This window comes from Lycium ferocissimum, chromosome 8 (genome assembly GCF_029784015.1).
Source record: "Lycium ferocissimum isolate CSIRO_LF1 chromosome 8, AGI_CSIRO_Lferr_CH_V1, whole genome shotgun sequence".
In the NCBI taxonomy this organism is placed as follows: domain Eukaryota; kingdom Viridiplantae; phylum Streptophyta; class Magnoliopsida; order Solanales; family Solanaceae; genus Lycium; species Lycium ferocissimum.
The window spans coordinates 21,671,272-21,743,360 of NC_081349.1; the positions used below are offsets into that span (position 1 = coordinate 21,671,272).

Here is a 72,089-nt window from a genome sequence, read left to right on the forward strand (position 1 = left end):
ATTTAAAAATACAAAACGATATTAAAAAGATTTGCAGGTTATGGATTGGTAGATATTTTGAAAAAAAAGGAAAGTAACAATTCTAAAAACGGTCCTAGTATATTACATATTTTTGATAATGGTGCTTTGATGATGGGGCTATTACGTTCAAAAAGTCTACCAAGGCAGCACCCAAGGCAAGACTAGCCATCAGAATGACAAATCTTCTTGCACTTTTTACAAGAAGAGAGAACAAATATTATACCATAATTTATTTTACGCATGAGCATGGTGAAAGGCATACCATACCATTAAACCACCCGGACTCTATAAACAAAAGACCTAAAAATTAAAGTGACATGTCTAATTTATTTTAGAGCAAAGGGCATGGTTGGTTAATGCCGGAAAAGAAAGCATGTTAATCAAGTTGAAGCATGTTTTTGAGATGCGGTATTGCTATTTCGGCTATGCTATGCGATGTGCGCCGGCGGGGCGGCCGGGGGTGGTCAATCGGTGGTAGAAACGAGGGGACGCAACCGGTGGCTACGAGAGGAGGATGGCCGGGACGCAAGCCGGTGGATGGGGAGATTCACGGGCAGAAAGGACGGTGGATGGGAGAGACTCGACGGACGGTGGGCTCGCGGCGGCGGGAGGTATGCGTGCGGTTCATGTGGACACCGAGAATCTGGTGGATAGGTCTGAGGCGCGGGTTGGTGGTAGAAACCGGCCTATTAAGGAGCTTCTCAATATGTTCAAATTCAAGACCAGCAGAAAGGTGGGTGGAGGAGGAGACTCAGCAGATGGAGGCAGCGGGGACGGGAGGTAATACTATGCAGATTCATGCAGATTTGTTTCCCAGGAGCAACACTATAATTATGATATCTTTACTAGCCACCTTTTATATCACTACTTAGTTTTCAACCCCATACAAAAATCACCTCACCCAGCCCACTAATATTCAAAACTCCTCCACACCACCCCGAGCAATCTATTTAAGTATCACCCTTTTCACGGTTCAGTTCATAAGTATAGTTTTCTTTCTTTCCGGCTATTAGAACCAACCATGCCCTTCGCTCTAAAATAAATTAGACATGCCACTTTGACTTTTCCTTGTGTTTTTTGTTTATGGGGTCTTGTGGTTTAATGGTAATGGTGTGCCTTTCACCAAGCTCTTGCTCAAAATAGGTCGTGGTATAATATTTGTTTTCTTTTTTTCTGTAGCAGAGACCAGGAGGACTTGTCATTCTGGTGGCTATTCTTGCCTTGGATAGACTTCTTGAACGTGATAGCCCATTATCAGAGCACCATTATCAAAAATATGTAATATGCTAGGTCCATTTTTGAAATTGTTACTTGCCCTTATTTTTCAAAGTGTACATCAATCCATAACCTGCAAGTCCTTTCACTATCGTTTTGTATTTTTGGATTTTTTTTCTCGGTACCCTACTAATCCAGCCAGCCACCACTGATTTTGTCATTCACGGCTCTTTGTGTATCCTTTTATTTGGGCTTTATCTACGAGATTTTAAGAAAGAATGACAGTTTAAGTTTGCAGTTATGTTTGTTGTCGTCTTATTCATGTTGAAGCATGTTTTTGAGAGTTTTGAATGCCAAAATCAGTGGTGACTGGCTGGATTAGTAGAGTATCGAGAAAAAATTTAAAAATACAAAACGAGATTGAAAAGATTTGCAGGTTATGGATTCGTAGACACTTTGAAAAAAAAAGGCAAGTAACTATTCTAAAAACGGACTTAGTATATTACATTTTTTTGATAATGGTGCTTTGATGATGGGCTATTACGTTCAAAAAGTCTAACACGGCAGCACCCAAGGCAAGACTAGCCATCAGAATGACAAATCTTCTTGCTCTCTGCTACCAGAAGAGAACAAATATCATACCATAATTTATTTTACGCATGAGCATGGTGAAAGGCATACCATACCATTAAACCACCGGACTACATAAACAAAAGACCTAAAAAATTAAAGTGACATGTCTAATTTATTTTAGAGCAAAGGGCATAGTTGGTTCTAATTGCTGGAAAGAAAGCATGTTAATCAAGTTGAAGCATGTTTTTGAGATCTTTGGTATAGCTATTTCCGGCTATGCTCAAGCAGGCGCCGGCGGAACTGGGGTGGTCAATCGGTGGTAAGACGAGGGACGCAACCAAAGGGTGGCTACGGGACGGTGGCTGGGGAACACAAACAACGGATGGGGAGATTCAACCGTGCAGAAAGGACGGTGGATGGGGAGACTCAGCAGACGGTGGCTGCGGCGACGGGAGGTAATACTGTGCAGATTCATGTGGACACCGGGAATCTGGGGGATAGGGCTGAGGCGCGGGTTGGTGGTAGAAACCAGCCTATTAAGAAGCTTCTCAATATGTTCAAAATCAAGACCAGCAGAAAGGAGGGTGGAGGAGGAGACTCAGCAGGTGGAGGTCAAGTGAGGACGGGAGGTATTACTATGCAGATTCATTCCGATTTGTTTTTCAAAACCAACACTATAATCATGATATCTTTACTTGCCACCTTTTATATCACTACTTAGTTTTCTACCCTATTCAAACATCACCTCACCCAGCCCACGAATATTCAAAACTCCTCCACACCACCCCGAGCATTCTGTTTAAGTATCACCACTTTCACCGTTCAGTTCATAAGTATAGTTTGCTCTCTTTCCGGCTATTTGAACCAACCATGCCCTTCGCTCTAAAATAAATTAGACATGTCACTTTAACTTTTTCAGGTTTTTTCTTTATGGGGTCTTGTGGTTTAATGGTAATGGTATGCCTTTCACCATGCTCATGTTCAAAATAGGTTGTGGTATAATATTGGCCAAAGTCATAGATGGACTCCTGAACTTGTCCTAATTTTTCATTTAGACCCCCCAACTGAGGGTCGTACCATATGAACCCTTCAAGACAACTGTTAATGTGCCATTTAAACACAAAATAAATATGCAACGACACACAAATGGTGCGTGTAATTCACACGCAAAAATAACAAATAAGATAGAGCCACGTGGATTTTAGCTTTAAAAAATAAAAATAAAAGCATTTTACAATTAAAAAAAAAAAAGTAAAAACAAAAATAGTCATCTTCTTCAGCGCCCCCCCCCCGCCCGAGGCCCTCTCTCTCTTCTTGACCCCCCGCCACCGCCTCTCTCCTTCCTCTCTTGTTTCTTCTTCATCCACTAGTCATCCGTCGTCCTCCCACTCCCAACTAATTCTTTTCCTTCTAAATTATGTACTTTAAAAAACAATAAACATCAATAGCGACAGGAAGAAAGAGGAAAACAAGAAAAGTAAAGGGGTGTGTTTGGATGAAGGATTTTCTTTGTGTGTTTATTTCAAAGGACTATTGATTTATTTGGTCCATTAATGGAGAAATCATGGACTATTGATTTTTTTGGTCCATTAAGGGCTCGAATTTGCTGTATTTGAACAAAGCAAAAGAGAAGAGCGATGCCGGCGGCGGAGGTGGAATCCGGCTTCACCGGAAAAATTTGGCGACAGCTGCGGTGGATTCTGGCTTCGGATCGGGGGGGAGGGCAGGCTGGGTTTTAGGATTTTTTTTTAAATGTTTTTTTTATTAGTTAAATTGTTTTAAAATAAGTTTTTTCTTATAATTATTTTTTTAATGATTAAAAAATTTAAAAAGGAAAAAATTGGCATCTCACGCCCTTTTAGAGAAGTGCATTGCACGCGCTTTACCACCTCAATAATTATGTTTAAATGGCAAATTAACAGTTGTCTTGAAGGGTTCATATGGTACGACCCTCAGTTGGGGGGTCTAAATGAAAAATCAGGACAAGTTCAGGGGTCCATCTATGACTTTGGCCTATAATATTTGTTTTCTTTCTTTCTGGAGCAGAGACCAGGAGGACTTGTCATTCTGATGGCTAGTCTTGCCTTGGGTAGACTTCTTGAACGTGATAGCCCATTATCAGAGCACCATTATCAAAAATATGTAATATGCTAGGTCCATTTTTGAAATTGCTACGTGCCCTTTTTTTTTCTTCAAAGTGTACATCAATCCATAACCTGCAAGTCCTTTCAATATCGTTTTGTATTTTCGAATTTTTTTTCTCGGTACCCTACTAATCCAGCCAGCCACCACTGATTTTGGCATTCACAACTCTTTGTGTGGCCTTTTATTTGGGCTTTATCTAAGAGATTTTAAGAAAGAATGACAGTTTAAGTTTGCAGTTATGTTTGTTGTCGTCTTAATCATGTTGAAGCATGTTTTTGAGAGTTGTGAATGCCAGATGACAGTTTAAGTTTGCAGTTATGTTTGTTGTCGTCTTAATCAGGTTGAAGCATGTTTTTGAGAGTTGTGAATGCCAAAATCAGTGGTGACTGGCCGGATTAGTAGATTATCGAGAAAAAATTTAAAAATACAAAACGAGATTGAAAAGATTTGCAGGTTATGGATTCGTAGACACTTTGAAAAAAAAAAGGCAACTAACAATTCTAAAAACGGACCTAGTCTAATACATATTTTTGATAATGGTGCTTTGATGATGGGGCTATTACGTTCAAAAAGTCTACCAAGGCAGCACCTAAGGCAAGACTAGCTATCAGAATGACAAATCTTCTTGCTCTCTGCTACAAGAATAGAACAAATATTATACCATAATTTATTTTACGCATGAGCATGGTAAAAGGCATACCATACCAGTAAACCACCAGACTCTATAAACAAAAGACCTAAAAAATTAAAGTGACATGTCTAATTTATTTTTGAGCAAAGGGCATGGTTGGTCCTAATAGCTGGAAAGAAAGCATGTTAATCAAGTTGAAGATAAATAAATAAATAGGGAAAAAGGCACAAAAAGAAAAAAAAAAGAAAAAGAAAAAAAAAGGAAATAAGATAAATACCAACTCTGATCCACGAGAGCGTCACATCACCGGGTCTATGTCCTGCAATTATATATATTGTATATAGATTATAAAGTGCTCCCTGCGTTCACTTTTACTTGTCCACTATTCCTAAAATAGATTTTCATTTTTACTTGTCATTTTTCACATATCAAGATAAAACAATATTTTTTTCCCGTTTTACCCATAGTATTAATTACTCACTTCAAATCATTTTTCAAATTCAATAAAAACATGCATCAATTAATATAGGTACATTGTAAATTATGTACTCTATTTATTATTTCTTAAACAACATGAAAGGTCCAAAATGGACAAGTAAAATTAAACGGAGGGAGTATCTTTGTTTACCCAAAACAGAAAACTATTCTTCCAGCAGCGTCAAGTTGTACCCCAAGAATACTTGCTATAAATGATCATCAAACATGTGAGCAACCAAATCCAAAGGTATTTCCTTTATAAAAACAAAAACAAACAACGTGTTTTGTGTAATCCCACTAATGGGGAAAGGTATTTCCTTTATATATATCCATATTAATATAAATTGAATTTTTTAAAGTAAGATAAATGTCGATGATTAATACCTAATTTATTCAGACTATACAGTATAAACTACATTATTGAATTATCACATCATACGTTGACTAAATTAACTTGCAAAATATGGATGCACTGTACTAATTAGGCAACTCAACCCACTTATCTCTTTAGAAATAATCTTTTCAATCGCTCTAAAAGATTTTATCCAAATCTTTAATCTCCAACCCAAATCAAATCTTATTTTTTCAAGTTATCCTATATGTTTCAACTTCTAATTAATGCGGCCAGGGGCAGATACACTTTTTGCGCAAGCGGTGTTGGTAACTAAAAATTCATTCGACTTTGTCAAAGGTTTCATATAAGATGTCTCTTTTATTTTCTCATAATGACTTTCTACGATACTTAACAAAATTAACTAATTTTGTGTCACAAAATGATTTAGTAACGTTGTGTCATTTTCTTAAAAAACACCTTAGCTTAATTAGATTAATTGTATCTTATGAGGACTAAAGAAATATTTGAAGCATAAGTTATATGTTTTGTATGAAGACTATAGCAGGCCAAAAAAACCCCAACAACCCGAAGTTAAAAAACCCGACTTTTGTTGGTTTGGTTTGGTTGATAGATTTAAAATCCGACACAATTGGTTTGATTTGGCATTTGAAAAAGGGAAAATAACACTCTATGGCATTTTGGGTAAAGTATTTACCCGAAATGGCCGTAGTTTTTTTTTTTTTTTTTACATTTTGTTGCCTTCATCCCATTTTTAAGAAAACATAATTATCAGAGATAGCCACCCCCCTTCCCCCCCATATCAAACTCCAAGATGCTATTTTTCCTTCCAAATCTCTTTCTAATGTTGGTGTTTTTTTAAGGGTAAAGTGTGTATAAAACACATACATTATGTTACACTTTTAACATTGTATAACACTGTATAAACACTGTATAACACTGTAGAAGTGTGTATAAACAACTCTTAGACGTTATTATACATTTTTATACAAGGTTTATACATTATCTGCAGTAGGTGTATAAAGTTGTATATTGTTGTATAAAGTTGTACATTATTGTATAATGTTGTATATACAAGCTGCGGCCATAATTTGTTGGGTCATAGGTTTGTAATTTAAAAATATGGCTACGCAAATGTAATTTTGTGTGCTAAATTGTACATTACTGAAATTCCCCCTTTGAAAAACCCGAACCAACCCGGTCCATCCACACCCCTATATACAAGTCATGCACCGTCTTGCCATGAAGTATCAAGGTGTTCTAAAATATCCAATAAGAGTACGCGCTACAAAGAAAAATATTTTTCATGAAAAATGTTTTCTTAAAAAATGTTTCCAGAAAAATATTTTTTAGTTCGGTGTGAAGAAGTATCTGCTTCAAAATATGTGCATTTGTGATTAAGTTATGTTGTTGTTGTTATATACTTTACCAAGATAGATTTTATAATTAAGAAAATACTTAAAAAATTTCACCTTACCATTAGTAGTATATTCAAGTTAAATACAAAATAAAATAATGACAATAATAATCTCCGGATTCTTTTTTTTGTTTGTTTTTTTTAGGAGAATAAGCAAATCTAAATCCTAAAATGAATCAAACGGAAGGTTATTATCATTTTTCATTCAGTTTTTATCATAATAATTTACCAATAATTACCTTACGGCTAAAGGCCAGTTTGGCAAGAATAGTGTAGGCTAGAGGGTTTGGCAAGAATAGTGGTGCCCTTTGTTCTCCTTTTCTTCCTTGGTAAGTGACTTTTGGAACAGATGAAAACAAAGGATGTGGTGCAACGGATGGGTTGCTCCTCCCTTAATCTGAGGTCTCGGGTTCGAGCCTTGGGTATGGAGAGATTTTTGATAGGGAGCGATTCCCCTGAATGGAGCCCTACGCGGCGCGAAACCGGATATAGTCGGGTTCCATTCACTACTAAAAAAACAGGGATTTTCGACCACACGAGGTCGAAAAAGCCTTTATTTCGACCAATTTTTCGACCACACGCGTAGGTCGATAACAGCTTGGTCGAAATTTTTTTTCGACCACACGTGGTCGAAATCACATTCTACCGAAATTAAGGGAAAAATTGTTTTCGACCACATGTGGTCGAAAAAATATTTTTATATTAAATTATATTTAAATTTTTCGATTACGTGTGGTTGAAAACATTATTTATATTTAAATATAAAAAGAAAATAAAAATTCAATTTCGACCACGTGTCGAAATTGTAAATTGGGCCCAGAATTTCGACCACATGTGGTCGAAATTGAATTTTTTCAGTACAATTTAGACCTCATCTTGGTCGAAATTGTGAATATACAGGTTGATTTTCGACCACCCGTGGTCGAAAATCTAGAATATTTTTCAAAGCATTTGCTCGCTTTTGGCAGCCCACACCAATTTCCAAATAACCAAATTCATCAACCAAAACAGCCATCCAACTCATCAACAATGCAACACAACAACCATAAACAATGTTCAAACACTTGAACACTTAAACATTGTCCATTCAAACACTTATAAACAATCAAATTCAACCTCAAAGTACTTAAAATTAAAACTACATTCAAACACTTAAATATCATAAACTACATTCAAACACTTAAACATCATAAACGTCATTCAAACACTTAAACATTATAAACTTAAAAGTACTTCTAATTCGAACTAAAACTACATTCAAACCCTTAAAGATAATAGACATATCCATTTAAACACATCCATCATAATCTATTAATTTGGGCTTGCATACCCAACATCCTAGCCTCCGAGGAATTAAGTGTTCTTGTTAGTCAAGCAACTTGATGCTTCATAGCTTCATACTCCTTAGGATCAATTTGCGCCATCATCATCGCATCTATGCCTTCAAGGGCCGACGGTATAAAGGTGACATCCAAACCAATATAATTTTGATCAAGAATGAAAATAATATAGCGTAGTTTTATCATTGATCAAGAATGAAAATAATCTATTAACGGAAAAAAGAAAGGATGTGATAAGTGACTACAAGATGAATATGGAACTTCTTTTGCAGATACTTATTGTAAATTATCTAAAGAAGAAGGATTTCTATTAATTGAGAAAAGGATAGCTTGAAGATAACAGGAAAATAAACAAAAATTCTCACTAAAGACTACCAATACAACCTCTTATTATTAAGAACACAACAAAGCTAACTTTATGCAGTCTCATCAGCAGTTTAATCAACATAATCCAATTTGCAGAAATACAACTATTACAAAATTAGAAGTCTGGACCAATTGTCATCTCTATGAGGATTCTTCAAGCATTGATCTATTGAAACACCTAGAATGTCTCCATAACAAACTTCAGAGAAAGGAAAACAAACCCGTCCACAAGAAACCCAAAAGAGAAAAAAGGAACACCTTAAAAATTAGTGTACATGAAGAGGATAAGTAATTCATTATCGAAGTATTACCATGTGGTTTGCTAATTACATTATCGCTAATACAAACATGAAGGAAATGAGATCAACAAGTATAAATGCCGTGAAATATAAAAGCCCTTCTCACAAAGATAAATATTTTGGTCCTTATAGTTGTTTATTTTGGTCCTTGGTTCATTTCGATTCTTAAAAAAGTAATGAAAAGAGATCCTTGTATCACAGTTGTAACAATGAACAAGTTCCTTCAAGCAGGGCTTAAGGGCAAGAATCTAGATGCAAAAATATTATCAAAGAATATTTATAAAGAAATAAAATGTCTAAATGACAATTTTATCTGAGAAGTAGGCTTAGCTTACCTTATTCAAATGGTGTCGAGCTACTACAGTCAAATTACTCACAATCTAAATCAAGGAATACACCAACTGCAGGAATAAAAAACACAAGAAAGAAACAGATAATAAAGATAAACATAGAAAGAGAGTTTTGGTAAAGAAGCAAAAGCGTGAAGAAGCATTAATTAATTACCCCTAAGCCATGATTTCTCGATAACTCCTCCAAGAATATTCACACGACAAGTAGGATCTGAATAAACCTACAGTAAGAAAAGAAGCAAACTTCAACACCTTGATGAACTAATCGAAAGAGAAAATCCATCAAAATGGCATCAAAAAGAAAACATGAATTAATTTCAAACTCTGATCAGACGCATCTGTTAATTAAAACGCTAAAGTCATTGACCACATAGTCTCAAACTTTGGGAAGTGATAAATGAAAATCAAATCCGAGAATCATAGAAAAATCCACAAACTGTATAATTACTTTTAAAACCTTTTTCCATTAGATGTCGCCTAACAATCTCTGGGGTCTTGAATTTCATATATTCACATTTAGAACAAGGACACCTAACCACACCATGAATTGTAAAATCCTCAAGTGTTTTAGCATAGTCAACAAAATTATAAACGCCAGCTATAAATTCATTCTTCAACCCAAATCGACCAGGATTAGTTCTATCGTACATCCAACTACGAGATTCCATCTACACAAATTGCGTAAAAGTTTGAACTTATTAAACCATATTTAATTTATATGGCCTTATTAAGGACTTAAACTATTGATATTACTTCAAAAAAATATAATATTGGGCGGAAAAAATAAATAAAGAGCACATAAAATAAATAAAGAGCACATAAATAAAGAACCAAAATAAATAAATAGCACATAAATAAAGAATCAAAATAATCCCAAAAAAAGGGACCAAAACAGCCCAAAAAATAACATTCAATTTCAACTCAAAATCCAAAAAAAAAAAAAAATCTAAAATAAACCCTAAAACAAATATTGAACACTAAATAAAGTTATCAAATCTACTAAATATAGAAGGTAATGTAGCTAATAACATGAAATTATTATGCATTGGTAAGTGTTCATGACATTGGAAAAAAAAAACATTCCTGAAAATGTAAGGGCTGCGCCGCCGACGTGGACCGGCTGCGGTGGTTGGAAGGTGTGGGTGGTGGTGTGGGTAGTGAGAGAGGGAGAGAGGTGGTGTGTGTGGGTAGAGAGAGGAGAGGGAGAGAGGAAAGAGAGAGAGAGAGAGAGAGAAAGAGAGAGAGAGAGAGAGAAAAAAACTTCTGAACTTAAAAGTAAAGAAATCAGTACAATTAAAGACCAAACCGGTAAATTAAAAGGCGCATATCTATAAATGTTTTCCAATTTTCGACCACATGTGGTCGAAAATTGGTTTTTTTTTTTTTTTTTTTTTTAAAATTTAAACGTTTCCCATTTATTATTTATACAAAATTTAATTTCGACCACACGTGGTCGAAATTATATTTTAGTTTTTAAAAATCGAATTTCGTGTGGTCGAAATCCTACGAAAAAATAAAATAAAAATTAAATTGTTGATTTTTCGACCTCGCGTGGTCGATTTTTTTTCGACTAAAAATGTGGTCGAAATTTTTTGGTCGAAAACGCCCTTTTTTTTAGTAGTGATTAATGCTAGTACCAAACACTGGGTGGGAAACAAAAAAAAAACTATCAAAAAGAAATTAAAAAATAAACTTTTAAAAACGTGCACGGAGTTTTCTCTTTGTTTAAAGCTAAATTAAAAATAAAGAGAAAAGTCAAATGAGTAATTAATTTATTAATATTAGTGTACCTGGAGGCTTATAAATAGGATCCTTCTCCACGAAAGAAATCACCACACATTACTCTTCTACTAGCTAAATATTAATTAATTTGCAAATATGGCTCAAGTGAACAAGTTTGCTATCATCTTCGTTGTTCTCTTGGCCATGACTATTGGTTCGTAACTTTACTTTTCTAATTTTCTTATTTACAGTTTTATGAAAGTAATCATGCATTAAGATATATACATATGGTAATTATGTATATGTTAATATAATGCATATATCATGATGAGCTTTTTGTGTGCACTTTAGTGTTTCTATGTGCACATACGTACATTTTAGATTTACGTAGTTTTTTTTTACATTACAGTTTTCAGATTCTTGCATTGATCTTAACCCTAAAATATGCAGTTGATATGCCTGGAACCTCAAAGTTGCATGTTATGGGAGGTTGTGGCGATCGTTGTGAGACCAGCAGTGATTGTCGTACTGGCTTTACTCTCTGCCTGATCTGTGCTGAGAAAACGGACCCGTTCGATAATTCTAGATGCAAAACATGTGGCATCTTGCCATTCTAATATACATACATACATGCTCCAAAAATGTGGGTGTTTCTTGTTTAAGTATTGTATTTGTATTTCTGTTCTCCTTTAACAATTAGCTTGGCGTACGTGAAGAAATAATATATCTGCTAGCAGATATGTGTTTTTGTACGTCTTCTATATATTCCCTTCAGCACTAAGTTTACTAGTGTTCCCTTTGTATGTCTTTTCCCTTCAACACGTTGAAGAAAAAGAATATGAATAAAGTGTGTTATTATTATGGGTTTATGGTAATTAAATTATAACACCCTCAATACTTTTGTTTTTTATTTATTTTTTATTAAAGCTGCGTTGTGGTGGCAAGAGATTTGTCTTTGGCCCTACTTTGTATATTAAGATCAAAAAGTAGATACATAAAGGAGAGAGAAATCGAATCTCCTCACAAACTATACGAGAATGGACATGCCTAGAACGGAAAAACGGTCCTGTAATAATGGCACTTCAAATTACATAACTCCAGGAAACACAAAAAACGGGTGCAAATCACACTTGCACTTACCTTTATGTTCAAAATCGATACAGAAAAAGAGGGGAAGAAGAATTCAAATTTCAGTGTTTCGGTTATAAAATCATTCAACTACATTATTACAAAAAGTGCTACTAACAGTTTTTGTCTTTAATTTGCACGAGTGAAAGGAAGATAAGTATTCAGAATAAATTTTTTAAGGCAAACTAAAATATAATTTGATATTCCTCTGTATAATTTGCTATTACATATTTTATCACTTATTTATTAGGTAGTTAATTTGACTAATTATTACTAGAACTAAAGTTGACATATTACTAGGGGATTTGGCACCGTATGACAAGAGTGCTTACTAAATGGTAGGGGCGTCAATGGTACGGTTCGGGTGGTTATTTTAGAAAATTTATACCGTACCAATTTTTCGGTTATTTTATTTTGTAGAACCAAAATTGGACTTTTTAAAATCGTCCCATCATGTCGGTTTCTCTTCGGTACCGGTACAACATACTTCTATAGGATTTTGACAAAAACTCCTTAGATATTTTTACTGATTAAAAGGTTATGAATCAAGAAAACATGAAAGACGACAAAAACAGAGATTGATCTCACTATTTTACGGCGGTGTAAAATAATGCTAAGCAAAAACAAAAAATATATTTTAGATTGCACGAGGGGAAAAAATTAATTAAGATGAGACTCAAGAACTGAGACTACTAAGATTAAGTATCCAATAAGAGAATTTAAAATCATACGAGAGGAAAGGTATCTAATGGTACTTTGTAACTTTCAGATCGTTGGAATACCTTGTAGCTTACTAGTTACTGCTCGAGATGCTAGAACTAATTTAATTTCAATAGGAGTAATATAATAGGTTTCAGAGTTGGAACTTGAGGTGTTAATTATATTGCCAGCTTGTAGTCATTTTCATCATCCCAAACCCAAAGCGAAAATTTTATTATTTTATTATATTTAAATTTAATATATAAAATATATTTTACACATATAAACTTATTCGGTTCGGTTCGGTATTTTTTCGGTTTATTTTGATGAAATTAAAAACCTACCTAGCTAATTATTCGGTATGGTTATAAATTTATATAAAAACCGTCGGTTTTATTAAAAAAACATAAAAATCGGTTCGGTACGGTACGGTTCGATCGGTTAAGTTGATTTTTTGAAAACCATTGACACCCCTACTAAATGGCATAAAATAACTTAAAAGTTTAACAAATTGGCATCCCACAGCCAATACCCACGTTTTAGGCTATCTCATAACTGAAAAAATATTCCTTTAAAATAGCTTTATATTTTCAAATTCCCTCTCTCTTCTTAAAGTTTTATTCAATTACTTTCCCCAAATCTCTCTCCAAATACGCAAACTATACTATTCTGGCAAAAGGCATTCACCGAGAGAGAGGAGCTAACAAAATTTTATTCTGCCGCCAAAATGGTGTATGAATATGTTCCCGCTATTCTTCATTAATATTGCATCATTGTATTACAAATACTATTGATCAAGTGTAAGATCTCTTAGCATAATCTATTTGAACCAGAGAATGCCTGGAGCACGAGGACTCCCAAAGCATGGCAAGAAATTCCATGAAAAAGATGGGTTTGACTCAGTATATACTCTACAGTTCAAGTTGCTATCTCTTCCTCTTTGTAATTTGCAGATACCTAGCCTTTGATGTGTCAGTGTAAGATAATAATCATAACTCATCATGATCTTTAGATTGTGCATCGGCTTTTTCATTGGAGGATTTGGCTAGGAATTTGATACCAATCAAGTGATGAAGATGAAGAGTACAATGTATACATTTTGAAGTACCATGTATACACTCTGATATATTGTGAAGTACCATGTATATACTTTGAAATATTGTGAAGTACCATGTATACATTCTGATTTATTGTGAAGTACCATGTATACACTTTGATTTATTGTGAAGTACCACGTATACATTCTGATTTATTGTGAAGTATCAAGTATGCGCTCTGATTTATTGTGAAGTATCATGTATACATTCTGATTTATTGTGAAGTACCATGTATACAATCTGATATATTGTGAAGTACCATGTAGACATTCTAACTTATTGTGAAGTACCATGTATACATTCTGACTTATTGATTTCGGATTTTTTTGTTATGTTTTATATACAAATTATGAAATATGTGTACAGTAGCCTATGTATACAAATCCGCATGTGTATATCTCATCCCAAGATTTATCGCTAGCTTGTGTATACAGTGATATTTCATGTATACAAACCAGTGATAAATTGTACTTTTTATGCATTGTATATCAAATATGTATACACATGTATTCATGAATTTGATGTATACATCATATGTATACCAATTTCTATACATGAATCTGATGTATACGTCATATATATACCAACTACTATACACGTATTCATGAATCTGATGTGTACATCATATGTATACCAACTTCTATACATGAATCTGATTTATACATCATCTATATATATATATATATACACCAACTACTATACATGTATTCATGAATCTGATGTGTACATCATATATATACCAACTACTATACAAGTATTCATGAATCTGATGTATACATCATATGTACATATTGGTATACAGTGGTCTACAATCATGTAATAAATTGGTATACATTTGTATTGGTATGCATTGGTCTGTATTCATCTAATAAATTGGTATAGATTTGTTTGCATTAATATCTTTATAATTTTTCATTGGTATACGTTGATCCGTATTCATCTAACAAATTTGTATACATTTATTTGCATTGGTATACATTGACCCGTATTCACCTAACAAATTTATATACATTTGTTTGTAGTGTTATTCATTGGTCCATATACAAATACCAAAAGTCTATATTCACCTAATAAATTGATATACATTTATTTGCATTACTATCTATTGGTCTGTATACACATTTATACATTATATAATGTGTAATGGACAATAATTTTAATGAGTTCTACATAAATCATGATATAAAGTTATGAAATTAAAGATAAATTTTATATTGATATGATAAAATTTCAATGCTGCTGCAAAACCCTGAAATAAGGGAAACACAATAATTGAACCCTTAATTTTAGGGATCTCCAACGTCAAATAAGGGGAAAAATTAATCATTGGAAAAAAAATCATAATGGTACATGGCAGAATATAATTTGCGGTACTAGACTTTTTTTGAAAACAAACATTCATATTTTTCTAATATTAAATTGATAAGAATAAGTAGGTATATTTAAGATTGCAAAGTCGCGTAAATTGAGGGAGGAAAGAAGTTGTAGCCCTAATCTTTCGTCCGCTGGATACAAATTTGGCTAAAGATTGCCATTATTTTTAGGCTAAAATTATTAAACAAACAATTGGGTTAAAGATATGCCAATTCTAAATGGGAGTTGTATGTACATGTCAATTCCCCAATATAGGGGGATATTACCACTTCAATAAAATTAACAAAAAAAGCTTTCAGTAACTACAGAAAAAAAAAGGCTGATTTACGCAGATGTGCCTTGTTAGGCCACCATTTAAATTTTATTCCTATTTTAAAAAGTTGTGCAAATATAATCTTTTGGACTGACAAACAATAGATTCTCTTCCAACATATACAAAATTTTACACTGTTGATCTAACATTTTCTATGAATTTTCAGTTTGCTCAAAAGAGATCTTTAGACGGCGGCCTAAAAAAGATCATATGTTGCAAGATATATAAAAAAATCATTTACTAAATAGTTATCCTGAAAAAAAAAAAATCCGAAAGAAAGATGAAAATTATGATAAAAGAGTAACTAAGAGCCTGTTTGGATGCTTAAAAAAGCAACTTATAAGCCAAAAAAAAAAGTCAGTAGGTCAACTTATTTTTTTGGCTTATGTTCAATTTCAAATTTTATGTTCGCTTTAGATAAGCCTAAACCAAACGGGTCCAATTATTTTTTTGAGCTTATTTTAAAGACAAAAATGACTTTTTTAAATTTCCAAATAAAGCACTCAAAAAGTTGAAAACAACTTATAAGCCAATCCAAACAGGCTCTAACGTGAGGTTCAGAGCCATTCTGCAGCCCAACCTTCAGGAAAGCACTTGCTATGTTATGGACCCAGATCAGGCTTTGGGCTTGGGCCTGGGATTTAGTTAAGCAGGAATATACACGGGGTGTTCTTTTTAGGGATATTCATTTAATTTTTGACCCTATTAAGAAAAATTGTGCAAGTATGTATATTCGTCAGGATTTTTCCTCATCTTCCTCTCTATTTTCTTTATATGTGTAGTAAAAATTTGAAGACTCATTGCGTATTTGGATTGGCTGAAGAAACTTGAAGAATACCATTGTTAGGTTTGTTGAGATTGTTTGTAGAATAAGACAAAGTTGATCTATTGATTTTGGAAGGTTTGAGGTTATAATCTAACAACTGAAAATTATTGAGACTGACATTATAAGGCTGGATATCAAAGTTGGAGTCATTTGGAACAATTTGGGTCAATGTTGAAGCAAAACGTGATGCTAAATATTTCTACAGAACAGGATATAGTGATTGTTAGAATTTTCATCACAAATCTTGACGATTACCATAATTTATTATTAAGGCAAGTCTTGTGACTGAACGGTAGCTAAGTTTAATTTGGCGCTTCTTAATTTATACTTAATTAGCTGTAATTTAGTTCGACCGGTTAGTTCACTATGTCAGGATCAGTGTTTTAAAAGGCGGGGGGGTAAGGCGAGGCGTTTCTGCCTCAGCGAGGCGTAAGCCTCATGGGACTTTAATTTTTAGTATTTCATAAAAGGATATAATTATAATAAATACTTTTAAATAGGTAAAATAGCGTAAAAATTTGAAGAAAACTATAAATATATGCTCCATCCTCACAAAAAAACTAATCGAACAATCTATTATACGCTACTTACAAGCACAAGTTGATCGTCGTTATTTTTTGAGATAGTAGAAGACAAGATAAATAATTGGAAAAGAATATATAGTAGGCATTCTAGCAATAAAAAAAGGTCGTGACTTTTAAATTTAATGTTTCGGTTCCTTTTTAAAATATTTGAGTAATTACTAGTTGACTTTTGAGAATTTGGGCATTATATTGAAGACTTATTTAACAAATTTTGTTTTAATTTGAAGAAGTTTTCTGGGCTTACGCCCCAACAAAAAAAACTCGCTCCAAACGCCCAGACGTACGCCCCGAATTGTTCGGCGTACGCCTTTTGAGACTTTCGCCTCGAACCATCGCCCCGGGGCATTTTTGATACGCCTGCCCCGAGGCTCGCCCCGAAAACGCTTTTTAAAACACTGGAACTTAGGATGGCAGTTTAATTGAATATTTTAGATAATAAAAATGCTCCAGTAATTAAAATCCTTCAACAAGGGCAAGTAGAGTATAGACTATATATGAGTTCCTTCTTTGCAAGTTCTCACTTCTCACTGTTACTCTTCGAGCATATACAAAAAAATTGATGTTTGACCATCTTATTTCCGGATAATATTTTGGGAGGTTGTAACGATACTTGTTGGTCCAATAGTGATTGACGGTGGTGTTGGGAGAAAACAAGCTTCACATGTAGCGTCTTGCCATGAAGAATATCGTGGAATACTCTAAAGTACTAAATCTACTCCAAATATGTGTGTTTATTTTGATTTAAATGTTCTCTCTTTGTATTATTTTCCCTTCAACAATAACTCTGATCTGTATTTTTAAGTGTTGTCTTTGTATGTCTTTTCCCTTCGACACTAAATTTGGTGTGAAGAAAATGATATAAATATTGTTATGAGAAGCGCTAACGTTTTATTTTTCCATGATTAGAGAGGTTCTCTAATCATGCATGATATAAGTGTTGTTGGGACTAAGTTTAGGAACAACCTAATTAGATGGATATGAAACAAACTTAATAGAGTATTTTGAGATAACTAGATGGCAGGAGCCCGTGCCGCCAATAACGTGCAGAAGGAAAAACTAAGGGGAAAGATCACGCATGCCCCCTCAAACCAAAATATATATCCATCCATACCTCAATTACTTTCGTAACCCCAGAAAAAATCAAAAGTATTTACCCCAGATACCCCCCAATTATGATACTAACATGGTATATATAAATATATTAAGATAGTATCATGGAAGATACTTCAATCCTTCTCTTAGTCCTCCATGATACCATCTCAGTATATTTATATACTGAGATGGTATCATGGAAGATGCTTCAGTCCTTCTCTTAGTCCTCCATGATACCATCATAGTATATAAATATACTAAAACGGTATTATGAATAATCATGTTCATTTACTAAAAATGACACACTTTTCCCAAAAAAACCTCTATGATACCATCGTCTTATATACATATACTGTGATGGTATCATGGAGGACTGCTTCAGTCATTCAATGAGACACTCCTCGGAACCGTGGTACCATCGTGGTACATAAATTTAGTGAGACGGTATCATGGAGGACTGCTTCAGTCCTCCTCTTAGTCCTCAATGATATCATCATGATATATAAATATACTGTGATAATATCATAGAGGAAGGGTTTGGGCAAGGGGGGCACGTCGGGTAATTAGTTTGGGCTGGGCTCAGCTGGGCAGAAGCGAAAATAGTTTGGGAGTGGGCATGGGCGGATAATTAGTTTGGGTTGGGCGGGCAATTAGTGATGCTTTCCCGGAAACTAAAGTCAATCTTTCTTTGTATTCTCGAGCGTAGCAAATATAGATATATGAAATGTCTTAATTTGTACGTTCTATTATGCTATTATGATAGAATCTATAGCATATTTAATATCACAATTTTTCTTTTGAAATATTATCCACATGCCGAATGAAATAATAATAAAACTCACATTTACATACAATAATTTTAATTAGTTATGTTTTTTAACTTTTCAAATAAATTAAAGAATGAATGTAAGAGTTTGAATAGGAGTATATGCAAGAGTTATTGTTGAAGTAATCTTAATTGAGATTTTTGCCTAGATAATTGGAGGTGGAGTCTATTTATTTTAGGAGATATGGTCATATATACCCCTGTACTATCCCGAAATAGTTGTGCGTAACCCTCATTTGCTTTTTTAATGATATATACCCCCACCGTTAGCATTTTGGTCATATATACCCCCCGTTTAATGGCCCATTTAACGGGGACACGTGGCATGATGTCAATGGCTCCAACCATTTTTATTTTTAATTTAATTTTCACTTGAACCCATACCAAAATAAACCCGACCCGCCCCATACTAAAAAGGCGGGTCTACACTATTCTTGCCAAACCGGATTCGAAGTGTTCTTAAAGGCTGAGTGTCCAATCGGAGTCATCCTCATTAAGAGATTCCTCCGAGTTCCAGCGGCCCAACCTTATTTTATTTATCATATTTACTTGATTCCATTACTTATTGTTTGTAATTTACTCTTGTCTATAAAAAATTAATTCACGTATCCTTTAAATCACTAAATAAATTCAACTGTTCCTTTTTTAGGGTAAACAATACTTAATTAAATTACGCTGATAGTATAATTTTTTTTTACTCTAATCTCGATGTATATGACTCAGATCTTTCTTCTTAATTACAGGAACACCACAGACTCTTCACGTTGCTCCGTATATATCTCTTCATTAACATTTATTTTCCTGAATCTAGATTATATCTTTTCTAAGTATATTATAAACTTTTCTTTCTTGCCATGAGTAAATTTTTTCGGTGCATAAAATACGTTTACCTCGTTTCTTCTTTTAATGACATACTTTTATAGTCACCAAAAATTATGGAATACATTTTTTTGTAAATACTTCTTGTCAAATTAAATGAAACTGGACGAGTATTCATTTAGTCCTCAAAAGTCAAGAAAGGAACTCAATGTCGAAGGAGATTAGTAGAAAGAATAAGGAAAACGAAATTCAATGGCCGACTGGTGCTACTGATAAGGAATTTTTTAAACTAATAAGGAGAGATAATCGGGAGAAAAGAGATGAAATAAATCTGAGAGATAAAATGAAATTATCTAAACTGCGGTTAGAATTTTTTTAGTCAACTAAATCTTAGTCATTAATTCTAAGAATTTTTTTAGTCAACTAAATCTTAGTCATTAATTCTAACATATGTCATGTTTCCTCAATCCAAGCAAGAACTTGAAAAAAATGAAGAGAGGAGAAATGAAGAGGAGCTGAATCCACATCATTAAAGGTAATATCTTTTATTGCCCAAACAAAAAAAGAAAAAAAAAAAGGTGATATCTTTAAATTTTTTGTTCCTAATCCTAAAATCAGGAGTTCCACACTTATCCAAGTTGATATGACCTCTGATTTGAGTAGGAAGATCTTCGGAATTGGAGAATATTATGATGCCTCGTTGGTTGTGGCTCATTCAAGCTAACAAGTCTGATATTAAGACAATTTATTTTAGTGATTACAACTTAAAATTAAAATACTTATCACTTGATCAGGCCGAGGAAAAAAAATCTTTTTTTGGTACTCTTTCATAACATAAATATGTGTATAAATAGAGGCGGATTTATGATTTAAAGGTGGCGGGTGTCACAATTTTCTTCAATGTTCATTTTGTTAGGAACGTGTATTTGGGTCGGGTCCATCTCTTTTGAATTTATTCGGGTCAACTTAATAGGCCGTTTTTTATTTGCAAATATGAAAATTACATCTCAAAAATCAAGAAACGAACATAATTAGCATATTAAACAAGGAATCACACTCATTAACAACAGAAGTAAAATCAACATTTTCACAAAGGAACTTATATCTTTTATGTATATTAAAAAATGAACTTGCACAAGTAAAATAACATCTTCAATAAGGGAATTACACCAATCAAAATAAGAAAAATAATAGGAAAACTCTTCAATAGGTAAATTACACCCCATAAGTAAATGTAGAATCAGATAACTACAAGTTCTCAAAAATAAATCATAAATTTCATGTTTTTTTCTAGGCAATGCTTACGAAATTTCCATTACAATTTAAGAGTAAAGTGATTTAAATTGAATTTAACAATTATAGAAAAACACGAATTTTTATAATACACTCCCTCCGTCCATTTTTATTTATCCACTATACTAAAATAGATGTCTACTTTTACATGTAAGTTGTATAATTTGAAAACCCAAGACATAATTTACCATTTTATACCTATTTCACCCTTATTATTAAGTACTCAAATTCATTTCTCATTTTATTTATTGCTTATTAAGAGTGTCCCAAGTCAAATATAGACAAGTAAACATGACGGAGGGAGTAATCAACAAAAGAAATTAGAAAAAGATTGACTTTTGATCTCAATCCAAAATTCTCATTGAGACCCAAGTTTTTCGATTTAAATACTCACAGATTTGAGATTAAGAAAAATGCTTAATTTAAGGGATTTTGAAGATTCTATTTTTTATGTTCTCGCTAGAGATCACAGATAAAATAATAGAATAGAGGAAAGACCATATAAATAATAAAATGACAAATAGAAAATTGGGAGAGCCGAAAAGGGAAATGACCGGTACAAATGAACAAAAAAGCACAAAGAGAAACGAGAGTAGAAAATATTCAAGATAGATTCAAACTTGTGTCTACCAGCCATGACACCTTTGTTTAATTTGCAATCGGGGGTGGCAGGATCAAATATTTAATCTAGTTTAAGCAAATTGCAACATAGGTATATAAAAAAATTATCTATCAAGGGAGTGCCATGCCACCCACACCCTAAAGGGTGGATCCACCCTGTATATAAAAGACAGTTATCTTGCCTTCATTGATTTGGTGTAAATACCCGATGCAGATGAATTTTTACCAACAAACAATTATAGCCTTGTTATTCATAGTTGCAAATTAATTAGTTCTATATATATCTACTATCTACTATTATTATTAATTTATTCTACTATGTAATAAAGGGCGATAAAGTAGCCAGGACGTCAACATGTCTGTTTGGCCTTAAAAGGGTATTATAGTCTTTCTACTTTAACAGATTTTCGGTATTTTTGCAGCTCACCGCGTGGATCTTTTACAGCTATTAGGTGACCGCCCTAATTCCTCTTCTCATCCCCAGTATACATCTCTACAGCATCTGCGTTCTGTCTAGGGACCGATATGATGATTGGTTTAGGTAGGGCGACCGGCCTACTACGGGCACCTGTAGAGATTAGTGTGTGAGAAGAGGCAATAAGCATGCATCTCAGGGTCAACATGCCTGCCTGGCATGAGGCGATTTCATAGGGTAAATTTCAGTGTTATATTGGTGGCTCAGCACGTAGATTCCTTCTTATTCATCTTTCTTATCGCTTCATCGTAATTCACGGTTTCACTCTTCATCATTGTGCTCTGTTTCGTCTATGTTTACTGCGTGAATTACTTACGACTCCGTTGTTTTTTTGATTTTCTGTAAATTACATGCTTTCAGTCAGGGGCGAATTTGTGCATTAAAAATGGGTCACGTGAACACATGGTCACCTGACTAAACTCGGTATATTATGTATATAATTCCTTAAATATATCTAATATTAACTGAAGGAATGCATGGTCAAACTAGACTAGGTGGAGCACTGGTTAAGTGTTGGGTTTAATCCCTTAAGATTGTGGGATCGAACCCCACTAAATGCACTTCCATTTATATTTTTAATTTTGCAGATTAATTAATTCTATATATATCTACTATCTACTATCTACTGCTAATATATAAGAGGTAATAAGCATGCACCTCGGGGTCAACATGCCTGCATGGCATGGGGCTAAATTGGTCAGTTCATAGGGTAAATTTCAGTGTTATATTGGTGGCTCAGCACGTGGATTCCTTCTTAGTCGTCTTTCTTATCGCTTCATCACAATTCACGGTTTCACTCTTCATCATTGTGCTCCGTTTTGTCTATGTTTACTGCGTGAATTACTTACGGCTTCATTGTTTTTTCGATTTTATGTAAATTACATGCTTTCAGTGGCCTTGAGCTTTATGGGCTGAGCTTTTATGTTGTTGTTATGTTATTGGACTGTGATTTTGTATTCTTGTTTCTATTCTGTTAAGTTGCTATGAAAATTGTTTATTGAGCATAGGGTTGGAAGATACTTGGAGGAAACCTTGCTTAACCTATTTGGAAGTACTGATATTGCACTACACTTCCCTTCCGGGCCATCTTTTTGCTTTGTCCCCATCGTTAGTTTGATGTTGTTGTCGAAAAGCTTGGAAAAAGCATTCACTGGGGAGAAGGCTAAAATATTTGTTGTACAATATTACTTAATATTGTAGAAGCTGCAGTGTCTTGAAATCCTTGTTACATTTTTCCTTGTAAGTACTGCTTAGAAAAGATTAAAAATTCTCATCTTCAGTAGCAGTTGAATATTTTTTACATGGGTGGGGATTATATGTACTACTGGAGCTACTACATATAATTAAATTTGTTTGAAGAAAGTTTTCAATTTGCAGCATATACCCTCTTGCAAGAATATGGACATGCAGAAGCATCTCATCAATCAAATATCCCATATATTCCCATACTATGCGTCTTGCAAGTAAACAGTAACCATATTCATAAGAAGTTAGAATACACAAATTATGTGACAAAAGTAAACTCTTTTTTGCCTTCCAGACTCTTTTTTTCCCGATTTAACATATGGGAAAATAACTTCCAGTCATAAAAAATTAGCTTTTCTCTGTAAAATGTAAATCTAATGCTGTAATTTCATCAAATCTGTTAAAATTTCATAGAGCGTATTTGAATTTGGCAAGATATTACTTATGAAAATGCTAAATGATTTACTTACGGAACTTTTCGGATTTGTAAAGAGATTTTTTTTAGAACGTAGTTGTAATCTAACTGTTTTGATATAGCCCCTACCAAAGATTAACAAGTAGTTTTTAATTTCTTTTGGAGCTCAGTGGTAATCTGTCGTAACTGCTTAGATGAATTGTTCCTACGTTCATTCCTTTAATTTATTTTCTATGTCGTATGTCTGATGTGCTCTAATTATTGTAACCGTCAATTAGCCAATATATAAATGTTATCTACTTGGGTTAAAAAAGGACAGCTAGCCATAGTTTATTACGTCCTTCAAGATCACTCTGTTTAAAAATGTTTATGTGCCTTAAAACTTCTAACATGCTGCAGTACGAAGCAACATCACCTGATTTCAAATGTTGAGCTTGTAAGGAATAATGAGATTGTATACTTAAATCACCATTCCCCTGTCAAGACCGAGTCTTTGCTGGATAACTAGTATGCATATATTGAACTACTTTCTCTTTTGGAAACAAAATAACCTTTTCCTAATTTGTGAGCTTGTTGAAATAGGAAAAGGTTTTTCCCACACATTGATAAGTTGGATACTATGTCAGAATTGCTTCAACTGATTTATGAGCTCAAAATGCTTCGACTTTTTTGAATTTGTTGATTCATGTACTTCTTCTAACACTCTTTGAGATATCCATTAACCAACATCAACGGTGGTTACGTATTCTGTATCTCACTATTCATTTCGCCTTGCATTTTTCGAAAGTGATCAGGCATTTCTTTTTTAGAAATCCTTTAATTTCTCTGTTGAAAGTAGGATTGGATTGGTGAAGTGCAAAAAATGATATGTCTGTACGTATTTTCTAAATGTTGAGATTGCAAGCTACATTTCACAACTAATAATATACTTTTTTTTTGTCAGAATTTCGTTGATATTTTGGACATTGAATACATGATAGTCAAGAGAAGGGGAATTGGATGTTGGAATGGGAAAACATTAACATACGGATCCCTATTTCAAGATCCAATCCCTCTTCTTTTGGCAATCACATTTGCCCACGCATCTTAAGAAGCCGGAGCCAATATTTTCTGCTTTCCGAACTATGTTAGTGGCCCTGGTTTTAAGGTCCATTCACGGCTATCTTCATGTCGATCTCATGTGTATTTAGTTGAGATAGTACTTCCAATTGTATGTTATATATTTGACAATCCATTGTCATCCTAGAGTGTTATATGCTGCTAACTGCTACACACCACACTGTGTAGCAAAGCCTTCTTTTTCCCTATATTCATAGCTTTGGAAATGCTTCTGCTGAGGTTGCTTGATGAGCATTAATTGCGCCCAACAACGGCCAATGGTTAATCATTATAGAAAGAAAAAGCATCATCAAAAAGATTTCTAACCCATGCAAATAAAACTATAATCATGCTTCTATTTGTTCTCTCATAGTGCCCTACGAGCTAAATCCTTGAGAAAGATTTTATTAGTCAATTATACACAAAATAACAAGCAGTTTAAGGAAGTAAAACGGTTCATGAATACACTTCCTCATTTTTCCTTTTCAGCTTTCATTCTCATATTGGCATATCTGATATTTTCATGTTCTTATCACTTCATCAGATTCGCACCTTTCCATTACTTTGTAGGAGCACTTGTTACTGGAGAAATAGCAGCAGCCAGTGCTGCAATGCAAGATGTTTGCTCGGCATTATTAAGGTGAAAAACATATTTGTGTTCCCGTTTCTCATACATCCTTCCCTTTAGTATTTCTTGAAATAATTCATCCTTGCAGAAAATATCTTGTCTGATTTACTTGATGACGTTTCTATTAAGTATGATTTTGCTTTATCGATGTACTTGTCTTTGTGGGATGGATAGGAGGAAGCAGCAAGTCATTGTCCAGCACAACACTGCCGCTGAAGAACAACCACCGCTGAAGAACAACCACCACTGACGACAATGAATTTCGGATACTTGCATCATCAATCTGGGAATTTCTTTTTGGTATTTATGATTTCTATTGTACGACTAGACTTTCGTCTTCAAAAAATAAAGAGTTTGAGGAGATTTTTCAATAATTCCATAAAGTTTTGTTCTACACTGCTTTGTGTAATAATGCACCTTTCACCTTCTCCGAAAAATGAAAAATCAAAGGATCTCAAATGAAGTACAATATGAGCCATTGGGCCCGTGTAATCAAAGGATCTCAAATGAAGTACAATCTATCTATATATAATATAATAGGAGAAGCAAAAGTAGGTGGTGATGACAAGTGTCACCACCAGAAAATTCCTATTTAAAAAAATGTGTAAGTCCAAGAAATTCCAAACTAAAAATACAAAATATAAAAAAAGCAAAATCAGGAGTATTTAAATTTATTCAAAAACGTGTAAATCTGAAAACTGAGTAACCAACTAAATCACAGTATTTGATTTTAAATTAATAAATTAAAAGATAATGGATAACCAACTTCCCAATACATACACTCCCACGTCTCATTAATCGTTTTTTAAACATATCGTTTTTCTCCGCTTTTTTTTTCCACACACACACAAAAAAAAAAAAAAAACAATTACTAAATGCAAAAAGATAGGATTCAGTTACACCTGCTCTCATCCCTTATAATAAAATGCAAAGTGTATCGAAATCCTGCGCAAACCGTTTCAAATCAAATTCTCAGTTACAATGGCATAAAAACAGAGACTAAAATAAGAAAGGAGAAAAATTCACCCCAATAACCCGTATCAAATGAAAACCGCAAACCCAGTTGCATTCAAGCCAGAGAAGAAATCACCATGGGAGAAATATATAAAGGTGTTAGAGGCCGTACTATTGATTCAAATCAGGTATTTTTAAACCATTTTTAGATGAACAATTTTTCTTGGGATTTTTGTCAATCCTCCTCCTAATATGAAAGGACAATGGTTATGTATAGTTCTCACTGACCGAGCATTTTGAAGTTCACATATGGGTCTATTCCAATCAATTACTTCAGTTTACTTCTTTTATTCCTCCTTCTATTTATTTTTTTTAAAAAAAATTATATAAGGAGGATAACTATGCTGGAAAAAAAATGTTGAATTTCAAAGTTTTTCACAGTTGTGGCTGAGATGTGCCAAATGAAATAATAGACTCTAATTTCTTCGTCTATATGGTGAGTGCCGAATTTGTTATTATTTTTTTATGTCAATTTGAAGTATAGATATTTTTCCAGTATTAGCTTTACTATCAAGTGTCCATAAATTATAGTAATAACTTTAGCTTTTAGCTCACTAGCATCTTCATTATCTGCAGTGATGAACCGTTCTATTCTGAGAACTAAAGCCAATTTTACAAGCCTTGATCCATAACACTGGTGAGAGAATCCTTTCCCAAGTTTTAAACTTTCCAATATTTAGACTCTAAAGATTGTAAAAATGGGTTTATACAATTTTTAGTTATTCGTTTAACTGAACATGAATGCCCTCTCTTACCACTTTACCTATTGAGTGAGTGGTGAGTTTATATGTAAATGCTAGCGTTTTTTGTGTAAAAATGGATACTTAAATCGATGGATACCAGGTTCTTTGGTTCCTCTTCTCAACTTCTTTTCTTTTGTGCTGCCAGTTTCGGCAAGGAACTGAATATACACGAGGAGATGAAGAATCTTTGAGAAGGCATTACTGGAATCACTCTACAAAACATTGATTTTGCTTCACCGGAGCATCAGAATAATCTAAACAAAAAATTGGAACGATGGCTAAATTCCATTTCTTATTTATGGTAAGTTTACAGCCTATTTGAAGAAACTGACTACTTCTTCTTTTAAATTATCTGGTTCAAGCAAGATGTCATAAGGTACCAATATAACTTCTTTATTTTTATATAATTTGACTTCTTATAATCAATCAATTCCATTTCATGTTGATTTACTAATCTCATTAGAGCACAGAGGGTCTTTTTTGTTCATTTGAAAGTCATGCATTTGATGAAAATGGAATAAATCATTCTGTTTTTGCACAGTTTCTGTAGGAAAGAGGTGTTTATTTGCAATGAAGTTTATTTTCTCATGAATATTCTTCTATTGCAATGCAGTTACATTAATGAACATGATAACAATCCTCTCATTGATTGCAATGAAACATTACGACATTTTATTCAATCCCATCAAGTTATTTCAGAAAGCTTATCTGGTGAGAATATTGTTATGTTTCGCAGGCTCCAATATGTGCTTCAATTTGGCCCATGCCCTCGGAAGGAGCAATGGGATTTTATGCGTATTCCATTATGTCATTCTGTCGGAACACCATCTTCTGCAGGTAGAATTAATTCTCATACATAGTGTTCAGTGAGCACTTTTTTTGTATAGCTTATAGCCAATTGCTAAATTTGGTTCATAGAAGATACTGAATTTGAATACTTCTACATATCATTTTGTTGTCTTTGTACTCACTTTTGTTCTTACTTTGTAGCTCTTTGGTCGTCCTCAATGGCTCACCGTTAGATGGCGATCACATACATATGTAAACAAGGTGGTATTTTTTTTAAGTTCCACAAAATTTTTACTGATTACACAGAAAAAAAATTCAAGCAAAAGTAACAATATCCGGTTTCTTGAATGATTTGTTAAGCTTTTATCATCCTTCTGAGTTATTTGATGGTTGTGAAAAGCAAGTTAAGGAGGAACTAGAGAAGAGAGGCTGCCAATTAAGTACGGGTTTGTGAAGTAAATTTTATATCAATGAATGAAGAAGGTCTGGTTTGGTTTTTAGCATTTTGAAATCCCTCTACTTTCTGCATGTCTGCTTATGCGTTTGTGTGAGAGTTTAATTTCCTGTCCTTATTTTCTTTTATCATATGGTATATAGGCATCAAACTGTTGGAAAAAAATAGGCATACAGTTCATTTAGTGTTTACCTAAGAAAAACCTTTTATCAGCTTCATTTCACATAAGTTAGATAATTAAAAAAAATTCTATTTACATCTTAAAGTCTTTTGTACTTAAGGTCCTTTAGTTTCATTGGATGAAAACCTGACAGTGTTCAACACACACGCGATGATAAAAGGTGTTCTTTACAGACATATGGCTGAATACAAACCCAAAAATCCTAATAGAAGGTACAGGTTTGCTATATATAATTTATGCTCTCTTTTAACAATAGTTAGTCTATAGTGATTTAACCGTTGTATGATTAGAATTTCTATTGCTTTGCTTAAAGACGAGGACAATTCACTATGGAGGAAAGTCAAGAAAACAAGGAGTCTATGGTATGAAATTCTGAATTCTTAAAACTGCAACAGAGAGGAGTGGAATTACTGCCAGTGGCATAGCAGTCAGTGTGCTTATTGTTCCCAATGAACAGATAACCGACCTATTGGTAAATTTACTCTTTGTTTAATTCTCTATGCAGTAATGTATCGAAATTCTATGGAGGTCCCAGATATTTGAAAGATACTGGTTTTGTAGCTTCTGATCAGTGAATGAAATATTATTACTCTTTCATGGAAAAAAAATTTTGCTCTCTTTAATTGATTTGAACTGTTAATATTTGTGTAATCATCTTAGGTTGGAGATAAATAAGTTTGTGGAGGCTTTCATCACATTCAAGAAGTAGCAGAATAAAGTAGAAAGTATAAAAGTTTGAAATGTACTATGGACTGAAATCAGCGCCCAAGGTTTTTATTTGACAATGTAAATAAACATAATCGTCGTTTTCACTGTTAAAAGAGAAGATCTCAAATGATAAAAATAACTATTAGAAGTATATGTAGATTTTATAACAAAGTAATAAAACAGCATCTAGACAAATTCAAAATCGTAAATAATGGATAATTTAATATATGAAAATAAGGAATAGAAAAGTTAGTCGATGACTATATGATTTGTTTCCTTTAATTTCACAATTTTTTATTGGGTATATCTCATTGAAAATGAGACGCAAGTTGGAATTATGTTTAAACACCGTGATCTATTGGTAATGGTGGATTGCATTTGCAGTATACCAATGGAGCATGGAAGGATGGCTTTACAACATTTAGGCTTGGTTGACAAGAAATATTCTGTGAAATATCATTGTAAGTCTCTGCTTACTGTCACTTTAAGTTGGTGAATAAGTTGAGGTTGATTGATTGTTTCACTAATCTCCCTAAAGTTAAGCAGACTAATATCGTAGAAAGTCCATATGACTTTGCTATTGCGGATTATCTCACTAATGTGCCTCCTTTCCGAGGTTCCTCCTAGGACCGCGATTTCAACATTTTTTTTGATAAAACCCTACCCCCACTTCTATCTTTTTTCGATGTCATCATACTTTTATGGTCTATAATATGAGCTTATAGATGTATTGCCAAAAGACTATATGATCTGGAAATTCTTCAGTTGCTTCATGATTTCTCAAACGGTTATGATCTGACATACAAATGTTTGGATTATTGGTTGTTAATACCTTAACGAAAAAACATGAGTCTTATTTCAATTTTTCATCCCGTGATTATCAATGAAAGAGAAGGTCCCTAAAATTCGATTTGGCCTATTCGATAACTTTGTTCTATTTCCGTAAAATTCCTATTTGTCTGAGATTAGCGCTACTGATCTAATCCAGTAGCCTGGAATTTTTATGCTCTTCTAACATCAAAATATGGAGAAGTAAATGAAGATGTTCCTCCTGCTAATATTGTTCATACAACACCAACAAATGGGTACAATAAGAGTCGTTTGGATACACACATTATTTCATAGGTATTGTTGGTGTTAGATGTTGGTTTCTATAGTCTTTTCAATAACATTTGGTTTTGGCGTTGGCTTACACAGGGATTGTTGCGCTCACAATTCTGCGAATGAAGATAATGATCACCGGAGCAATTCGCCAAGCAAATCATCATCCTCTCTTAGGGAATGATCTTCAACTACCTCTTGAAATAGTACTTCAGCGAATGCTGCATTAGAAGCTCAGGGATAAGCTCAACAGAAGTTCAAGCAAATTATCGTTATGATCCTTATAATAGAGATATATCCTGGATTATTTTCAGGGGAAAAAATAAGTTTGTGAAGTTCAAGTGTCTCCAAAGTTTAAAATTCCAGTTTAAGATGATTGTTATAATAGTTTCACATATTAGTTACATACAAACATAGATGAGATGCGGTGAAAGTTGCATAGTCCCAGTACCTTTTTGGTGCAATTGTTTTGTGAATAAAATTACCTTATACAAAATTTTCATGTCTTTGATCTGTGAACTTCTGAATTTAAGTTTCTTTGACATTGACAATGATATAGTTCAGAGCAGTGTTTTGCACAATGCCATAAAGAAAATTTCAGAAGTTACTCCAAGAAGTTCGATCACAACTTTATTTAATTGGATAGTACGACATTGATGGTTGTAAGTGCATGATGCTTATCTTTTTGTGCAATCAATGATTTATAGTCACCTTGACAGAATGTTTTGATGCTAAAAAGTAATTCATCTATGTTAAAACTATTACAATCCTTTAAAATAAAGTTCTTTAGTCACATTTATGATATAATTAATTATGTTGTACCTAAATATATATTGATTAAGAAGAGTACACTTGTGTTCTGCTAGCACTATTCAATATGATGAGAAATTAAAGATAATATTATTGCAATTATCTATCTCCACTCTTATTTTCTTTGAAACAATCCGCGCATCGTGCGGCTCCGTATACTAGTATGTGTAATAATCCTCGTCATTAACCAACTGCCAAACTATACCCCTCAAAACTAACAGACCTTTAGCAGGTTTGATTTACAAAGGAAAAATGATCAAAATTGCCTCAAATATTAGAAATAGGCCTTTTCCTTTTTTAAATAAGCTGAATAAACCTTGTTTATATTAAGACTTGCCTTAATTAGTATAAATGAGTTCTGAATAAAGTAAGTATTTTAAAGCCTATATAATTATTACATCATACGTTGGATAAACTTTGTTCTTGATCACTTGTACTAATTGAGAAGTATCCTTTCGAATTTCTGCTCTTAATTTATTTGATCATATCTTTCCTTGATTTTATATGTTTAATTTTACAGCTCTAACCTTGCATACCAAATATTAATTCTTTGATGAGTTTTTTAAAGCTATCTTGCAAGTTACTCAAAGTACCCAACTCTTTCACTCGTACGTTCTCATCATACTGAGATTTTTCCAATTCTTTAATTCCCACCCAAATCTCATCTTATTTTCCACATGCTTCTATGGCGAAGCTTTTATTTATTTTCAACGCCTCCTGTTATGAAGTTGCACTAATAATGGTTGTGGTGGGATGGATACGATTCCTTCACCTTAATCAGATGTCTCGCGTTCGAACCTATATATGAAAAAAAAATCCGGGAGCCCTTTTCCTTAAATGGGTCTTACGCGGAGTGAATCCCCATTAGTCGGACCCCCAATCCGGATATAGAACACCGGGTGGGAAACCCAAAAACAAAAAAATTATGAAGCTGCAATTTCAATTTTCAACTTTGAATCGTAGGACTTATATGCTTTGAAAATAGATCACCATTAGTAGTATCACGTTTTGTATGAAACTCTCTCTATATCTGATCAGAGAAAAGATATGAAAAGATTATAATGGATTTTGATAATAGAGTAGCTATATTTAAAATAAACATTAAATAATAATATGTTATTATAATAATATTATTATGTAACTTCTTAATAATGGGCGAGACATCGGCGAGGGAGGGCGCATGTGAGCGTCGAGTCATTCAACATAACGTGCGCTGAAACTCTCTTTATTAAACTTTAAAAAAAAAGGACAAATCAATTTAATGAGCATTTAATTAATTTGTACATAGTGTACTTGAGGGCTTATAAATATGATCCTTCTCCATGAAAGAAATCACTACACACGCTACTTCTTGTTTATTAATTTGCAAATATGGCAGCAGTGAACAAGTTTGCTATCTTCTTCGTTGTCCTCTTAACCATGACCATTGGTTTGTTACATTTACTTTTTCTCTTGTTTACAATTTAAAGAAAAATCATGCACTAGGATACATTAAACGTACATATGTCAATATAACTCTAACCAACAACCAGAGGATTCCATGAACAGTGTTACTATCTGCGCACATAAATACATTATATACATTTCATTACGTCGTTTAACTTTAAATTATTATTTTCGGATTAATCTTACATTGATCTTAATCCCAATATTTATATTGTGCAGTTGATATGCCAGGAACCTCAAAAATGCAAGTTATGGGAGGATTTTGTGGCGATCGTTGTCAGGACGATCCTAGTGTAAAAAGAAATTTGGTATAATATCGTAAGACACTGTAAGGTGCAGAAGGAACCGTATGGTGAATCATACACGGCATGTGCCTGGTAGCTCTATTTACGCAGTGTAATTTTCCCTTTACCAATAAGCTTGCTATAACTCACAGATATGTGTGTTTAATTTCTAAATAAAACGTGGCCTTTGTATGTCTTTTATTCCCTTCAACACTAAGTTTAGTGTGAAGAAAATAAATATGATTAAAGTTTATTATTGTCATGCGGTAAATCATATCTCCCTCGATACATGTACATTTGTGCTATAAATTAAATGTATGGATGAAGCTAATATAATTTACTTACGTGGGCATTAATCAACTACTACATTACAAAAAGTGTTAGTAACGTTTATGCTTTTACACGAGAGAAAAATGGATAAGCATTCAAAATAAAAATCATAGGGAAACTGAAATTTGTTATCCTTCGATCTGTATGACACTATAATTTACGTTGTAAATTAATTATCTCACGGACATCATAAAAATCTCAGTTTGTCACCCTTTGCAAGTAATCAACCACAGACATGGTCCCTCTCTGGATTTGTAATCTGAATTAAATTTCAATCTCAATAGTATGATGTTCTATTTTTTTTTTTTTTTAAATTAAACCGTCTTATATTGACCCGCGGCGGGGGGGGGGAGGGGGGGAGAGTGTTTGCATAGACCTCTACCAACTCGTAAATAAGAAATCTTAAAAGTGAATGCAAAAATTCTCTAGAGCTTGTAAAATCTGCTGTGATGATGAACACTCAACGATTCGTGCAAGTACTCCTTCAGTTAGCGATGAGACAATAATTGAGGAGAAGTTGGTCTTGCTTCTTCAAGTTCATGTAGGCGCGATTAGCAACACTCAGCCAGTGACGGAATCAGAATTTCCACCAAAGAAATTCAAAATATAAAGAAATAACCTCACGAAGAAGCCGAAATGATTCACATAAAGTATGTCTACACAAATAAATAAATAATTGATCTATCGACGTATACATAGTGTAATTTTCCGGTGAAAGAGTGTCAACTAACTTCCCTTCTATAACAGATAAGGAGAAAACGGTTCCTATCAATTTGGCACCTGTTTTTTTTCTTTTCTTTTTTTGGTTTTTTGGGTTTTTGTTTCAGCTGTACATAAAGCTCCAGATTGAGAAATACTTCCTAAAACATGTAACAAGAAACATTTGAAATATTTTTTTGTCCAGAATTTTAAATCGCACAACAGAAACCACACCCTATGTCACATGAAAGACGGAGATTAGTAACTTGAAAATAGGATAAATACTTATTACAACAGGTTAAAATACATTTACGGGCGAGACAAAGAGACAGGTGAAAAAGTTGTTTGTGTTGATGGAGTCCATGCAGGCCCAACGGCAAAGTCCAACTTCCATATGTTTCTGGTAATTGTGAGCTTCAAGCATTGGTGTTGATTATTTTTTTCCACCTGAATATGGATTCATTATTTCTTTTTTATTTATTATCATTTTGTATTTCCTTTTAAACTATGCGAGAACTGAGAGTTTTACTTTGTTCGTGGTTATTATCCATGTAATTTTAATGAATGATTTACTTTGCAAATTGACTGAATCATGAAAAGAAATCTCGATCGAATTAAGGGCCATCAATCTCCTTTAAGCAAACTAAGATGTAATGTTTTTTTCCCTCATGAATTCTAATGTAATGTTAATTTCTTATCTTTTGTTGTCTTTGTTTTTTTTTCCTTTCAAATTTAAGCGGCCTAAACTTAAATTGCTAGACAGCCAAGATGAAGGTGTAATTATTAAAAGGAGAAATTCATTGTAAACAAGTGCACGTGCAGTGCGCATGGTAATTAGTTGATAGTTAGTTGAAAGCTCAGTTAGCTGAAAATATCCAAGTGACAACTGTTGCCAACTGTAGGCAGTTAGCACAGGCCATATGTATAAGTAACTGAAAGTTGAATCATTTTTCTCTCATTTATTCTTCACACGATCATCTCATGTTCCTCCATAGCTAGAAATTTGATATGGTATTAGAGCGGGTGTTTTTCGCACACCGATATTCGTGCATCGTTCTCATCTTAACCTAGATTCCAAAGCAGAATTAGCGATCGATTGATAGATTAACAAAAAAAAAATGCCAACAGAGCTCGAAAACTCAACAATGGCGGAAGTTGATCATCACCACGTGTAGTATCTGCAAGCATCGGACACTTTAGGATCGTTATCAATTCCTATACAACTAAAAGGAGCTGAAAATTACGGTTTATGGAGCAGATCCATGTGAATTGCACTGCTAGGAAAGAGAAAGCTAGGGTTTGTTAATGGAACGTGTAAAAAGGAAGATAAAAAATAAGAATTACAGGATTTGTGGGAGAAATGTGACGCGATAGTTCATTCATGGATCATGAGTTCAGTAGAGAAGAATTTATTGAATGGAATAGTATATGGATTGAGTGCACAGACAGTCTAGGAAGATCTGAAGGAGCGATTCAACAAGGTAAATCGTATGAGAACCTTCCAATTGCACAAAGAAATTATGACTTTATCACAAGGTACAAATTCTGTTTCAGTCTATTATTCGAAATTGAAGGAATTATGGAATGAGTATGATATGATTGTGCCTGCTCCTAGTTGTAGATGTCCAAAATCTAAGGATTATGTTAAGCCTCTTCGGGAAAAAAGGTTATTGCAGTTCCTAAGTGGCTTAAATGATGCTTATGATCACACTAGGAGGCGAATCTTATTAAAAACAATTGCACCAACAATTAACCAAGCCTATGCCATGATAACTGAAGTAGAGAGTGATGCCTCAATAAATGTGAACTCTAGTGCTAGGGTAACAACACAAAATGATCCACTAGCTATGTAGTTTGGTAGAGGACAAGGCTATCAGGGTTCATCTGGTAGGGGTCAACCACCTTATCAAAACTCAATTGGAAAGGGGACAGCCCTGCAAAGGAAAGAAACCATTCATGATTTGTGAATCTTTGAGGGAAGAAGGTTCACATAAAGGATCTGTGCTGGAAAATTAATGGTTTTCCACCTGAAATTAATAATAGATAAGAGAAGGCTTACTGCTGCGAACAACATAGCTGGTGAGAGCTCTACCATGAACATCAATCCAAATTCAGAACAACAACTGTCTGAACAAACTGGAAGGAGGACTCTGTTTAGTGAAGACCAATACAAACAAATTCTTGGAATACTGAACAAAGATGGTGGTTCTGAACAATATGGCAATCTGACAGGTATGGCTACTTGTTTGATGTCACATATACTACATAATGAATGGATTGTAGATTCACGAGCTACACACCATGTCACAGCTGACTTAAAACTGCTTAAGGATGTTGTCAAATCAGTAGGAAAATCAGGTGATACAGTACAGTTGCCATCTGGTGAAAAGGCTGAAATAACACACTTTGGTAGTGCAAAGTTGTTTGGCAGTGATACTATACAATGTGTCTTTGCATGTTCCAGAATTTAGGTTCAACTTATTGTCAGTGTCAAAATTAACCAAAGAGCTTCATTGTGCTGTTACTTTCTTGCCTAACATATGTGTGTTTCAGGATCTGTCAACTGGCAGAATCAAGGGGATTGGTAAAAAGAGAGAAGGTTTATACATTTTGAGTGATGATGTAAATAAATGGAGAAGGAATGGTATGCAAGTAGCAGCAACAATAAAGAGGGAGGATGAACTCACCTTATGGCATAGAAGGCTTGGACACTCTTCACCAAGCACAATGCAAGGACTGGATTTTCTAAAGGATGTTACTAGTAGTTCTTTACATAATAAATGTCATGTGTGCCCCATAGCTAAGCAGGCTAGGTTGATGTTTCCAACTAGCAATTCAAGAGCAGACTGTGCATTTCATCTTGTACATATGGATCTTTGGGGCCCTTATAAAACATCAACTTTTGACAAGAAAAGTTACTTCTTAACTATTGTTGATGACCATACTAGATACACTTGGGTTCATTTAGTGCAACTTAAAACAGAGGTTATAGTAGCACTGAGAATTTTCTTGAATATGATAAAGAATCAGTTTGGTGTGATGGTTAAAGTGGTTAGAACAAACAATGGCACAGAATTCTTTAATTCTCAGTGCAACACATTGTTTCATGAATTGGGAATCATACACCAAAGTAGTTGTGTGTGCACTCCACAACAGAATGGCATTGTGGAGAGAAAACACAGACACATTTTAGACTCTGCTAGAGCTTTAAGGTTTCAGGCTCATATTCCTATCAAGTATTGGGGGTTATGCATTAAAGTTATTGTGTACATTATAAACAGGCTTCCTTCTAGTGCTTTGGGGGAGGGGGGGGTACGATTCCTTGTGAGATGTTATTTAAGAGAAAAATGTCCATCCAACACCTTAGAGTTCTAGGATGTTTATGTTATGCCACTATAGTACCTAAAGGAGATAAGTTCACTGAGAGGGCTAGGGCTACAGTTTTGATAGGTTTTTCAGAAACTCAGAAAGGGTACATTCTCTTAGATCTTTGTCACACATCACCTGTTTGTTAGCAGGGATGTAATCTTTAGAGAAGATGTCTTTCCTTTCCTTAAGGCCCAAAACTTCTCATCACAAAAGTCTCCTCCATTAGAAGATCTCCATTTACTTGATGATGTTCCATTCTCACATCACCTTTTGCAGACTGACAATGTTGTGAATACAGAAGTACCAGAAGAGGTCCTCCCTGTCTTGCAGACACCTGATCATACACACATGCATAATTATGATGAGATTGCTGAGCAAACTTCACCAGAGGTTACTGGTGTGGATGTTGATATTGCACAAAATCAACCAGGAGCCATTGGTGTGGATGCTGCTGATTCACTTACACCTGATGATGTCCTTCCACTAGAACCAGATCCTGCTTCTTTGCCTAATTCCAGGATTGAACCTAACAACATTGCATCACCACCTCCCACATCAGATGTACTGTCCTCACCTCCTGAGCACCAAACAATCCTATCCACAATCCCACACCTGCAGAAGCATACAGAAAATCTTCCAGACTAAGTAAAGAACCAATTTGGATGAAAGACTACATCTCCACCAAACATACTAGTTCCTATTACCCTATGTCTAGCTATCTTTCCTATGATAACACTTCTCTTATTTACCAAAGTTTTCTTGCCAAATTCTCTGACTTGCTTGAACCTAAGACTTTTAAAGAAGCAGTGCAAAATCCAAAATAGTGTGAAGCCATGGATCAAGAACTTCAGGCACTTAAGGCTAATGGTACTTGGAAGATTATACCCCTTCCTCCTGGAAAGAACACTGTAGGATCTAAATGGGTATATAAAGTCAAGTACTTGGCTAATGGTAGTGTTGAGAGGTTCAAGGCCAGATTTGTGGCAAAAAGGTATGGCCAGATTTGTGGCCAAGATGGTCACTGTGAGATCTGTCATTGCTTTGGCTGCTTCACAATGCTGGGACATATTTCAAATGGATGTTTATAATGCATTCTTGCAAGGTGACTTAAGTGAAGAAGTTTACATGGAATTACCTCAGGGTTTGGCCAGCGAGGGGGAGAACAAATTGTGTCAACTAATGAAGTCATTGTATGGGCTCAAACAAGCCTCCAGGCAATGGAATATGAAATTGACTGAAGCACTGGTTGAAGCAGGATTCTCACAAAGTAACCATGATTAATCTCTTTTCACAATGAAACAAGGGACTGACATGGTCATCATCCTGGTCTATGTGGATGACTTACTAATCACAGGGAGCAATGTAGTCTTGATAGAGCAAGCCAAGAGCATTATGCATCAGAAGTTCAGAGTGGTTCTTTAAAGTATTTTTGGGAATTGAGGTTCTTAGATCTCAGAAAGGTGTGCTATTGAATCAGAGAAAATACATCTTGGACTTGATTTCAAAAATGGGTTTGAGTGGTGCAAAGCCATCAACCACTCCAATGGAGGTGAATCATAAGTTACTACTGTTGAGTATGATCTAGCTGTAGAAGCCACTGGTGATGCCATACTGGATGATACTACTTCCTATCAAAGACTAGTGGGTAAATTGTTATATGTGACAATCACAAGACTAGACATCACCTTTGCAGTTCAGACTTTAAGTCGATTCATGCGGCAACCAAAACAATCTTATTAGGATACTACAATCAGACTAGTGAGATACCTGAAGTTCACTCCTGGACAAGGAATTCTCATGAAACCTCATTCTTCTCAATCTCTTACTTATTGGTGTGACTCAGACTGGGCTGCTTGCCAAATACAAGAAGATCAATTATTAGCTATGCAATCGAGTTTGGTGACTCTCTGATATCTTGGAAATCAAAAAACCAGGTGACAGTATCCAAGAGCTCAGCTGAGGCTAAGTATAAAAGCATGGCTGCTGCTGTTGTAGAAATTACTTGGCTAATTGGATTATTTACAGAGTTGGGAGTTTCAACCAAGCAACCAGTATGCATATACAGTGATACCAAGGCTGCTATACAAATAGCACAAAATCCCATCTTTCATGAGCGTACCAAACATATAGAGATAGACTGTCATTTCATTCGAGATAAGATCAAGGAAGGAATGGATGTAGCTGTCCATGTTAGAAGTAAAGACCAACAAGCTGATTTGCTCACTAAGGGCCTTGGTAGAGTTCAACACGATCATTTGGTAGGCAAGCTAGGACTGTTCAATGCTTTTCACCCTCCTGCTTGAGGGGGAGTTTTAAAAGGAGAAATTCATTATGAACAAGTGCACGTGCAGTGCACATGGTAATTAGTTGATAGTTAGTTGAAAGCTCAGTTAGCTGAAAATATTTGAGTGACAACTGTTGCCAGCTGTAGGCAGTTAGCACATGTCATATGTATAAGTAACTGAAAGTTGAAGTTTTGAATACAAGTTGAATCATTTTTCTCTCATTTCTTCTTCACACGATCATCTCATGTTTCCTCCATAGTTAGAAATTTGACAGTAATGGCTTAAAAAATTAATTTTATAATAAACTAAGTGTTACACCTCGGCAATTTCATGTCGTTGCGTAGCGAATAGACTAATGTCAGTTAAATTGAACACGACACCTTCATGACTATAAGAGGGAGATTGGTAGCCCTAATGTATATATGATAAGATTTTGAGTCATAGGACTTGGAGGAACTAGGTTCGTCAAAGGAAATGGAGTACCAGTTACGTTTGAGGAGGATTTCATGGGTGTCGAACTAACGAATATTTAGTAAGGTGTTGAGGATGAGTTATAATGTCCGTTAGATCGTTAAGGACATGTTACACAAGTACCAAAAAGGTTCCATAAGGATTCGAGACCAAACGAAGCGACAGAACGAAATTGGAAAAAAATGGGGATTATACGGTCATATGTACGGACCGTATATTTTATACGGCCCGTATACCTGACCGTAGAACCCTTCCAGTGAAGGGTGATTTTTCTGGAGTTTTCTGGAGGAAACATACGGTCCAATATACGGACCGTATAAATTGTACGGTCCGTATATTGAACCGTATATTTCGGGTCGGGTCCGAGTTCAATTTTTATATATGCACAGTTTTCTCTTCTTTTTCTCATTATTCACTTCTCTAACCTTCCAAAAACCTCTAGAACCCTATCCATATCACACTAATACATATCCAAGAAGGGAAATCAAAAATCAAACATCAAAAGTTGGTAGAATCAAGGGTGTGAATGCTTCCTAAGGGTTGATAAAAGTTGAGAATCTCTTTGGTATTGGAGTTAAGTTCTTCTCAAGTGGAGTCCTTGCATTCTAAGATCATCTCTACATGACCAAAGGTGATTTTTACAACTGTTTCATGTTAGTAATGGTGTTGAGTAGTTGAAGAACTTGAATTAGAAACAAGTATGGAATATGAGCTTAAGTATGCAAATAATGGTATGTTGGGTTGAAAAGTAGTTGAACTATGATTCATGGTATAATATGAGTATAATCTTATTATGAAGGGTGCTAATGATGTTGAGGAAGTATTATGTGAATGATAGACATGAAGCTGTATTATAGTTATGGCCATGGAGGATCTCGGAAATGAATTTGGAAGTTGAATAATGTTTAACTTGAGGAAATTTACGTATGATGATATTATGGGTGTCGTTGTGTTGTTTGGGAGCTGTTTTATTATTAGAGGAAAAGTTGTTGAAACAAACGAAATGCTGCCCAATTTTCATTAGCCTTATTCGCTTTAATTCAGGCTTAAGTATACCTTCAACAATCTAACCTTCGTACGAACCCCTTTGTAGGTAGAATTATAAGCCGGAAGGAGAACTCTTAGTTGACATCGTTAAGAAGATACAAAGGTATGTAAGGCTAGTCCCCTTCCTTCTAAGGCATGACTCTTGTTTATGATTCCTTTCTATACTTCCATGACCTTTTTACATCCCTAAAGATGAAATTTGAAGAACTTGAGAACTTCTCATAAGATATGTTCCATAACGGTAAAGATGACAATGATGACTTCATAATGTCGATGTTTCTATGCTTATGATTTCAGTGATTCCATTCTTCGTTGTTGTCTCACCTCATGATACTAGTTCCTTCAAGGTGGGGCATAGCGACGATGATGACACCATAATATAATCGGAGGCTCACGACCTTACGTCACTCCGATAGAGCGCACTTTTACTTGGGCTCTCATGCATGCTACGTATATTATATATGTATATGATATGTATATGTATATAGGGGACATGGGGAAAGGTGAGGCGCTATAAACGCATAGCCACCTGATCAGCTGGTATCTTATGATATCATCCCGGACGCGGGATGCCCGGACGCGGGCTATATGGGTGATAGATCGGGCCGTATGTTCCACGGCAATATATATTGATATATGATGATATATGGATCGGGCTGCACATTCCGCAGAAATACATGATATGATGATATTTTACGAGTATGCACGTATGACTCCGCCTTAAGAATAGCAGTCACCGGTTATCTCTTTATTTTTATTTTATCTTCTTGTTCCCTTGTTACATTATAATGCATGCCTTACATGCTCAGTACATTGCTCGTACTGACATCCTTTCTCTCCTTGGATGCTGTGTTCATGCCCACAGGTAGACAGGAAGATGACCCAGCTTCCTAGGAGCCAGATCAGCTTGCACAGGAGCACTTCCATAGCCCGGAGGTGCAGTTTCTGACATATTCTTTTGTATATATACTTGGACATGACTGGGTCCTGTCCCGTCTTCACGATTCCAGTACTTCAGTTAGAGGCTCGTAGATACTCATGTATGGGTAGCGGATGTTATGTGACCCTCATTCTATCTTCCGCACATTATTCTTTTACTGCCATGTGAGCTTATGTATATATGCATATGTTTTACAGAATAGCTTATGATCGGTCCACGGTAAGCGAGATTATATGTGTTCACGTTGGAGTGATAGCAGTACGATGAGCGGTGCTCGGTGGATAGCTCCGGGTACCCGTCATGGCCCCCTAGTCGGGTCGTGACACTAAGAAAGTAAAGCCATTCTCTTTTACATGTAAAAACAATAATTAGACACCATGATTCGTGCAACTTTTCAGTATTATTCTTTTTTGTGTTTCATCAGTTTTTGTTTTTCAAGTTTAATGTTACACCTCGTGAATTTTCGCGTCGTTGTAAGCAAACTAACGTGAGTTCAGAGAGGCTATGATACCCCTATAAGGTCAAGGAAGACTTTTAGTAAGTGTTAGTTGGACAAGTATTTAAAGGTTTCGGGATCAAACCAATCGAAGAAATTAGGTTCGTTGAAAATTTGGAAAAACTTGGCAGAATTTTTGACAGGATTTTGGTCCAAATTTGACGAGTCATATCTCCTAGAATATAAGGAGTTAAGGAATCTATAACCTATGTAAATTAAAGTTCAGCGAGTCTTCTTTCCAATGCAACTGACAAATCGCATTTCTGTGAAGTATGGAGGAAAGTACGTCCCGTACAATAAAGTATGTCCCGCACCTTTTGGGCGTATTTTGCCAAAATTTCCAGAAAGTTAAAATTTTTGCCTCCAAAGTACGGATGAACAGTATCACGTACTTTAAAGTACGTGATGAACAGTAATCCATACTTTGCCCGAAATTTCCAGAAATTTGAGTCGGTGAAATTTTTTTCCCAAGCTTTTAAATACCCATTTCCACGACTTGGGCCTCATTTTTCACCCAAAATCAATCACTAATTTCTCTCAAAGCTCCCCTTAACATCCATACACCCTCCAAATCATTCCAAATCAAATCAAGAGAAGATCAAGCCTTGGAAATCTAAGATAATTTATGGAAGTTGGATGTTTTTGCTTTCAATTGGAGTTGTGGGGATTTAGTATTGGAGCAAGTGGTGTGAGTTGAAATTCTTCAAATACAAGGTATGTTCTTCACCTCATCTCTTGTGTTAAGTTGATGTGAAGGTTTAGCAAGTCTTAAAAGTGGAAAGAGTTATGGGAAAAAGTTCAAATATAAATATTGATGATATTTTGAGTGTAAATTAACTTGAGCTATAATTGTTAGCATATTATGAGTATAATCTTGTTATGAGGGGTAATAATGATGTTGCGAAAGTGTTGTATACAAGAGTACAAGGGGTTGTATTGAATTTGTTATTATGGATTGTTTATGGAAAGAAGTTTTGGGATGGAATTGAGTATGATTTGAATATAATCTTTTGATTATGGAATTGTTGATATTGTGATTTTGGGAGTTGTTTTTGAGTTGGAGGAAATAGAAGATATAAGGGGAAATGCTGCCCAATTTTCGTTAGCTCATTTATTAATTTAGTTTGACCACATAAGCTTTTCAATGACTTACCTTTAGCGCGAATCATCTTGAATGTAGATTTACAAGCTTGGAAGGATGAGCGTTGAGTAGTTAAGGAGACGATAAGGTATGTAAGGCTAGTCCCCTTCTTTCAAAGGCATGACTCCTATGTTATGATTTCTTTTCTATGCTTCCATGACCTTCTTACATTCCAAAGTTGAAAGTCTGAGATTATTAAGAGTCCTTATGAGCTAGAGACAAGATATGTTCCATGATAATGATGCTTTGATGAGCTTGATATTCTTATCTTTATGATTTCATTGATGTTTCTTCTTGTTGTCATCTCACCTCATGATATTAGTTCCTTCAAGGTGAGACATAGTGATGATGAATGTTCCATAATACAATCGGAGGTTACTGACCTTACGTCACTCCGATGTGATTGTAGCTTTGATTGGGCTCACATGCATGCTTATTTTTATATAAGATTATACCGGGCCTAGTTGGCCGGGCAGACACCACTAAGCTGGGCGTAAGTGGGCGGCTTATGGATGATGATAGTTACACCGAGCCTAATTAGTCAGGCAGTCACCACTAGTGGCCGCCGTGAGATGACTATCTCGGACGCGGGCTAGTGATGATATATGACTCAAACAGCTTACTTATATACATATATGTTATGATGTAGTTTTGAAAGTAAAAGTTAGCATGCATGGTTTCCACCTTAAGAGGCAATCATATGTGCAGTGTCACGACCCGACCTACGGGCCGCGACGGGTACCCGAGGCTGACCACCGAGCACCCTCGTTCTCTTTGCTTAACTTTGTCTTTATTCAATCTCTTGTCGTTTATAATCATAGAAAACGACTGTCATATAAAACATGTTTGCTTATATAACAAAGGCCCTTGGGCTACCAAAATGATAATAATGCACATAAGCTTTCATTTACATAAAGACTACGGGATCATACTACCCACACATACGTATCTACGAGCCTCTACTGAAATGCTAGACATATGGGCGGGACAGGACCCCGCCGTGCCCGAAATACATGTACACAAAATCATGTCTCAAAAATAGCACCTCCGGAATAAAGGAGGGCTTCCGTAACTCTGCTGCTAGCTACGGATCTGCCCGTCTCCTTGTCTGCACTGTGGGCATGAACACGGCGTCAAAGAAAACGGACGTCAGTACGAATATTGTACTGAGTATGTAAAGCATGAGCAGTAATGATGGAGAAGCATAACGGTAATATATGAAATAACATAAGATGGGAGACATTAACATTCTCTTCATAGTACTTACCTGTTTTCCGTAGGGACGTTCTATGTTCTATTTCGTGCTCGTACACATACATTCATATCTTTTACTTACTTACCTGTCGTATCTAGTCTCCTGTCATACTCATGCTCGTACCACATACTTTGCATATACATGGCCCTTACTCGGCACTTACATGGTATTAACACATCCGTACTCTAATCACTGTCATATACATAGCATAAGCGTACTCGTAAAGATATCATATACTTATCTCATTCGTACTCACATAAATGTGATGCATATGGTCTAATCATACAGGTAACATAATCATACTTACATAAGTATCATACGTGAAGCATCGTCGTGCTCATATAAGCATCATACATATAACATAACCGCATTCATAACGGTACCCTGCATGTAGCATACTCGTATTCATATATGTTAGTATCATTCGTACTCGGCCCCTTCGGCTCGATGGAATCGCTAGCATACGTACTCGGCCCTCTTGGCTCGATGGCATTACTGGTACACGTACTCGGCCCTCGTGGGCTCGATAGGCTTGATGGCATTCGTACTCGGCCCTTTTTGGGCTCGATGGGCTTAACAGTATCAGTACTCGGCCCTCATGGGCTCGATAGGCTTAATGGTACACGTACTCGGCCCTTCTGGGCTCGATACATCCATATATATATGTATATCACATAGGGGTATCATGACCTTAACACATCTAGTCATCATCATGCATTCATCATACACATACATACACTTATCATAATGTCGCATCTATTTGTACACATTTGATCATTTTCCGTATTCGGCCTCATAGGCTCGACAGCATATCGTACTCGGCCACGCCGGCTCGATCACATCACATATATCTCATATCGTACATGCGTCATCATATCGTCATAATACATATATTTGTGCACAGACACCATATACTTCATATACTTGTCATCATACATTATCGTAGGTTCATCGCTATCATTTATTTCATGAACATATTATTCTTTCATCTTTAATCGAGTCATAATCGCATCGTAAGCATATCATATTTTAGTATTCTTACGTCACATAAAACTATACATGTTCTTAACCTCTACATTAGAACTCAAGACGTCTACATTTATATCGGGGTGACATAAGGTCGTGGACCCCGACTTTGTTATGGAACATTCATATGTAATTTGCCTCACCTTGAAGGAACAAGCATAAGGTGAGTGGGCATAATGATCAATACCATTAGATTACAGATATAGCGTCATTAGCGTCATAGGAGCATTGTACCATAGACCATAGCATCTCTAGTCTTTAGCTTACTATCATCATTATCGTATTCATGCTCATAACATACCTCTTATCTTGTATAGCTATTCATGGGTGAGGACTCTTGACTTTCTTAGAGGTAGGAATCTCATAGGAGAGGAGGAAATGCATACATGGATTCATGCCTTAAAAGGAAAGGATTAGCCTTACATACCTTTCTTTGTTTAGCTACTCTATTCTTTGGCTCGTCCTCCTTCAATGCCTGCGTCTTTACCTTCAAGAGGGTTCGTATCGTCATTAGCTAATCAATTACAAAAACATACTTCTTTCCGCCATATTCCATATTAACTCCCAACATTCATAATAATCATCATGATACCACTAACAACCACTGTCATTCATTCATATGATTCGTATTTAATAATTCACTTCAAATTCCCATAATCATGACTAAAAATCCATCGTCGTATTCTTTCGTATCCAATGCTTATTTCATGTTCTAAATGTCATTTATAATGCATTCACACCATAACACAACAACGATCACAACTTGATTCAAACTATCTCTCAAAACGTCACTATTCATCATTCATGACCCATTTGTTGTACTCTTCTACAATTCGTGAATCTTAGCTCAATAATACTTCAAATAGCATGTAAAGGTCATGAAACTTACCTTAAATGATGGAGGAATAATCTTGGAGTGGTGATTCACCCTTAGCACCAAAACCCTAGTTTTTCTCCATTTGCATTTCTTGACTTGGAAGACTTTTAATGGGTTTCCTTTACTTGATTCTCTTGATTTCTTGTTATTGATCCTTGATTTCTAGGGATTTCTCATGGATGAAATATTTGGAACTCTCTAGAGGTTTCTTGAAGCTCCTTGGAGAAAAATGAAGTGAAATGGGCTTAAGTCCCTTTTTAAAACTCCCAAAATCTGATCTTTAATGACTTATTGTCGGGATGAACAGTGGTCGTAAACCACAGTTTACGGACCGTATACTAGTTTACGGTCCGTCCTCCATGGCCGTATTTAAGCATAAGGAAAACGAAGAAAGTTTGATCGAAGGACACGGCGATTTACGACTGGTTTACGGTCCATCCTCCGGTTACGGTCCGTATCTTGGGTCGTATTTAACCAATTCAACACTTAACGAAACTTGAGATTTTTGGATCGCTTGGAGGACGATCGCACTATACGGTCCGTAAATCATTTTACGGCCCGTGTAGTGCCATATACGACCACTGGGCTGTAATTTCACAACTGTATTGTTTCCACAAAAATTCATGATTGGCCATTCCCGACTTATCAACACATCATATACCCAAGCTCTTCATCGTTCTATTCGTCACTCAAGTACGGAAAGATTCCGAGGTGTCACATGCAGGTTATTTCTTTATCTCATGTCCCTTATCTCTTTATTATGTCATCATTCATGCCTTACATACTCAGTACATTACTCGTACTAACGCCCTTTCTTTTATGGACGCTGTGTTCATGCCCACAGGTAGACAGGGAGACGGATCGGATACCTAGGAGCTCTATCAACAGTCTTATAGGAGCACTCCACTTCTCCGGAGTTGCCGCTTGTTGGTATATTCTTTTGTGTACATATTTGGGGCATAGCAGGGTCCTGTCCCGTCCTTATGATTCCAGTATTCTAGTAGAGGCTCGTAGATACATGTGTATGGGTAGTAGATGTCTTATGATCTTATTAGTGCATATTCTGTACATCATTTTGTAGCCTTGTGGGCCTATGTGTGTGTGTGTGTGTGTATATATATATATCTATGATGAGAACGGTGTATGTTCAGATTGAATGTGATGACAAGTGAGTTAGGTGGTGCTCGGTAGAGTAGCTCCGGATACCCGTCATGGCCCTCTAGTCGGGTCCTGACATTTAAATAGCTAATTTTAGTTGGTTAATTCATATTTATATTGAATGGAAATGTTTTCCACAAATCATTTTAGTCAAAAAAAATTATATAGGATGTTAAAAGAATTATAAAGAACAATATTTAATTAATATTTTCTTGTATTGAAAATATGACTCTAAAAATGATTATTTTATATAATTGATAATTAATCTCCCACTTTATCTAGATCTACAGACATGACTAATTATTTTGTAAATACATAGTTTATTAATTTTCTTAATGACCGCACGTAGCGGATAACTTCACTAGTCTATCTATATATAAAAAGGCAGAACATAAATCCGATGACATGGCTCTCTAATATATCAGTATTCGTTGATTTTAAAAAATTTCTGCGCTTTATTCACAAGAAAAAAATAAAATAATAGAAGTCGCGTCTTTGTTGAAAAACTTAATAAAAGCCACGTATCTTCATTTTTGTAATTGCCCTCTGATTTGTGCCTCTTCACTTTCCTTTCATCTTCAAGTTAAGCCTGTCAAGTGGGCCGGGTTGGGGGCCGGGTTGGAGGAGGGAAAGGGTTGTTCGGCCCAGCCCCCTACCCGGGTAGGGGTACATAGTGGGCTAAGTGGGCCGGGCCGAATTTTAATTATTTTAAAAAAAAAATTCTAATACTAAAATTTATTAAGTTTGATACTTAAAAATCTAGTTGTTGTCAACTTTGTTTTAACCATCAAGTTCCTTAATTATACTTTGGCCCTATTTTCAATCTATAAATACCATTCATTCTTCTCCATATTATCTCACAATTCCCTACTCTCCTCTTTCCCTAAATTTCCTACTCATCTAAATCTCTCTCTCTCTCTCTCTCTCTCTCTCTCTCTCTCTCTCTCTCTCTCTCTCTCTCTCTCTCTCTTCCAACTTCCAAGTTCAAATTTCAAAATTTAAATTTAATGGATAATAATAATCCTCCACCTCCTCTTCCAGTCCGAAGATCAATTTCAAGTCCAGTGTGGTTGCATTTTGAGCGAGTAGACGAGGAACATGTTAAATGTCAACATTGTGGTCAAATATATCTCCATAAGTCCCAACCGGTTTTTGGGGGCACCGGTCCGTTACGTAGGCACTTGGACAAAAGGCACAAAATTTAACTTTGACGTTTATCTCTTCTTTAAATTTCTCCATCGATGCTAGCGTTTTGAACTTTTCATTTGTAATAAGTTAACCGTTCAAGTTTGTATGTTTTGAATTTGCAATGTTATTAATTTAAGTTTGAAGTTTTATTTTAAATTACTTATGTAGTCTTTATCACATTATCAACTTTTTATAATTTTTAGCACTTAAATAGCCGTTGGGAGTCTTCATTCCAACAACATATTCAAGATATACACAAATATATCATTACCGTATACTTATGGTAAGATATACATAAATTAGGAATTTTTTTTTGCCACAAATAAGCTAATCTTTTTAACCCAAAAAAAAAAAGAGGTTGAAATGAAATCACATAGTAACTAAATGGGAACAATGCACATGAGTTTTGATACTAAACCAAAGTTCTTAATTTAATTATCTCGTTTGATCCTAAGTCCTAATGTCATGTGCAGATTGTCACCTCTCCATCATCGGCGGAGACATTTCAAATACGCTAAAAAATATTTAATTATTATATATAAAATATTTGAAACTAATAAAATCTTAGACATTGGTTGTTCTACATTTTCGTTCTTCATCATAATCTATCTTCCAATTTCTCTGTGAGTTGATCCTTTTATTTCATTTTAACGATTCTGTAAACTCAGCTATCAGTAGGGACTGATGACACAACATTTTGACATAACTATCTTCCTTTTAATTATGCTAATTGATTATTTTTATAATAATATCCATGATGCTCAATAGTGTTATTATATTAATTTGCTCGAATCATGTTCACGAAAAGATATTTTCTCTGCCGCCATAATTTTTGGTGTTACCAACTTATTTTTTACAGCAAATAGGAGAAAAAAGAAGAAATGGTGGAAGTTACGAAATCTGTCATATATATGTAAAAATGCCTATTTATGATTTTTTTTTTTTAAAAAAAATTAATTCGAAGTGGGCCGGGCCGGGCCCCCGGTGGGCCAGAACCCGGGCTGTTGGTGGGCCGGGCTACCGGGCTAAATGGCATGTCCGGCCCAGCCCCCTAATTTTTTCCACTAGCCCAGCCCACCACCCTCTTACCGGGTTGGGGGGCCGGGCCGGTTATGGGCCGGGTTAGGTGGGCCGGTCCCGGGCCGACCCGGCCCAATTGACAGGCTTACTTCAAGTACAACGCTTCCCTCTCAACTGCTTCTTCCTCTTTTTTCCTACTGCTACAAGACAAAAAGTATTTTTAAAACGACAAATATTTCGAAATAAGTATTTTTAGTAAGGACGACAAATATTTCGAAATTAGTATTTTTAGTAAGGACGACAAATATTTTGAGACGGAGGGAGTTATTCTTTTCCCTTTATGGAAGAGACAGGCCCTTAATAAGTACCAGGTGAAAAAATAATATTTTGTCCGTTTCAATTTAAGTGTTTTAGTTTGACTAGGCACGGAATTTAAGAAATAAAGAGAGACTTTTGAATCTTGTGGTCCCAAATTAAAGATGTGTATAATATATTAAAATGTCATTTGGATCTTGTGGTTATAAAGTTGTCATTGGATGTTTGAATTGTCAACTTACTAAATGTATAAATAGGCACTCTTTTACGGGATAAATCAAAGAGGAAAGTAAAACATTTAAATTGGGACGGATGGAGTATATCTGTTGGTGGTACATATAGAAACATAACAAGCAATTAATATATATAGATCCCTAGAAAAGACCCATTAAAAAGTGGTGGCAAGTCCTTTGGGAAATGCCACCTTTTGGCACCATGAAGATGAACACGGATGGAAGCTATATCGCTGAAGAAGGCAGAGCTGGAATCGGAGGCATCTTGAGGGACTGCCGTGGAGACTTGATCATGGCTTTTTCTATCCTTTGTGCAGTGCAGTAGTAACAATGTCGCTGAAGCTCTTGCGGCGGAAGTTGGGGTGACATGGTGTCACGAGTTGGGGTACACTGATTTCATCCTGGAACTCGATTTCATGGTGATAACAAACATGATTGAGAGTCAGAATTCCAACATGAAACTAAAGCACATTATCGACAAGATTCTGAGAATCAAACGAGAAACGAACTTCCAGGTAAAACATTGTTTTAGAGAATGCAACCAAGTAGCGGATAGTTTGGCAAAGCTAGCATCTAGTTCCAGCCAAAACTGTCATATACATCAATATTTTGACATGCCTAGAATAACTAGAGGCCCTTTCCTACTAGATAAGAGACAATTGCCTAGCATTAGATCCAAGTTTGACAAGGCTAATTTTTATGTTAGTTAGAATGCTTTTGACACCAGAATGTGGCCTTCTTGTTTCGGCCTATTCTGGTATTTTGTGGTGATGGGATCACCGAATAATGTGTTGTAATGGAGGTTAGGCCCAGCCCCCCTCCTTGTAATATTTTGCTAATGCAACACTGCCCAGAGGAAGACTGGGAAATTTGATAAAAAAAAAAGATCCCTAGAAAAGAGATTAGTTAGTTTTACGCAACCAATCTCTTCTCTTGAAATGAAAAGTCACTATATTACATTATTTCTGAAAGCACAACAAGACTCAGACAACCTCAAGCACACAAACACACTTGATAGTAATTTGCATTTTGCAGCCAGCAATACTCATCAAACAGTTTGCTTGTAACGGGCTTGTAAGGTAGTTGCAAAATATCCTTGACCATTAGCTGTAAATTTGTCACAATGGTAACCAGAACCCAAAGCATCTGGTGCACAATCACTACACAGCCACCCATCGCTACAATCACTTTGAACATTGCATCTTTTCAGACAAGTAACTATATCACCAACAATAGCCACCCTTTGCTCCATCGCTGCAATTTCGACGGGCAAATCTCGCGATGCTTTCACCTCAACTGAATATTAAGATATTGTATCAAGATCTAAATACTAAATAACTAAGAATATTTGTTTTCTCAACATCTTAATGTATAAAACTTTTCCTAATTTAAAAATTATAATAATTGGAAAATTCATACAAACTACTCATTAATCTAATACTACAAGTATTATTTTAACAAATAATATGGTTGATGCTGGTAGCGATCGACAGCTAATAACGGTGGTTGTGCGTGCCGACTGCGGTGGCGCACTACTAAAAAATCACTATTTTTCCACTGAAAAATGTTCCGTGGCTATTCTCACTTGATGTCGGTAGGAAAAACTTAAATAATAGTGTTTTCACACAGAAAGTTAGGAAGTTTCCCCTCTTTTCAAGGGAACCTGTTTCTCAGTGTGTTTTCCTCGTGAGCTGGTTTGATGGGGATAAGGTGGGAAAATCATGTTTTACAACATAAAATTTTCACTGAATATCGGTGGGAAAAACCTCTATTTTTAGTAGTGGCGCATGGTAATGGTGCTGGCTGAACGTGGTGATTGTGCATACGTAGTAGATAGTGATAATGGTGGCGACTGACAATTGTGTTGGATGACAGTGATTCCTAATAGTGATGGTAATAACTGACAATGGTGGTTGGTCATATATAGTGATCGTGGCTTATGGTGGTGACCCTATGTAGATTGGTAGTTGTGTCGTGGTAATGGTGATGGTTGGTTAATGGCTGATTGTGGTGTATGTAGTGATAATTAATTGTAATGGTGAGTGGTGGTTGTGGTGAAAATGGCCAGGAGTGGTGATGACATGTCTGTCTTTACAAAAATCCTTAGTTGAATAAAAGAGGTTGTTATCGATCTTAATCATACATGTATATTCATATCCATTAAATGACTGTAAAAAAAAAAAAAAAAAAAAAATTGCCATACTTGATTAGTAAGATATGCATAATTAAATTCTAACCCTAAAAAATAAACACACTTAATAATAAAGATCTGAATTATTAAGACACAGACGTTTATTAAGTGCAAACAAATGAGGGTAACTTATAATATTAAACTTGAATTACTGTTCGTGAAATTTCTAACTTCACCACACACATAACTTATATAATTAGTTAATTGAAGAAACAATTTGTCAATTCGAATGTAAATTTCAGTAATTAAGAGGGAGAGGGAGAGAAGTTAAGAGTCATGAATTCACCAGTAAGTGTAATGATGAAAGCAATCAGAAACAGAGCAAGCACCGGAACTGGAGAACGAGCCATGCTGATAAATAAAAACTTTGAATATATTGTGGATATGAAGAGTGAAGAATTGAGTATATTGAAGATGCTTTCCATTCTTCACTATTTATAGCTCTTGATTAGGAGGAAATAATTCACTACTTTTACTAAAATTAATTTATTTTGCAGGGCGGCCTTCTCCATTTTTGTTTCCATTTAAATTATTAATATGTGGGGTTTCCATATACGTTCACTAATAGATTTGGTCATCTACATTTTACGTTCATGCACGGGCTCTTGATTACGAGGACAATAGTACACTATTTTTTTATTTATTTTTTTGTTTTAAAAGCAAGTCATTCGAGATATGTCTTTTTTTCATTTGCTTGATGAGTTTAAATTATATATATATATATATATATTGACTGTAAGGAACTTTTACACTATAGCGAAGCTAAGGTCGCTATTGCGGTCGCTAGGCTAGTGGCCCTCTCTCGGAATCCTGGCCTTTTCTTGCGATGTCGATCTTAGCACTCTATGCAAGTTTTGCGATCGTGATGCCTCTTTCGCGACTTATAATATAGTTTTTAAATCAAAACTGGTAACCTTGTAGCATTCCTCGGAATTTAACTCAAATGGTTCCAACAAGTCTCAATCAATGATATGAATTTATAAATATATTCAAACTATAAATTAAACCATAATACTCAAAATGGTAGGTCAAGTTGTTACATATAAAATCATCAATTCTTTACTGAAACACTTATTCCAGTATTCTTACATATTTTTCTGTATCAATATTCATCCAGCAGGTCAACAAAGAGAAAAGACAATAAATGGTCATGAAACATGTGATCAGCGACAGAACCCAATTTTTATATTCAATCAAACCTTTTTATAACAACGTAATTCGTTCAGATATAAAGTCGATTTCAAAGAAAATTTGACAGTTATAGTGAAATATTATTATAGAGGATGATTTAGAGATGTTTGACTGTATATCCATACTAGTGTACTTGTCCGCACTTCGCGCAGTTGCCAAAAAAAAAAAAAAAAAAAGCTAAATAATATAAACATGATAATTTTTATAAAAGTATATATTACTCTTTGCTCATTGAATATAATTTCATGATTCCACTATCTCTTCATATTCTTTCGTGTCTTATATAAAATCCTTTAATAGAAAAAATTACTGAGAAATATTTCGATCAAATAAATATGAGTTGTTATGGGCACCTCTTAGCTAGAAAATTACATTATGTATACATAGATAAATTTCTTTTTATGTATATACATTATACTTTGAATTCTCTTGACTTTTTCGTATGTCTACTTAATTACATTTTGAGGTCACTTTCAAATGAAAATCCTAGTTCCCACTGTGTGTCACCGAACCTATTTATGACACAAAAATAAAATTTTAGTAAGGAAAAGAACATACGAACATGTAGGCATTTTGAAGACAATTTCCTTTTGTGAACCAAAGATAAAAATCATTATGGTCAAACACTAAGAAAATAATGTCGCTGATTTTAATGAGTTCTAGAAATATTGAAAAGATTGGCCGATTTATGTAGTTCTATAAACAAAAATAGACTGATATATCTTATATAAACACTAAAAGCAATGCATGTGTCCCACCCTACACATATATTAAATGTTTGCATTTTAATGGTATTTTAAAAAATGAAGGTGATAGCAGGCTTACCCAATAAAATTTATGGCTCTTGATCTTCCAGATTTCTTTCCTCTAAATTGGTGCTATTTTTCCATTTCTATGGCTATCTTGGGACATGTCATCTTTAAGAACTCTTCAGTTTGTTAACATTCCTCTGTTGAAATGACCATCTTCTGAGTGCAAAGGAAGTATGAAGTGTAAATGTATAGTATATTCGGCACCCGCATCACCATTCTTTACTTCAAGCAGAAACCATGAATAAAGAACGAAATAGACAATTATGTTGCATCGAACGTACGTTACTACATCATGAACAAACAAACTATATGAAGGAAAAGGACGTTCTTGGTATTGTATTTATACAGATTTAATAACCCATTATTTGAATTGAATGCATGCAATCAACTTTAATGATCAGTTAGTATTTCAATTCAATCGCTGTTAATTTCAATTCAGTCGTGGTAATCGTTTCATTAGCTAAATTGCATATTTAATAGAAAATAATTGTTAGGAAAAGGTGGGAGAAAGAAGATGAAGAGGTATAATTAAAATAATTTAATGTGAGTTATGGATATTTTGTACTCATTAAAATAGAAGTTATGGAGATGTAGGTGCCACATCATCTTTCTATTGCCTAGCCTTATATGTTATATATATATATATATATATATATATATATATATATAGACTAGTGAACTTACCCGCTCTTTGCGCGGTAATGAAAGACCTCATTAAACTTATGATTTAATTTTTGTTGATACACAATATATATATATATATATATATATATATATATATATATATATATTAAAATTGAATGATAAATATAACCCTTGTTTAACTTATGTTAGTATATTTAACTAAAATAATAATAGGAATAACTAATAAGGTAATTAATTATAAAATGTATATCACATTAATTGAAATATAATTTACTTTTTAAAATATTCTATTTTTGTCTCTAATTTGTTTCCCTTAATTTGAGGGCTGAAGTAGTGTTTTTCTCGAACGTATGATGATGTGGACTTCCTTGTGATTTACTTGACAGTTACGAAAAGTTCAAAAAATACGAGCTTTCCTTTAAGATACGGTGCTGAATCTCTTTCTAAAAGGCTTAATGATGCAACTATATATGAATAATGAAATTTCATCGCAAAATAATTAAAGACGTCCGTGACAAAACAATACCATAAATTTAAAGCAAAAAGGAAAATAAAAAATTTCTTTGCGAGACCAATGATTCCACCTTCTCCCCCTGACAAGGAAGATAATTAGACATTTATAAAGCTTATGAAACAAATTCTCTTGTCAACATGCGTATTCTTTTAATTATCAAAACCTCAAACTTTCACACAAAATAACAAACAAAATATACCTTTCTCTAGCATGCAATGAATACTTTAACAATTGTCGTCATTTTGCCTCAATCTTTATACTTTTTTTTTTATCCTGGCAAGAAACCTTAAAGATAGTTATCTCGTTCGACATTGTGTCTAAACGTCTTCTCAATACTTTCCCCCGCAAATGCCATGCCTCTTCCTCAATATTTAAAATTTGTACATACGAACTTGAATAAAAGAATATAATAATTTATTTTATTTATACTTTCTAATTTCAACATATATAAACTTGAATAAGAAGTACACATTACAATTATAATTGTTTTGCTAGAAAATAATTTATCTTATTCATATGATTTAGTTTCTTGATGAATAAGCAATCTATTGCAATACTACCGAATTAAATAATCAGGCCCATCTCAAATATTACGAAATTAAGGATATATTAAGAAATATATAGTGTTTATACAATATTTTTGGGGTCCATATTACATATTATGAATTAGAAAAATAAAACTTACCTTTGTTCGGCTGGCAAACAAACTTCCGCAGTTAGAATAAATAGTTTCATTATCGATTCTTTGCTTGTAAATCTTCACTATGAAAACAACAAAATGACAAATAATTTTTTATACGATATTATTGTCACAAAGCAAATGCTATATATTTCTAATGTCAATGCAAATAAGCAACCAAAAAAATGGGGAAAAACAAAATACAACCCGTAATAGTACAAAAACTTATATAACGAAGAAATTTGAAAGTGGAAGATCACTTCTTCTTTCCAATTACTTATATAACAGAAGAATTCTTCTACTCTAATAATAAAGAAAAATAAATGGGTATCAATGACTTTAGTAGTGGAAGCATAACAGAAGCAAACGGCTTAACGGTTTAATTAGGGGGGGAATGGGCAGAGAAGCATTCTTCTATTAGGAAAAAGGAAAAATGAATGGTTACCATTTTATTAGGGGAAAAGTAGTGGGTGACTTTTAGGCTTTACATAATATTACTGCACATAAAGATTCATCTCTTCTACTTTATGAACGTGGTAAAATATCATAAATTTACATATATTTAATTTTTAGGAGTATGGACATGTAATGCATGAAGTTATGGGAATTTAAAGTGTGGGTTAGGAAGATATGTGAGTTATGGAGAAAGTGAAATTTTTAATATAAGATAAATGAGAAAAATGATGGAAAAGTTCAAAAAAAGGAGAAAAAAGATAAATGCAAATGAAGGCCATAGAGAGGTGTCACATCACCTTGTCTATGCCTAGCTTTATATTATATATAAATATGGATATAGATCAACGTAAATAATATAAAATGAGCAAGATGGAAGCTTTTTGATTATATCGTCTATGAGCCAGTTCTCCCAGTTTTGGTCATGAATATTGTTATGATAAATTAATAAATTAGGAACTATGTTTTGCAAGAATGAATCTATTCCGATTTGTAATACTGCTCCGTCCCGATTGACCTATTTGGGAAGCCAAACATCTCTTTATTGACTGTTCAATTCTTTTCATATATTGTGAATTATTAATTATGCCGACTTGTAGCATTGTTTATGTAGTTTTCAAATATGTAAATTTCATTATAAAATACTCTAAAAATCTATGTTTGAAATTGTAATCAAATAAAAAATTGTTTGACTCCCCAAATAAATCAAACCTCATATAAATTGGGACGAAAAAAAAGTATATTATGTGTACAACCTAACACTGCTACTGTTATGGTCCGCGACGACACTGACATCTTTTAATTTTTATGCTGAATTATTAAGTATAATATATACAACTGTCTTTGTTTACCAAAAAAAGAAAAACGATTCTTCCAGCAGCGTCAAGTTGTAACTTGCTATAAATGGTCATGAAACATGTGAGCAACCAAATCCAAAGATATTTCATTTATAAAAACAAAAACAAACAACATACTCAATACTCAATGTAATCGAAAGATATTTTCTATATATATATATAAATTGGGTTTTTATTTAGTAAATTAAAGATCTATGATTAGTACCTAATCAATTGTTCAGACTATACACTACATTATTGAATGATCACATCATACGTTGACTAAATTAACTTGCAAAATATGGATACACTGTACCAATTAGGCAACTCAACCCCCTTATCTCTTTAGAAAAATAATCTTTTCAATCGCTCTATAAGATTTTATCAAAAATCTTTAATCTCTTATCCGAATCAAATCTTATTTTTTAAAGTTATCCTATATGTTTCAACTTCTAATTATTGCTGCCAGGAACAGATACACTTTGCCCAGGCGGTGTTGGTAAATAAAAATTCATTCAACTTTGTCAAGGTATCATATAAGATGTCTCTTTTATTTTCTCATAATAATGACTTTCTATGATACTTAACAAAATTTACTAATTTTGTGTCACAAAAATGGTTTAGTAACGTTACGTGCATATAGTTTATGTACGTCCACATTATAATTTTTGTATTCTTACGTTGATCTTACTCATAATATATACAGTTGATATGTCTGGAACTTCAAAATTGCAATAGTTATGGCTCTTTGAGACATGCCGCTAGAAGCAATATTAATGCTGAAAATGAAGCTATTTCCCATTAATATTTTGGGAAGTTGTGACTATTCTTGCACTTGGAACTCTGATTGCAGCGGTTTTACCCTCTGCCAATGATGTTGGGAGAAGAAAGAAGATGAATCCCTGCGATGGTAGTACACACAAGTCATGTATGTTTTTTTCATGAAATTTTTTTCTTGAAAAATGTTTTCCAAGGAAAATATTTATTTGGTTCGGTGTGAGGAAGTATCTGCTTCAAAATATGTGCATTTGGTCTGAAGAATATAAATATGAATAAAGTGTATATATGGGCTTGTGGTAAATGATCATAGCAGCCTCAATACATGTAGATGCAATAATTAAATTAAATGTATACTATGTACATAGGCAGTAATATCTTTGCTAGCAACCAACGTTTTGCTTTTACACGAAAGAAGGGAAGATATATAATTGTTGAAAATAAAATTATAGGCGACTTGTGCTAAATTAAATGTATACCATAAATGTATACCGTATATGTACATGTGTTTTTTTGTTTTAAAACCAGTATAATATTAGTAAGAACTAATACTAAGAGTCATTACAGGTAGCAATATGCTCCGAAGAGCAAATAAACTTTTAAAACGAGCCAAAATATTACATGTCATAATTGAAGTTTTTTCTAATAAAGATGGTCCTAGTTTTGTCCCTCTCCAAAAGATGGAAAAAAAATATAGGAGGATATGGTAGGTAATACATTCAAAATACACTGAGTCTTCATTGTGGTTGCTTCCTTTGCAGCTCCATTTATATTTCGGAAAGGGTCAAAAATCACCTGAACTATCGAAAAAAGTCTAAATATACTCTTCATCCACCTAGTTTGCTAAAAATATCTCTCCGGTTACATTGTTAGCTCATTTATGCCATTTGCTAACGGTCAACACCTAATTAAAGAAAAATGTTTATTTAAATTTTACGTAACAACTTTTTACTGGCAAAAATTAAAACACCTGACCAATTAAAAAGACCTATCCATATGTACCCATTTTTCGAACTAACACGCCCCAAACACTAAGCCAACCTGAACAAGCGTAAGATCATGCCAATTCAGTGGAATCTGTGAATTGAACAATTGAACATGGCAGCTGAAATATATATATAGCACAAAGTTTTGCATGTCAATTCGGCGGAATTTGCAAACAACATATTTAACAAGATAGATAAACTAAATATTGTCACACTCCTTTTTTCCCCACAAAAATGATTCAGTTAGTTAAGTTCAAAAGAGTTTTCAAATCAAAAGTGATGAAAATTGTGTTTCGAAAAGAAATTTTATTTAGAGAAAAAGAGTCGCCATCTGGCATCGAGTTTTAGTGTGCCAAGTCACCGTAAAATCAATATCCCTTTCAAAACAAGTTTGACTCAAAAAACTAATATAGAGATTCCGATTAAGGAATTTGTTGACCGAGGGGAAGGTGTGAGGCATTCCTCGAATCCCGTGATTTTAGTACAATCGCTTTAATTAACTCGTATTGGCTTAAATAGAAACTCAATCAGATAAACTCAAACAAACAAGCAAGCACGCATACAAAATGGCTCGAGGTTGCTCCTTTCTAAAAATGTCGAAAAGAAAACCAAAGGAAAACTAAACTAAGCTATTGTATACTAACTTCTGATCAACGTCCACTTCGGGCTCCATCACAAGTACGTCGGGGCATTCCCTGGATGAAAATTTAATACAAGTACTCAGGGCATTCCCCGGATAAAATTAATTCAACTAAAAGGGCCACCTCTCGCCTTCAAAATTCATGCACCGCACCCTAAAATTTGCTTACCCATCCTGAGACGTAGGGGTGTACAAAGGAAACCGTCAAACCGCACCAAACCTATAATCCGAACCAAACCGAGAAAAAAACCCGACTAGTGATTTGGTTTGACTTGGTTTGGTTTTAAAAAGAAAAACCCGACCACTATTGGTTTGGTTTGGTTTTACCTAAAAAAAAAAAAAAGTCAAACCGAATCAAACCAACCCGACATTACATTTAAATAAATATTTCTTAAACTTTTTCATAGTTTTTTGTCTTTTAACATATTATTTCACTTGGAATTAGAATTTTGAATGGTATAATGAGTTTTATTGCCCATAGATATTAGTAACTCAACAAATCAAATCAATACTAGCTAAAAAAAGAAATTCAATTCTAACACTAGGAATGACAGTAATGTTAGGTATGTATTCTTTAGTTTTATATTGGTTTAGAAAGTGAAAATACATAACTTAATTTTATTTTTTTCTTTAATATTTAGTCATGCAATTAATACTTATTACCAATACTTATTTTAGGATGACTTAGTACTTTTAGATTATGATCATTTTCTATATACCTTATAAATTAGACGTATGCTTTATAGCATGACTTAGTACTTTTAGATTATGATCATTTTATTTTATGCAGTTTCATTACTTTTTTTTTTTTTTTTGCTGAATATTTTGGTATAATGTCATCTCTCATCTCACATTTTGTGTTATTTTCTTAAAAAATATCTTAATTAGATAGTCGTATTTTACTAGGACTACAAAAATATTTGAAGTACAAGCTATATGTTTAGTATGAAGACTTTACCGGAAAAAAATCAAAAAACCCAAAAAAAGGAGGAAACCCGAGGTTGAAAAACCCGACTTTTGTTAGTTTGGTTTGGTTTATAGATTTAAAAACCCGATGCAATTGGTTTGGTTTGGTCTTTAAAAAACCCGAACCAATCCGGTCCATGTATACCCCTACCGAGAAGCGATACCAAAAATTCTTATTTCCAATCAATGAACCAGCAATTGAAATAACATCAGTAAGCATTTAAATCAACTTTACATGCCATAACTACTTCTAAGAGCTATTTATGGACTATAACTACCTTTTGCTATAATTACATTTCGTAGCTACATTTTACATTTCGTAGCTACTATACATGAGGCGCGCAGTAGCTGGAGTGGTCATTGGGCATGTGCTTTGCCCTTGCGCGCCTAGGTTAGAATCCCGCTGGCCACATTCTTTTTCTGAGAAATTGCAATTTCGACTGTATTTCCATGTTTTTAAATACAACAAAATACATGTATCATAAAAACAGTGTGGAGTAAATCCTGTAAATACACGAGGGATTAGTGTATTTCATTGTATTTATATACTGATAATCCTTTTCTTTTGGCTATATTTAAATGTGCAAGTTTCTACTGTATATAAATACAATCAAATACACCTGTATCTGACTGTATTAACAAAATTAGGTTGCACCACATTCACGTCATATGTATTTGATGTATTTCGAATAGCAACCTAACATTTCGCTGTATTGGACTCTATTTATGTGTATTCGGTCAGATGTATGTCACATGTATTTGGTGTATTCAGCTGTATTTCGGATAGCTACCTTACAGTTGTATTTAAAAACACGAAAATACAGCCAAAATCGCAAAGGTAGCTACAGTTTGTAAATTGCAAACTTGTAGCTATATATTGTTAGGAGCTTATAAAAGATAGTTGTTTATATAAGTTGCCCATTATTCAATTCTTTCCTGTTGCCATGGCCCAAACTTATATGACCCAATACAGTCCATTTCAATTTAACCTACATAAATCATTTAATTAATTGCCTATTTGCTAAACTTAAGCTTAAATAAGGGTTTAACTCGTCTTTCCTAATCAAATGGCATTCAACAGTAATTAACACCCATTTAAACCAAATTAAAACATTCAGATCATCCACACAAACATCAGCATCATAATCACTTCAACAAAAATTCTTATGTGAAACCAAAACAAATTAGAGATGTAGAAAGAATTGGACCTTAGTACATGAAATCCCTTCAATATTAATCCAAGAACGTCAACATGGAGCCGACAAGACTGATGATCGGGACTTAAACCTCAAACAAAGACCTCAACGGAAAACCAAAAGTGGAACTCGACCGAGACCAAAGTCACAAAATCCGAACAGAAACTCGACCTAAATATTCTCAGCTCAAATCCATCTTGGGTGGTTTTATGGTGTTTTTGTGGTGGTTAACAAGTGGTTTTTGTGGCTGGTTTCGTTGGTTTTTTTTTTTTTTTTTTTTTGAACTTTTCACATTTCATTGCCACGTAATCAAGATTACATTTGAAGGAGGAGGACTACACCTATCCTTCTTGAACTTTGTACAAACGTTTGAACAAATGGTTTTGCACTAAAGTGGCAAGTATGGAAAAAATTAAGCATTTCAAGGAGGATCAAAATAAATCATCCCGAGCTTTCTTCTTATAACTCTAAATGAAGGGAACTGCCATATGTCCATGTTGAGAAGTCCTTTTATCTGTCTTGGAGTAGAGCTGATATTAGTAATTATTTTGGCAGTGCAGTGACTTAGAGAAGCAAGCTTATCAGCCACTTTATTTACCTCTCTGAAACAATGCTTAGTGACTATATTGTTCTCATGAACCAAAAACTTGATATCTTCCACAGTTTCTCTGGTTTTACATGGTATCTCCAACTCTTAGAGAAGCAATTTTTGAGTAGGAGGGAATCAATTTCAACAACTATCCTGTTGTGCCCATTTTCAATTCACCATTTCAACCCAAAATGAAAAGCACTAGCTTCAGCTGTATTGCTTGTACCTTCTCCTAAGGGAAAAACAAAGGCCATGATGCAGTTTCCCCAAGGATCCATCAGAGTTCAACTTTACATATAGCAGAGGAGGTTTGGTCCATTTGATAGGCAAGGTGATGGTGGTATTCAGATTAAGGTCCATAAGTTTCAGAAGGTTAGACTATTTATCTGGTATGTTAATGTTAGGGAAGTTTGTTTTGGTTAGTTAAAGTATATTGAGAGATATGTGTGAGATGGAGCTGATGAAGGATGGGTTTTTATCTTCATATCTGGAATTGCATCTTGATCTCCATAGTTCCTAAATAGTGATTGGGGGCAGGATCTTTAGCACATAAATTGAAATAGGATTTTTTGAAGTGCAGCTCCAACATGTGGTAAGCAGCTCTCTGAGATTTGTATTGTTGATGTTGATTCCCATGTTCTGGCAAAGTAATTCCACAAACATTTGAGCAAACTGTCCAAAGTAGAAAAGGTGATCAACTGTCTCCATTCCTGGTTTCATACCTGTACCAACACAAAAAAAGCATTTAGATACTGAAACTATTTTAAATTTTTTGGAGATTTTTTCATCTATTGGCACTCTACAATGGATTGCGCTCCAAGTTATGCAGGACATTTTGAATGGAGCATCTTTCTGCCATAATTTTAAGTCCATTAGTGCTAATGGTTTCTTCTTCTTGATGAGGTTCCATGCAGGAGAAACTAAAAAAGTCCCAGTCTGAGTTATAGTCCAAAAAGGAATGTCTGCAGCATTTTGGTTGAAGCTTATATGACAATCTCTTTGACTTGTTCACTTGGTTGAATATCCAGCACTATCCAATCCCATTGGCCATCTTTAAAAACTTCCTTAATAGGGATATTATGTACAATGATGTGTTCATCCTTGAAATCACAGAGAGGTCCCTGTTTGGTCCAATCGTCCAGCCAGAAACTCTTGTCCCCTTTCTCAATCTTCTACTAAATGTTTTGATCAATTTTATCTTTGATTTGTAGCATAGCTTTCCAGCTATAAGACTATCCAGCTTTCCACAAAATCTGAGAGGGGTGATCATTTCTACAATATTTTGCCTGAAGGAAATTTGCCTATATAGAGGTGTTTTTTCTTAAGTTCCACCATTGTTTGGTAGTAAAAGCTTTATATGTGTCCTCAAGTTTCCTGAAATTGGCACCACCTTCTTTGTAGGGGTAGCTTAAGTTGTTCCATGAGATCCAATGATATTTTTCACCCTCTTCATTGCCAGACCAGAAGAATCTGGCTAGATATTTTGCAAGAACTTCAAAATTTCCTTTAGAGGGATGAACAGCTGAAAGTATGAACATTTAGGGCCAATAGGACATGTCTAATCAGAGTATCTCTTCCTCTTGCAGACAAGAATTTGAGTTGCCAACCTTTGATTCTGTTAATAACTTTGTTGATCATTTCAGGACCTTCCAGTGTAGATTGGGCAGCCTAGGTATTTGAAGGGTATATGCTTATATCTCATATGAAGAATTTTCCCAGCTCTTCTAATGATACTCAGAGTAGTGTTATCAGCCATAGTGTAAGAGCATTTGCTCTTATTAATAAGCTTTCTTGAAACTCTTTCATAAGTAGTTAAGGTTTTCAAAATGGTTTGGAAACTAAAATTTTTTGCCACTACTAAAAATGATTGTGTCATCTGCAAAAGAAAGGTGATTAATCTGAGGGCCAGGATTACTCATGGAAAATCTATTAAAGAAGGAACTCTATGTAAATCATTAAACAGTTTAGAAAGAAGTTCAGCAGAGATGACAAACAGACTAGGTGACAAAGGATCACCCTGTCTGAGACCTTTGCTAGACTTAAAAATCCACGACTACTACCATTGACAAGGGCTGAATACCAATTACTAGAAATATATCTATAGATCAAATCAATCTAAGACTCAGCAAAGCCTATTGTCTTTAACATAAAACATAAAAAAGGCCAAGAGACTCTGTCATAGGCTTTGGACATATCAAGCTTAATAACAACATTTCCACCTACATTAGGCCTAGAGATGTCATTCACAATTTCCTGAGTTAAAAGAATGTTATCAGAAATTGCTCTCCCCTTGACAAAACCACTTTGATTTTGACTTATGATTATAGGAAGGATTTTAGATAATCTAGAGTTTATAATTTTAGCAAATATCTTGCTTGAGGTATTACAAAGACTGATAGGCCTGATGTCAGTAAAATCCTGAGGAGAGTTAACTTTAGGATGCATAATTATACATGTATGGGAGAAATATTTAGGAAGGGTAGCACCTAGAAGAAGGCAGTGACTGCAGCATGGATGTCTCCTGAGATGATTGGCCAAGCAGTTTGCTAGAATTTCCCACTTAATCTATCTGGCCAAGGGGCACTATCTGGATCAATGGCAAACACTGTGTCTTTAACTTCTTGCATAGTGGGCATAGTTGTCAGTGCTAAATGATCTTCAGTAGTGATTATTCTCTCAATCACATTTAGGACAGAGCTGTCTTCTTCAATATCCATAGCTTTGAACAGTTGAGAGAAAAAGTTGACTGCAGCATTTGCAACTTCTGTAGTCCCTTCAACCCAATTCCCATCCAGGTCTTTGATTTTTTGAATGGAGAGTCTTTTTCTTTTTATCTTTTATCGCACTGTGGAAGAATACAAAGTTTGTGTCTGCTTCTTCTAACCACTTTACTCTTACTTTTTGGCGAAGAACCTTCTTTTGGATTTTGAGGAATCTTGTAAATTCTGCTTTTGCTCTTGACAACTCCATCCTATTTTCAGGGCTGTTATTGCTGATAGAGTTTTGTTCATGATTTTTTATGAGCTCTTCCAATCTCTTTGGTTTTTCATAGAAGTCCCCAAAAACAGTTCTTGACCAACTACTTAAGGTTTTGCAAACTAACTTAAGTTTTTGAGAAAGCACTTGAAGGGGATTTCCTTTATGATTAGTAGTCCAGGCTTCTTGTAACACTGAGAAGTAGTCCTCGTGTTCTTCCCAAATGTTAAGAAACCTAAAATATTTGATATGGTTAGAGTTATCAGGAATGCACTTAATTAATAAAGGAGCAGGATCAAAACAAGTTCTAGAGAGGTGAGAAATAATTGTTCCACTGAAATTATCAAACCACTGGTTGTTGTAAGTGAGCCTATCAAGTCTTTTCCAGATAGTATTTGGAGGATCTCTATTATCACTCCAAGTGAAATTGGCACCATTATAACCCCCATCTTGCAGGCCACAATCTTCAAGGCAAGAAATAAACTCCATGCTTTCTTCTAGTCTGTAGGGAAGAAGTAATGACATTGAAGTCTCCAACTACCCCCCAAGGGCCATTCATGTTAGTGGATATCTCTATCAATTCATCCCAAAGAGTTACTCTCAACTGTTCATCACATTTTAAATAAATCACAGAGAGATGAAAAAACAATAGGCTCTTGCTGATGTAAGATATGAACTAAAACATGTTGTTCCTTGTCTTCCATGATGTCCAGCAGATAGTCAATGGACCAAAAAATCCACATCTTATTTGAGCAGTTGAAGAAACTATTAGCATAGCCAAGTTTCCTTTTGAACTTTTCAATTTTCCTAGAGTTCACCTGGGGTTCCTGGATGAACATATAAGGAAATTTGTGTTGTTTTTTGATAGTTTAGAGTCTTTCAATTGATCCTTGGGATGCTATCCCCCTAATATTCCATGATAGTGTATTAATCATGAGGAACATTGGGAGGGGGTAGGTTCTGTAGCTTGTGAGACAGTTCCATTTGAACTGAATTGTATATCCATGGGATTTTGGTCATCTCTAACTCCTGTAGGAAAGAGGTTATTAAAGTAAGACAGACTTTGTCGAACTTTGCTAACTGTTGGGGTATGTTACATGTTAGAGCTGGTCTGTCTCCTCTGATATGTTCATCACCAGAAATAGAAAAGGTTTGCTCATTTTCTGCATTTACTATATGAAGATCTTCTTCACAATCTTTGTAGGAGGTATCCTCAAATTATTTTCTAGGATGATAGAAGCTAAGACCTCCCTGACCACTATCATAGTTAGTATAAAGATCTTGCTCCTTTTCAATACCAGCTTTTTCTTTTGCTTTTCTCCCAGCCGTCATTACAGCAAGGTTTGGATGAAGCCTAAAGAGAGGTCGGATGGGAGGGAGTAGGGTTTCCTTCTCTTCTAGACCTTCCTTCTCTTCCTTAGTCTTGTTTTTTTGGGAAGGAGTAGGGTTTCCTTTCTGGAAGTGACAGGCTGAAGGTTAACAATGGTGATGGGGTTAAAGAGATGGAGTTTTACAGTGATCAAGGCTTCTAATAGGTTAGCTCTTATGGAGGGAACAAAATAAAATGTGAAGGTTTCTAGGTTCTAAAAAAATGATGTTGCAGCTGCCAGATCTTTTCACGTCAAGAGCCTCATTATGATGTGTATTAGGTCTAGGTTGATTCTGGTGTGTGTTTGGTGAAGTGAACCAAATTGAAAGCTGAAGATGAAGATGAATCCTCAATCCAATTTTGGCTACAGTTAGTGTTTGAACGTGTTTGTAAGTTGTGAGATGCTAAAAAAAAATGGGGCGTGGCTGCTCTGTGTATTATGTCTCTAGGTGTATTCTCTTGTCTAAGTTAGGAAATTAGGTCTAGCTTCCTTTTTATAGTGTGCCTAATTTTGGTAAGTTTCCTAAATAGTCCTTTTAATACTGCGATATCCTTATTCCTAAAATGGAATATGCCATGGATATGGGTAGGGATGAAATTTGCCATGTGGGGGGCTATCATTGGTTCAATGTTTATCTTTCTTTAATATTAAAAGGATATATTAAAATACCAAGATAAATATATTAATCAACTACTTTTAAACCAAAACTAAGCAAAAATTAAATAACTAGACTAAGGAAAATTCCCCCAAAAAAGTAATTAACTAAAAAAAACTAGATTAAAAGAAACCTATTTTTTCTAGTTTTTCTTTCTTTGAAACAGAAAACTTGTACTCTAAAAATGGTGAATATTTTTTCCATTTTTGATTTTCAGAAATAAAACCTACTAGAAAAATGTTTAAACACTAAAAATGGGGAAAAGAAATTTTGAGACGGGTAAAAAATTATGTGTCTACAAATATAACGCAAAATTATGGCCATGTGGTAGGACTTCAAGTTAATTGAGGAACGCAGGTTATACATACTTACTAGTAGTAGATTATAACAATCTTTATAGAATTTCAAGACACCTCAATAACACACGACTGTTATTTCAGAAGTCATAGAATATTTAATTGCTTATAATGTTGTAGACATCGAAATTTTAATTGAATTAATCCATACAAAATTTGGATGAAATTCTACATTATTGGCATGTTGATCAAGTCAAATTTTGGTTAATAAAGTCAGATTAATTATTTAAGTCAAAACTACACGACTTGAATGAAATCCAAATTGCATTCATTTTTTTTGCACGAATTGTCCTTTTGGGGTGGTCTTTAATTTTTGCCCTTCACCTAATATCCCGAGGTTCTGGATTCGAATCCAAGCTCAATAAAAGAAAAAGGAATTTTGCAAGCAAAATTCTGCCTTAAAATTTTGTCTTAAGGCAGAGTTTTGAAGGCAAAATTCGGCCTTGCGATTTTTTTAAAAATTTTTAACTGAGCGGGGGTTCAAACCTGAAACCTAGGGATTCTAATGAAGGGCAAAAATTAAAGACCACCAATTTAATGGACAAAAATTAAAGATCACCCCAAAATAAGGATTCCTGGGAATTTCCCAATTGCATTTGAATTAGTCCATTAAGTTGACAAGATAAGCCCAACCCGTGTTCTTCAAGCCCAACGTCCACTAGAATTACTAGCAGACAAAAATACCCCCAAGCTCTAGATCACACCTATATAAAGGGGCCACACATCCTGAAGACATCTTGAAATTGACACACCATCTTGACTAGAAGCAAAGAAGAGCAACGACATCTACATAAGTCTTCTCCAAAGGTTTTCAACAAGAAGTAGAGTTCGAGAGGCGTCTTCCCTCAAGAACAATCCAAAGTGTTGCTCAAAGTTCTTTCAAGATTCAAAAAATCAACAGAAGTCCATTCATCATTCAAGAAAGATGCTACATTGGCCCTCAAACCTAGGCAAACAAAACGGAGATTAGAATCAAGGGATACATCCAGAGTTGTACTCATAAAAATATCAATAACATGATTTTTTCTCACATTTGTTTTATGATTACAGTTATTTATTTTCTGCTAGAAAAATTTATTGTGAACAGATTTTTGGCACGCCCAGTGGGACTAACTCTCCCCTTCATCTCTTCATCTCCAAAATCAAATCTGTAAATTCTGAGATCTATTGTTGTGATGGCCTCAGAAAAAAGCTTTGGTGTTCCATCCACAAGTATTATGTTGTTGCTTGCCCTATGTCTCGTGGAGGGATCGAAGTGTTTTTTCTCCTTAGAGATGCTAGACAAGAACAAACCTGCAATGACAACTGCAAGATCGGGGGGCAACACCTCATTTTCATCGTTTGGAGAAGTTTCTCAAGCATGCTCTAACTTCTCCAACTCCGAGCACTTGGTAGATTCTTCAACTTCCAATGTGGTGAGTGTCATGATGACCAGTGCGACGAACAGAGAGGAACAACTCGCAGCGACGATGCAAATTATTGAGGCATTGAAGAAATCCCTGAAGGACAAAGATCTTTAAATAGCCCAATTGAAGAACAAGTTAGAACTCTATAGCGCTGGCGAGTCAAGTCACACCCCAACACAACAAGAAAAAGAGGTTGAATCTGTTACCAAGTTCTCTAATGCTCAAAGTGAAAATCAAGTTGCTTCAGTTGCGACATTGTCTATCCAATAACTGCAAGATATAATAACAAATACTATTTGGGCTCAATATGGTGGACCATCACAAAGCTCATTGTACTATTCTAAACTATATACCAAGCGAATTGATTGTCTACCTATGCCGATTGGATATCAACAGCCAAAGTTGCAACAATTTGACGGTAAATGAAACCCAAGACAACATGTTGCACATTTTGTGGAGACTTGTAGCAATCTTTGGTACACATGGCGATCTACTTGTTAAATAATTTGTTCGCTCGCTGAAGGGAAACACCTTTGATTGGTACACCGATCTCGAACAAAAATTGATAGTTGGGAGCAACTTAAAAGGAGTTCCTTAATCGCTTCTACAGCACACGTCGAACGATAAGCATGATAGAGTTGGTAGCCACCAAGCAACAAAAGGATGAACTTGTGATTGACTACATCAACCGCTGGCGAGCATTGAGTTTGAATGAAAGGATCGTCTCGTAGAAATACCTGCCGTTGAGATGTGCATCTAAGGAATGCATTGGGGCCTTGCATGCATTCTCCAAGGACTTAAGCCACGAACTTTTGAAGAATTGGCAACGTGAGCACACGACATGGAGTTGAGCATCACGACTCATGGAAAGACTTCACATGTTTTCGGTCCAAGGAAGGAAGAGAAAGAATCAAAGCGACCATCAAAGCACCAAACTGAAGAAACTATGATGGTAGGAGCAAAAGTCGCTGCTAAACAAAAAATGAAGAAAAAAATACAAGTTGGCATCCTCTAAAAGAAAAGCAACATCCAACCTTGAATGAGTTAGAAGAAAAAGTTTACCCTTTTCCTGACTCTAATGTCCCTTCAATTCTTGATGAGTTGCTGACCATGAAGACTATTGAACTTCCTCCATCAAAGCGACCCCATGAAGCCGATAAAGTCAACGATCCCAAGTATTGCAAATTTCATCACATTATCAGTCATTCAACTGAAAAATGTTTCATCCTGAAAGAGAAGATCATGACGTTGGTTAGGGATGAAAAACTAATAATTGACAATGAAGACATTGCCGAGGCACATCATGCTAGTGCTTATCTTCTTAACAAGAAGATCCCGATCCTAGAAACTCAAAGATTCATTTTGTTGCATCTCCAAAGATTGGACAAGAAAAAGTCATGCCACAATTTTAGAGCTCTGAACAAGTTGAAGTTCCAGCCTTTAAGAAAACTCCAAATTCATCCAAGTTTGATGATGAGTCCGACAATGCAGACGGTGAAACTTGGACATTGGTTGCTCACAAAAAATATAAGCAACAAAGAGCTTTAAAGCGTCAAGTCCCAAAAGTAAAAGCAAGCACAAATCTTCTGCAAACATGGAGAAGCATAAAGTCCGACGTCAAGAGCTGGTGCAACAATGGTTCATCACAAAGGTTCAAAATCCAGGTACACTATTGGATTCTTTCCCAAACTTCTCCTTGATACACGAGCTTAAACTGCACATCACAATGTTTATCGATGCACGAGCCTGAACTACAAGTTACAATGCTCCTCGATGCACGAGCTTAAACTACATCACAATTCTCCTTGACGCACGAGCCTAAACTGTAAGTTGCAACACTCATTTTTTCATGAGTTTAAACTATACGTTTCAACACTCCATGATGCACAAGTAGAAATGACATACAGAAAAAAACTCAAAAAAAAATTCTGAACTACGTAATGACTTGATCCTCTTAGCCGATGTATGTAGGCAATCTAGAATTTCCTTCTAAGTGCAGTCACATGAGTTAAAAAAAAAAAAAAAAACTC

General features: G+C 34.8%; 1 protein-coding gene and 2 long non-coding RNA genes across 4 annotated transcripts; 2 read left to right on the forward strand and 1 right to left on the reverse strand.

The window, feature by feature from the left end:
• The first annotated feature begins 26,303 nt into the window (after positions 1-26,303).
• On the forward strand, positions 26,304-28,253 carry LOC132066717 (uncharacterized). Of its 2 annotated transcripts, XR_009416923.1 has the most exons (6): positions 26,304-26,583; positions 26,837-26,891; positions 27,032-27,092; positions 27,344-27,499; positions 27,935-28,035; positions 28,189-28,253. It is a non-coding gene; the product is annotated as an uncharacterized LOC132066717 (long non-coding RNA). The 2 variants fall into 2 exon arrangements; XR_009416922.1 differs by having other exon boundaries at positions 26,837-27,092.
• A 140-nt stretch (positions 28,254-28,393) lies between these two features.
• On the forward strand, positions 28,394-31,061 carry LOC132066716 (uncharacterized). The gene is made up of 3 exons (XR_009416921.1): positions 28,394-28,834; positions 28,936-29,094; positions 29,715-31,061. It is a non-coding gene; the product is annotated as an uncharacterized LOC132066716 (long non-coding RNA).
• A 20,644-nt stretch (positions 31,062-51,705) lies between these two features.
• On the reverse strand, positions 51,706-53,457 carry LOC132067531 (uncharacterized). Its single transcript, XM_059460799.1, has 2 exons — positions 53,299-53,457; positions 51,706-52,117 (listed from the first exon to the last, which is right to left on the reverse strand). The coding sequence occupies exons 1-2, from the start codon at positions 53,435-53,437 to the stop codon at positions 51,870-51,872; spliced, it is 387 nt and encodes a 128-aa protein (XP_059316782.1). The 5' UTR covers positions 53,438-53,457; the 3' UTR covers positions 51,706-51,869.
• Positions 53,458-72,089: the final 18,632 nt, after the last annotated feature.

What these genes read in the sequence shown, in the direction of transcription:
- LOC132067531 (XM_059460799.1), bottom strand. Translation starts at nt 53,437, where the DNA reads ATGGAAAGCATCTTCAATATACTCAATTCTTCACTCTTCATATCCACA. An exon ending in TTTCATCATTACACTTACTG is followed by an intron (nt 52,118 to 53,298) that starts GTGAATTCATGA and finishes CTTAATATTCAG; the next exon opens with TTGAGGTGAAAGCATCGCGA.